Genomic DNA, 53,649 nt, shown 5'->3' with positions numbered 1-53,649 from the left:
TGTTGGGGAGTTATTTGGCAAATAAAGTTAGCAGGCCAGGTGACTTAAAGCTAAAATCTGTAACACAATTTGCTCTGCAGGACCTGTAGCCTAGCCAATAAAGTGAAAGTGAAGTTGCTCAATCATGTCCGAAGGTCTTATTTCTCTAAAATTAATTAACTGGGAGAGTTAGAAACTCCTACACTGCTTCTTGGACTTCCCAGGTGGCGGTAGTGGTAAAGAACCTGCCTGCTAATGTAGGAGATATAAGAGATACAGTTCGATCCCTGGGTAGGGAGGATCCCCTGGAGGAGGGCATGGCAACCCACTCCAGTATTCTTGCCTGGAGAATCCCATGGACAGAGGAACCTGACGGGTTACAGCCCATGGGGTCACAAAGAGTCAGACACGACTGAAGCAACTTAGCACGCATGCATGCACACTGCTTCTTAATGACTCAGAACTCTTGTGTGAAGGGCTGGATCTTACCAGAGTTGGACAATTAGAGTATTTCCTTAGAAGGTATGGCTCAGGGACCTCTTACCTGAGAGAGACATGAGACCAAATGACTGAAAAAGAAGAAAACACCTCAATTTTCAGAGCAGGAAGAGTTCATTCTACAAAATCTAGAGATGATGAATCCTATCTTGGTCACACCTTAGTTTTCATGTCAGGAGCAGGGGTGAAAATAATTGCCATTTAGGGAGTGTTCTTTCCTCTTCTAACTTTGTAACCAAAAAAAAAGTTCATTTTTCTCAAGTTAGTTCTTAGAACAGACTGACATATTAAAATTCTAATAGTTTGGATACTATCCACCTCTAATGCTTCCATCCATAACAAGTTGGATTTCTTCTTGTCTTCTTCTCTATCTGTGCTATGGATACTTCTAAAAAGTGTTTGTAACCAGATAATTAGGTGTTTCTGGTATGATGGGTTTTAGAACCTCATTCTAAATTGGACTGTAAGTCAAATAAAAGCCATTACCCAGTTTTATCTGACTGGCTATTGGCTTCCAGATGTTTGGGTTATCTAACATGTCAGAATGGGACTATCCAACACTCCCACCTGGGCTTCCCTGGTGGCTCAGGCAGTGAAGAATCTGCCTGCAGTGCAGGAGACTCAAGTTCAGTGCCTGCATTGGGAAGATCCCCTGGAGAAGGGAATAGCTACCCACTCCAGTATTCTTGCCTAGAGAATTCCTAGGACAGAGGGGCCTGGCAGGCTACAGTCCATGGGGTTGCAAAGAATCAGACATGACTGAATGACTAACACAGCACTCCCACCCAGATTTGAATTAAGCTTAACAACAGAGGTTAAACACAGTCATCTCCATCCTACAGGAGGAAGGAATAATAAAGATGTCTGAGGGGGCATATCTGTGTACTTAAGTCTGTCACTTCTTATTTAAAACCAGGAAAGAAAGTAAAGAAGTGATGAAAAACAGGAATTTTTTTAAGGAGATAAAAAATATTTTATGAGACTAAAATAAGCATTTATTAATATAAAAGATAATAATATACTAAAAATGGTAATAAAACTATTTTAAAAATAAATTTCTTAACAGAATTTAGAAATAGGAAGATAAAATGAGGTATAAGAAAAAAGTTGAAAATGGTGAAAAGATAATCAACACTGTATTTTTTAACTAGTTCTTCCAAAGTAAAAGGACAAATCAAGTGAAATAAAATAACCAAGATAAAATGGGGGGAGGGAGGCACTAGCTAAAGCAGAGAAAGAACTTCAGAAATGTGAGAGGAAGCATATGACTGCTTTTAAAAAATGGACAAGCAACAGAAAAATAAAATAATCATTCATTCAGTTCAGTTCAGTCCCTCAGTCATGTCCGACTCTTTTCGACCCCAAGAATCACAGCACGCCAGGCCTCCCTGTCCATCACCAACTCCTGGAGTTCACTGAGACTCACGTCCATCGAGTCAGTGATGCCATCCAGCCATCTCATCCTCTGTCGTCCCCTTCTCCTCCTGCCCCCAATCCCTCCCAGCATCAGAGTCTTTTCCAATGAGTCAGCTCTTCACATGAGGTGGCCAAAGTACTGGAGTTTAAGCTTTAGCATCATTCCTTCCAAAGAAATCCCAGGGCTGATCTCCTTCAGAATGGACTGGTTGGATCTCCTTGCAGTCCAAGGGACTCTCAAGAGTCTTCCCCAACACCACAGTTCAAAAGCATCAATTCTTTGACGCTTAGCTTTCTTCACAGTCCAACTCTCACATCCATATATGACCACAGGAAAAACCATAGCCTTGACTAGACGGACCTTTGTGGGCAAAAGTAATGTCTCTTCTTTTCAATATGCTGTCTAGGTTGGTCATAACTTTTCTTCCAAGGAGTAAATGTCTTTTAATTTCATGGCTGCAGTCACCATCTGCAGTGATTTTGGAGCCCCAAAAAATAAAGTCTGACACTGTTTCCACTGTTTCCCCATCTATTTCCCATGAAGTGATGGGGCCAGATGCCATGATCTTCGTTTTCTGAATGTTGAGCTTTAAGCCAACTTTTTCACTCTCTGTTTTCAGTTTCATCAAGAGGCTTTTTAGTTCCTCTTCACTTTCTTCCATAAGAGTGGTGTCATCTGCATAGCTGAGGTTATTGATATTTCTCCCAGAAATCTTGATTCCAGCTTGTGCTTCTTCCAGACCAATGTTTCTCATGATGTACTCTGCATATAAGTTAAATAAGCAGGGTGACAATATACAGCCTTGACGTACTCCTTTTCCTATTTGGAACAAACAAATGTATATTGATTGCTTACTTTGTATCAGAAGCTACCATGGGTCCTAGGGTCTGTCAGTGTACCAGATGGTCAGGTCTCAGTCATCAAGGAGATTCGTTCTAGTGGCTAGACATATGGTAAACACATAAATAGATTCATAAATAGAATTACCAAGTGTGGTTATTTTCAAAAGGGAATGAAAATAATTATTTGCATGATCTCCATCCTCAACCTCCAGACTGTTCCCCTTCCACAGAGACCTGTCAGGACTGCTGCTGGCACAAAACACATGTCTGCAGTCACGTGATGCCTTCTTGACTGACCTTTATTTGGAGGATATTCTAGGCATGGGAAAGGAAAGCTGAATATATTAAGAAACTGGGTTTCCATGTACTCATTTACTGCAGTAGGCATGCCTGCTCATCTTTACCTGTAGGCTTGAACTAATACACCTTGACAAATTATGGTCTGAGCAGATTGACCCGAGAGTCCTTCAGTTAACCAGCTATTAATTCTGCAAGGGACATAATACAATAGAGTTACCAAGCAATTTCTCTCTCCCTATCTTAATTTGGAAGAATCAAGAAAGCTATATATCTTACTTCTTCAGCCCTGTCTATTCCCCATTCCCACTGAAATTTATATATTCCTTCTGAATCATATACCCTACCCATTTACTCAAAATAATTGTGAACTGAAAGGAACTCTAAGCAGGAATATTGGCTGCACTGTTTACCAGCTCTATGACTTGTGTGCGTTGCATGCTCAGTCACTTCAGTTGTGTCTGACTCTGAGACCCCATGGACTGCAGCCCACCAGACTCCTCCGTCCATGGGATTCTCCAGGCAAGAATACCGGAGTGGGTTCCCATGCCCTTCTCCAGGGGATCTTCCTGACCCAGAGATCAAACCCAAGTCTCCCACGTTGCAGGCAGATTATTTACCACCAGGCCACCAGGGAAGCCCAGCTCTATGATTTAGGGAGGTCCTTTCACTTCTCTGGATCCAGACAAGTATCTCCATCTATAAAGCTCATGATGGTTGGTCTCGGGCTTCATTTCCTAGGAAGTAGTTGTAGAATCCCTAGCTGTTCCAGACTGTGTTCCAGGGCATTCCAGTCAATATATGTTATGATGATATTTGTTTCAATTTATATTTTCAAGTAATAAAAACTCTTTTAAATTTCTCATTAAAATGGAAATATTTGAGCTCCTCCAATAGCACAGCAGGTGACTATGTGCTGTGGTTTGTGAAAGTCAGATTGTTACGGATCAGTTCATTGCTCCTATACAGAGAAACTGAATAATTTTCAATGTTATTCAGTATTGTTTTTTTTTAATTGTGGAAGGGATGTTAACATTTATACAAGCTGTTGACATCTATACAGTTAAGATATGGAGCTTCCATTATTGTAAGGATCTCTCAGGTTGTCTTTTTAGTAACTACTCCTAATTCTCTCTCATTCACCAACACCCATCTCCCCACGCTCCACCCCGCCTCCGCCTCGCCCTTTAGCTCCTGGCAACCATTAATCCTTCCTTCATTTGGAGAAAGTTCTGTAAATGAAATCATACAATATGTAACCATTTGGAATTCACTTTTTTCACTCAGAATATTCCTCTAAAGATTCATCCAGAGTGTTACTGTATCAACAACCCTTTCCTTTTTATTGCTGAGTAGTATGCACCCCACTCCAGTACTCTTGCCTGGAAAATCCCATGGACAGAGGAGTCTGGTGGGCTGCAGTCCATGGGGTCGCTAAGAGTCAGACATGACTGAGCAACTTCACTTTCACTTTTCACTTTCATCGTTGGAGAAGGAAATGGCAACCTACTCCAGGGTTCTTGCCTGGAGAATCCCAGGGATGGGGGAGCCTGGTGGGCTGCCGTCTATGGGGTCGCACAGAGTCGGACACGACTGAAGCGACTTAGCAGCAGCAGCAGCAGTATTCCACACTATGGATATACAGTGTTTGTTTAACCATTTGCCTATCAAAGGATATCCAGCTTGTTTCCAGTTTTGGGCCATTACAAACAAAGCTGCTATGAACATTTGTATTCAGATATTTGAGTCAGCATAAGTTTTCATGGTTCTGTATAAATGTTCAGAAGTGCATATGCTGGGTTGAATGATAGCTCTATATTTAAGTTTTTAAGAAGCTATCAAACTATTTTCCAGAGTGGCTATATTATTCTACATTTCTCCCAACCATGCATGAATGATCCAGTTTTCTACATTTTTGCCAGTATTTGGTGTTGTTACTGTTTTTTGGTTTTGTAGTTTTTTTTTGTCATTCTGATAGATGTGTAATTATATCTCATTGTGGCTATAATTTGCATTTCCCTAATGGTTTATTGATGTTGAACATCTTTTCATGCATTTTATCATTTCTATAGGCTCTTCTCAAGCAAAAAATAAAAAGGTAGTTGTATGAGTGATCAGTAATGGGTATGTTAACTAGCTTATGGCAGTCATTTTACAGTATATACGTTCATCAAATCATCACACTGTACATTTTAAATATATACAGTTTTGTCAATTATACATCAATAAAACAAACAAAAATTACCAGCACACCACTAACTTTATTTAACTTGCTAATTTCTCACTTCCTTGATTTCCTTATACTCTTACGTTAGTACCACGCAGCTTAAAAATAGCTTGATTTCTGTTTTCTCTTTCCTAATTTTGAGAGCAGAAAGCATGATTTTTACTACCTGCACTTTCCCATTACATTTTTCTAGAGAGCTAGTCAGAGAGTAGGTGTGCCTAGCAAATATACCTAAATCAATGAATAGATTGCTGAAGCTTTGAGGGAGTCCTCAGCAATTATAAGTGATGGAAGAAACTTGGATTTGAGAACCATTGTTTTACCATCCATATTTTGTTTTTACTTTTAGTATTTCAGACTTAAAGATCGCTGAAGGAAAATATGCATCCAGGCTCTGAAGAAGTGTTCCGGAGCTTGGGCATAAGCTGTTCTCTATTCTTCACAAACACATCTTTGGCCTGAGGCTGCACTATTTAATTTTTATTTATTTTTTAGTAATCTCTATTTACTCAAGCAGTTCATTCAAACAGCTAGACAGCTGATTCCTTCACCTAATGTGTTTTGATCAGAAGACCTTGTACCTTGTACCTCTTCAATATTTTTTCTTGAAGAGTGAATTCATTTCTTATCCAGGAACAGGCTAAATATAACATGTTTAAATTCTTACAGTCTCCTTTTCCTCCATAGGACTCTTTTAGTTTACTTTGAAAGTATTAGTCACTCAGTCGTGTCTGACTCTTTGCAACCCCATAGACTGTAACCTACCCTGGCTCCCCTGACCATGGAATTCTCCAGGCAAGAATACTGGAGTGGGTGGCCGTTTCCTTCTCCTGGGGATCCTTCTGACCCAGGAATTGAACCTGGATTTCCTGCATTGTAGGCAGATTCTTAATCGTTTGAGCCACCAGGGAAGCCCCTATTTTCGTTTACTTTTACTTTATTTTTCTGTTTCAGTCTTGAAGACTTGGTTGGATTTAGATCCGACTCTATTTGCTTCCTGCTCCCTTGCACTCTATTTAAGACACGTTAAAAAAAATATGGAGAGAAAGGTAAGAACCCACCATAAATATGTCAAACTGATTCTTTTCCTTAATCAATGGTAAGTTCATTTTCATTTAATGAATAACAGATATGTTTGTTCTGGTTTTTGTCGTTTTTAAAATTATCTTTTCCTATGAATCTGTTTCTATTTTTTATGTTGTTCTTCAGATATTTAGGAAGACTTTAGTTTTTGTTTCATGGTTATATTTATAATATTATTATGTATCTCTCTTGGTTTCCAATTTTCCTAGACAATTTCCTAGACAATTTTACTGTCAGTTTTCTACTAGGAAAAATTGATAAAATTATGAGGTTTCCTTTTTGTCTCCTCTGCTCTGCATTTCCTCTCCTATTCAATTTTAGGGGAAAAAAAATTACTTTTCTCAGTGTTCACCTTCACATGTTAAATATTTTTATACTTTGACATTTGGTATGTCAGATTTACTTTTTATTATTTTACTCCCAGCTACACCAGAGGAAGCAATTTCTGCTACTTACCTTCTCTTCCTTTCTGTCCCAAATTTATGTCCCAAATAATTGTCTCATATCTGTGTTGTCAGAGCATATAATATCAACACTCCATTCTGTCATCCTAATTCCTAAATTTCTTTTTCTACAGTAAATATATTTTGTCAATATTCTCTGCCATCAAGGATGGGAAATTTTTCCTTACTCCTCTTGGTTATTTTGGCTGGTCTAATAATTAAATGGACAGGAGGCAGATTAACAGGGGAAAGAAATAATTTTGTATGTACAGAAGTTCATACAAATATAGACTCAAATAAGTGACCAAAGCAGGCAGCTTTTATACCTTTTGGACAAAGAAACAATAAATTTGTGAAGAATTGAAAAGAGGAAGAAGTTTGGATTTGAGGTAGTAAATTGGTAAAGAAGTAACACATTTTGTGTATACAGCCTTCTTGGCCCTGAACTTCCTTTGTATCTCTGGAGATCAGGATGTCTCTTTGCCTTCTGGTTCAGAGAAGTTTCCTTTCACAGGGGAGATTTATTTCCTACTTTCAAGGGAGCAAAAGAGAGTCAGAAGGTCCTCCTCACACCAGCTGTTTCTTGAGTGACTTTAATTCAAAATAATCAGCATGTCCAAGTGGCATATTTGGGGGCATCCTGCCCTGACCTCCATTGCTGCTAATCCGTATGTAATGTTTACCCCTGTCATTTATTGTTTGGCAGATTTAATCCTTTAGCCACTTCTTTTTTTCCCCTATAGGTTATTATCAAATCTCATCTGAATTTATGCTGGTTCATTATATGTGTCAGGAATTTCTGATGTTCAGCAGTGATTCAGTTATACATATGCCAAGCACATATAATTTGGACATAGAAACTGCTATTAAAATATTGAATGAAGAAATGGATATATGAATAGTAAAATAAAGTTCAAATGATAAAAGTTATTCACAATCCATCCTGGATAATCTAGACCTAACTGCTCACAAACTATCTGCTTATATTTTTGCATCAGTTTAAAAAAATCATGGCACTTTCCCTTCCAAAGCTTCCTAATGCCTTTTTTAATTCTCTTGTCTTGTTCAGACTTTACTAAAAGTAGTTCTTTGATCAGAACTAACTGTTCTTCAGTCTACAGGAAATAACTTGCCTCAGCCTGGATACCTGTCATTTTAATATTCGCCATTTACCTAATTTGTGAACATAGGTTCAGTGGTAAAGAATCCGCCTGTCAATGCAGGAGATGTGGGTTCGAGTGCTGGGTTGTGAAGATCCCCTGGAGAAGGAAATGGCAACCCACTCCAGTATTGCCTGGGAAATCCCATGGACAGAGGAGCCTGCCAGGCTACAGTCCATGGGGTTGCAAAGAGTCGGACACCACTTAGCAACTAAACAACAACAAAACTGTGAACATACTATTCTTTCCTGCTTCTACTTCTTTCTCTTTAATAAACTGTTAAACTGTTAAAAAAAATTCTGTAGTTTTAGTACGTGTTCAATCATTCCTTCATTCATGCCATCTCAGTTAATTTGAGGCTTTAGCTTTTAACATTATTAGCACCAGTCTTTATATTTATCCATATTATAGGGGCCTTTGTCATCTTTTATACAGGCCCTTTTAATATATGAGCTCGTTAAAGAGATCACTGTGAAGCCCAGGAATTTCTTGCAGTGCCTCACCCTTTCCTTTCTCAGTCAAATTTGTTTGCCTGGTTAGAATTTTCTATCCTATAATCTTCCCTCCTTCTTGTGGACAACTGAATCACTGTCATCTGGAAACTTTATAAATTCTAATTCCTCTTATTTCCTTTCTGAAAAATACAATTTTTGTTTTCCTTAGTGTAAATCTATGGTAACACAATTTATATATGATGTATTTTATATATAAAAATTAAGAATCAAGTAACAGTGTTAATAATAGATGTTATACAATATATAAAAATGTAGGTCATGTTTATTTTACCAATTATATTTGAGTACATTGATTCCATAGTAACAGCATGTTTTCTTTGATAATTTCAAAGCTTAATTAGGAAAAATCTTAGATGAAAAATATCTTCTTAGCTAGGATTGAAGAATAAGGATCTTAAGTTTATTTTTTAAATGAATATCTACTGTTAAATTTCTACATTGCTATGTACTCACTGAAGAGGTTATAATAGTTATGTTCTCTGAATTCTTTTTTATTACCAATTCATTTTTATGCAAAATAAATCCTCCATAAATATGTTCAAAAATACTCTGAATGGCTTTTCTATTTGTTTTCTTCTATTTAACCCTACCTGGCTTTAGCCTGAGGGCCAAAAAGGTAATCGTAGTCAAAATAGAAGTTTAAAATCAATTCAGAACTGGTTTGTAACTTCCCTGATACCAAGGGCTTTGCAAATCTATAACTCATTCAGCTCTTGGAAGCTGAGTTAATTATGGCAAATCACACTAATTAAATTATTTACAAGGTCTTTATTAAAAACAAATCTATTATGTTTAGCAATGCATTGTGGATTTGCCTTGAGACTCCCAGCTGTCTTTCCCGACAAATTTCGTAGTTAGACATTTAGTTTAAGTGAGAACCTTAAGCATATGGTGAAGCTGCAGGTTTCCCTGGCTGCTGTTTAGGTCCCCAGGCCTTCAATTCAATTCAGATTTATTGAACACCCGTTTTGTTCAAATCCCATGTGTTATATTCTCTGTCCTCAGAGTTTCCAAATAACAGCTGATGTAAGAAATGTACATAAATGATTATAATTCAAGGCAAACAAAAAATACATCATCAGAAAATAAAAGAGAAAAACAGATGGGCTCTGACAGGGTTAGAACTTCATAGAAATGAAGAGCGAAGATTTAGGCTGGGTCTTAAAAGAGCAGAACCTCTGCTCTGCAGGCAGAAATCGGGAGTGGCACTGAGGGCCTTTGAGACAGGTCACAGAGTGAGTACGACCCAGAGGGAAGAATGTACAGAGCCTGATCAGAGAGCAAGCAAGTTGAGCTAGGGGAGCCGGGGAAGACTTGAGGGGCATGGCAACCCTCGGGTCTCCACTGCAGTGCTTGGTAAGAATTTGGTTTGGCTATTTGGTTGAGTTGCTTGAATTACTGAACAAAGCAATTACAGTACAATCGAACTTGCTGGGATCGAACTTGCTGGGTACAGGGATAGCTCTGAGCTTGCCTCTGCTTTGGGCCACTTGAGCAGGGGCTACTCTAGTGCAGTCACTGAATGACATCTCTTGCTCCAGTATGGGAATGGAGAGGGCAGTGATTCCACATAAGAGCTTGGGTGCACACACACACACACCCTCAGTCACAGTCCTGGGAGCCCTCCAGCACGTGGGCCAGCCTGACTGTGTTAAAACTGTAGCTCTGCCCCTAGTAGCCATGCAAACCTGGGCAATTTACTTAGCCCCCTAAGTCTTGCTTCCTCCTTAAAAGTCTTCCTTCCTCCTACATTGCAGGAATGTTGTAAGGATTTGTTGTTATTTAGTCACTAAGATGTGACCGGCTTTTTATGACCCCATAGACTGTAGCCCGTCAGGCTCCTCTGTCCATGGGATTTCCCAGGCAAGAATACTGGAGTGGGTTGCCATTTCCTTCTCCAGGGGATCTTCACAACCCAGCACTCGAACCCACATCTCCTGCATTGCAGGCAGATTCTTTACCATCTGAGCCAGAATACAGAATTTGAAAGCAAATTCCTGAGTAGCCTTCTTGTGTGACTCTCCTCCCACTAGGTGGCGCTGTTTTCCGCGCAGTTTCCACTTCCGCTTGCTTTGTTGAAACTGACCTCCGTTTAGAAAATGGCCTTTATTCAATCAATAGCGACTTGGTATCTGTGAGCCACAGGCTTCCTTCAACTCCTTGGAGGTGTTATGTCTCAAAGTGTATACATAAACAGCGCTTCAAGGAAAGAGTCTCACTAGATAGTGGAAAGCTGAAGGAAGGCTATCAGTTGTTGAGAAAAAAGGCTCCGTTAATTTCCTAACTCTTTGGATTCAAAACCAGAATGTTGTGAACAATTTCGTTAACAAGTAACATCACCACTTTACTATTTGACGACCTATGGCATTGCTAGAGTGTGAGTGTGGAGGCAGGACATGATAATTCAACTGTGTGGTTATAAAAAAGTCAATCTCCAACACCTAGTCTCAACACCAGAAGAAGATTCTGCTCAACTTAAGTCCTAAAACTGTGTTTTTGTTATTAATATCTTTATAATTTTTAAATGTTTTTGGTTCTAAAGAACTTGTGAGCTTCACTACACATAAAATAAGTTTTGGGGAACTCTTTCGGTAAAGTTGTATACATCAAATTATGAATATAACTTGCTACTTAAATTATTTAATAAATTACTTTATAAACTGAAAATTTTCTTTTATTGCTGTTTAAATCTAGTTGTGAATACAACATATATGTTTCATCAGATCAGATCAGATCAGTCGCTCAGTCGTGTCTGACTCTTTGCGACCCCATGAATCGCAGCACGCCAGGCCTCCCTGTCTATCACCAACTCCCAGAGTTCACTGAGACTCATGTCCATCGAGTCAGTGATGCCATCCAGCCATCTCATCCTCTGTCGTCCCCTTCTCCTCTTGCCCCGAATCCCTCCCAGCATCAGAGTCTTTTCCCATGAGTCAACTCTTCGCATGAGGTGGCCAAAGTACTGGAGTTTCAGCTTTAGCATCATTCCTTCCAAAGAAATCCCAGGGCTGATCTCCTTCAGAATGGACTGGTTGGATCTCCTTGCAGTCCAAGGGACTCTCAAGAGTCTTCTCCAACACCACAGTTCAAAAGCATCAATTCTTCGGCGCTCAGCCTTCTTCACAGTCCAACTCTCACATTCATACATGACCACAGGAAAAACCATAGCCTTGACTAGACAAACCTTTGTTGGCAAAGTAATGTCTCTGCTTTTGCATATGCTATCTAGGTTGGTCATAACTTTCCTTCCAAGGAGTAAGTGTCTTTTAATTTCATGGCTGCAGTTTCATAGTTCCTGTCTTTTTCTCAATCCCATGTCTGACAGATTTGAAGGGAAAAATACGAGACTTTGTGGGTATTTTTCAAAAGATTACTGCAGACCATTTAAGATGAATGACATTTTTAAGTAAAGCAAATGGATTAACAAACTGTAAAGAGCCTTTTGACTGCTCCTGCCAGTCAGTCTGGGCAATGCTGAGGTGTATGTTGTGCTGCTGGTGCTCCAGGTCCATTTGCAAACAGAGCACCTCCTATTCATTTGGAACAAAATCTACATCTCCATTTTAGTGGTGAAATATCTGCAAAATGAGAAAAGGGAGGATAAATTGTGAAATCAGATCAGGGCATTGTCCTGCCTGGAATGCTCCTGTAGCTTCCTCTTGCCGGGGCAGTTCTCAGACCCAGATGCTTGCAGGATAGACTCATTCCCCAGCATTTGAAGCTTACATCTTTGTGGAAGGAAGGATGAGAGACTAGGCTATATTAGACTATTCAAAGGGAGTGTATGTTCAAAATGTTCAGACCCTACACACAGCCTTTGAGATTCTAGTGAATAATACCACATACACTAGTTCACCCCAGAGAGAAAGCCCTTTCTCATCTCCACTGCCCTAGAAGAAGAAATAAAATGCTGAATTCCCCTAGTTCAGTATATAACATCCTACATATTATGACTCCTGCCTAAGTCTCCTGCTCGTCTACTGCAGGCTTCCTTCCCACTGCATTCTGTGACCAGCAATTACCCATCAGTTCAGTTCAGTAACTCAGTCGTGTCCAATTCTTTTCGATCCCATGAATTGCAGCACGCCAGACCTCCCTGTCCATCGAGGTGATTCACAATTACCCCCATGTATGCATTTTCCTTTAGATCAATGTGCATTTTTTTTTTCTGCCTTGAATACTTGTCCCTTCTTTAGATTATTAAAAAAAAAAATCCTCATCCTTCAAGTCTTGAGCCTTTATCTTCTCTGTGACACACTCTTGTCCTCTCCTGGAAGCTAATTATCACCTTCTTTTGGTCATCTCTTTATCTACTCCATTAACTGATACTAAAAATGGCCTTGTTTAATATTATCAGTGTACCAGGCACATAATAGCAAATAAACCCATGCCTAGTGAATAAATGAGTGTAGCGCTGTTCAAAGAGGATACATGTCATCTAGGTTACTCAGAAATAATAACTTAGGACTGTGAAAGAAATCAATGTAAATCTTATTTAAAAATTAATTAGCCTTTTAAAATCTGATTTAGATAGAAGACAAAGAGATGGCACACATCACAAACAAAAATACTTTAGCAGAATCTGAAACTTTAAAAGTAAAATATTCAGGCTATAGAAGATGAAATGATAGCATTGCAGATTCTTAAAAGAGAAATTCAAGCTCGTGTAGTTCCAGGCCTAATTTCAATATTTCAGCTGAGAAAAAGAGGATCCCAAGAAGTAAGAGACTGACCCATTTCAAAGAATCTCAGAACTTTCCTTTCTGATAATCTGATAGCACAGGAAGCGATATGGAAAGTGAGTTCTCAGGACAAGCTGGAAGTAAGGGCCGTGAAGCACAGCAAAATTCTAAGAAGCCTAGGAAATCCTCTCGCATGGCAGTCACCATGGCACAGTCCTGATGTTCACCTCGACCACTTGCTTCTCCTGTGTTTGATGATTTTTCTACCAAAGTATAATACAACAGTTTTCAATTCTACTTCAGTTTCTGCTTTTTGACATCCTTTTAATCCTCAAGTAGCTGCTGATATAAACTTTAAAAGAACTGATTTTAATAGATCAATGGCCCTTTTTCACAAAGTGAGACAAACAAAATGAGCTGAGAGATTTTTCTCAGAGAGAAACAGCCTAAGTAAAGAAAGTAATGTCCCTAAATTTAAGGAAATTGTATGTGGGTCGTAAAAGCCCCTAGACATAAGAATCTTGTGTCTTTATTCTTTATACTGAGAAGAAGGACAGAGGGGGGAAAAGATGGAAAACCTCTGAAATGCAGTCAGTTAGGGAGATGATTCTGGAATAGAAGACAAACCGACAGTTTGCTGAGTCCCATGATCAGTTCTTAGTCCTCATCTTACTTGGCCTGGCAACAGAATTTGATACAGTTAATTGCTCTCTCCTGCTGCAAATATTTTTCTTCCCCTAGCTTGCATTCTGTTCTATCCTGAGACTTTGGTTAGCACAAGGCTAATCCCTTGAATGCCTGTATTTTTATGCCTTTGTGTATTCATTTGGTGAATTTATCCAACCTCATGGCTTTATGTATCACCAATTTGTTTTTCCAGCTCAGACTCCCCTGCCTAAATGTGGACTCACATTCACCTGCCCCCTTAACCTTTCCTCTTGCTTGGATTTTAACAGGTACTTCATGCTTTACATGATCCACGCTGAACTCCTGTTCTTCCTCTTTAAACTGCTCTTTTGGGGACCTTTTCCATCTCAGTTGATGGCAACCCTATCCTTCCGGTAGTTTAGGCTCCATCTTTCTCCACCTCGTACATCTGACATCAAATCTAAGACAAAAATCTGTAAATTTTACCTTCAAACAGAGCAAAATACCTTTATATTAGCTGGTGAAATGTTATGCTCTTTCCTGTATCCTGTGCTCAATCGCTCAGCTGCATTCAACTCTTTGCAACTCCATGGACTGGCAGGCTCTTCTGTCCATGGGATTTCCCAGGCAGGAATACTGGAGTGGGTTGCCATGTCCTTCTCCAGGAGATTTTCCTGACTCCAGGGATCAAACCCATGTCTCCTGCATCTCCTGCATTGCAGCCAGATTCTTTACCACTGAGCCATCTGGGAAGCCCTCCTGTATCCTGAGTACCCAGAAAAGAAAGCCCCTAGAAAGTATTCACTTACCTGACACTGGATGGTCCAGATCTTCAGGATTGGCGAATTACCCAGACATTCCAAACTGCATCCAAATATTTTCACCAAACCTCAAAACTCAACTTGATTTTAACATTTTTGAATTATAGCCCCAGTGAAGGAAATGTGAAAATGTGCCTTATTTGTATTGTAATTGCATATTAAATCCTGAAATCAAGTTACAGCTAAGCTGCATATAATGTATGGTAGTAGACATTCCATTTTGGAAAAATCGGAGTGTTTTATTCTTGGATTGACACTATTTACTGGAGGTAAATCTAAGTCTAGCAGAAATAATCACATTTTTCTAGTTTCCTGAAAGAATCACTAAGCTTAACTTTTATATTGAAATTGTTTGAACAAAATGGTAAGTCAATTTTGATATGTAAAACATAAAAGATCTGAATGCAAATGGGGTATTAATGTATCTCTTAATGGTAATGAATTTATGTCGAAATTTTAAATTTTTAACATGGTAAATTTTATTCATCAAATTCTTATAATTTTTCCATAACAGGTAATGTCAAAATGCTTTTTCATAATTAGCTATTAATTAGGGAAACATCATACACTAGCAACTTCAAAAAAAATCAAAACATAACAACAAGTGTGATTCTTTTGAGAAAGAACAGGATACTGAATTTTCAACAATTCAAATTTTACTTTGGTTGTCAATATGAAGCTCTGTTATACAGTCTTGATTATGATTATGTTCAATTGATATAAAAAGATACTAAGAATAGTGAGAGTCTCCTTGCCTTAAGTCACTATCAATTTAGGATATGTAAGAGGTTAGAATGGCACCCCACTCCAGTACTCTTGCCTGGAAAATCCCATGGACAGAGGAGCCTGGTAGGTTGCAGTCCATGGGGTCGCTAAGAGTCGGACACGACTGAGCGACTTCACTTTCACTTTTCACTTTCATGCATTGGAGAAGGAAATGGCAACCCACTCCAGTGTTCTTGCCTGGAGAATCCCAGGGACGGGGGAGCCTGGTGGCTGCCATCTATGGGGTCACACAGAGTCGGACACGACTGAAGTTACAGCATAGCATAGCAAGAGGTTAGAATCAGAAAAGCTTAGAAGAAAAGGACTCCAAATACTTTGATTTTCCATTAATGTAAAACTGATCTCTCTTTGTAAAACTCAAATGTGTATCTGTATGAGTCTTTTGTTCTCTGACCCTCTCTTCTGTAGCCTACTTATGTCTTATCTCTCTTACCAAATTTGGGCCTCTTTTCCACTTATTTTCCTCTGCAAGATGGTAAACTTGTTCAGGACTAGAGCTGTGTGTCCCACCCATCTTGGTGTGCATGCTTTGAGTGGCCCAGCACCGCCTTCTGCATATACTAAAATGTCTGCATTTATAGCACAGACGACCGAATGGGACAGTTGCCTTATGTTCATTTTATATCCCAGAAGCATGATACTGTCAGTACATACTGTGTCTGTACAGTGATTACTATTTTTCAAGGAATTTCCATAATTATGCTCTTGTTTTATTCTCATAGCGGTGGGGAGTAGTGAGAGCAGTGTTTACACAGGTGGGAACTAAAGCACAAGCATTTCAGTGATCTGCCTTAATTCACAAAGATACGGACAGATCTGAGGCTAAAATAGAGATTCCCTGCCTTATTTTAATTTAGAGTTCTTTCTCTTCGATGCACTTGAAATGTCTCTCGTGATGTTGAAAATTAAGAGCTTTGTTCTAAAAAAAAAGAAAGAAAGATCAAATCGCTTTCTTAAAATTCAGCTGAAGTTTTAACTGAATCAGCCTTTAGTTAAGTGAGACAGGAAGTAACTGCTAACCCGGTGTTAGACAGTAATAAGTCACCAGTGTTTGGCAGAACATTTAGCACATGTTTGATGTGTGCTTTCTACGTGGCAAACTCTTTACCAGACACTGTTGATGAAGTGGTAAGTATAACTGAGAGCCAGTACAGAATACTCCCGCTTTTTGCCCATCATTAGTTCAGTGTGCTGTCCACAGCACTATCTTACTAAAAACTACCTTCTCGTCACTTACCTTTGTCCCTCCGCGTGGAAACAAAATGACAGTGATGTCAACAATGCAGGTTCTCCCAGGGGCCTGTGACATCAGTGCTACTGATGAAAGGCAATGCTAATACATTTGACTCAGGTTTAGTTGTTTCTCAGTCTGGGGGAAAAAAACAACAACAATAGAAAGCACAACAAATGCAAACAACCAATTATCAAAGTACTAGGAAGCACACTAAAATAAAAAGCATACTTTTCTCACATTTTTCTCCTCTGTTTTATACCCAACTGAAATAAAAGGTGCATTTGTTTTTTAATAACAGCCCCCAAGACCAAACTAATGAACACGTGTAGAAAGGGAGGAAGGAGGAGAAGAAAATCTGAACTATCCTAAAGTAAAAATTAAACCAAGTGAGGTACACAGTACCACTCACTAAATTACAAAATAAAAGAGCAGAACAAAGGAGCGTTCTCCAAGATGTGTGGACAACCCCATTTTGCTCAGGAGGCAAAGATAAAGCTGTGCTCTGATAGGCTTTTATGAATAAGGGGATGTATTGAAAGGGAATATGGTAATGGCCTTGTGGGGTAGATGGCATTATATGGCTTATCATAGCAAGAGTGGTATGTTAAAAGTCACAGTCGAAGGCCCACAAGCCCTGCACCTGTTTTCAGGAACACAGAGTACCTGTGGGCAAGTGAGAAGTGTGGCAGCAGTTCGTGTGTTAAACAAGAAGGCCAGGAAGCCACCTAACTCCCTGGGAGTTCACCGTGCAGTGCTGCCCAAACCTCCCGGCCCCCGAGTTCCAGGGACAGTCTCTTTAATAATGTGTTACAACCATTTCCACCTAAGCCTCCTGGTGTCAGTTGCTAGAATTAGCATCTTGACACAGGACATGCATTTCTTGCTATATATAGATAGAAAGGACACGTATTTGGATGTTGGTATCATTGTATGTACCTTCTCAGAACAATGATAATATTCAGTAGCCCTTCACTGCCTGATCATAGCCCTCACTGAAACTCACCCTAATCTACAAAACAGGGGTGCAAGGTTCTTTGTTTCCATTTGAGAAAACCAGCAGGAAAAGTCAATTTCCAAAACAAGCAAATGTGGAAGTGATTATTACCATTATGAAAAGCTCATTTTCTTAAGTACTTGAATTACTCAAAGCCTGCTTATTACCATTATGAAAAGCTCATTTTCTTAAATACTTGAATTACTCAAAGCCTGCTTTACTGTGTGGGTATAGATGATTAGCTACTTGAGGAATAAATCTCGTAAAAATGGTGAGTGCCAAGGTCATTGTGTTATTATTTGTTATTATTATGGTTTTGATTATTATTACCCCCATATTACAGATGAATAAACTGAATCTCAGAGCCTTTAAATAGCAAACGTAAGGTGACGGAGTAAGTGGTAAGGCAAGACTTGTTCATAGATCTGTGTCATCAGTAGCATATTTTCATTGATTTGATACACTCTGTTTTTTTCTATTATATTAAGCATTATTTTTAATATTGTGCAACATAACTAGATCCACAGTAATCATTATATAAATGCATAAAATGGGCATAAATTTATTCATATAAGAGCAGAAAAGTCCCTGAAATGTACCAAATCACATTTTTAAATGTTGAGTATAGATTTTTCTTATCCTTGATATAAATTTTTAAGTATCGTAAGTTAAGAAAAGGTCAATAAAAAGAGTTTCACAATGCTGCTTGCTTTTTATAAGAATGCTTCATTGAAAAATTCCAAATCAGATTAATAACTATAAAACATGCATAGTATTCTAGCCTTCAACCTTGATTATTTCAAGACATGGTAATAATGGCATAAATACAAAATATTTCATGGGGTTTGTTCCAAGGCTGACAGAAATATAGCCTTTTTTTTTTAATCACAAAGAGAAGGTAGAACCTCTGATTTCACATTTACGGTTTCCCACATTTTGAAATAAACCTGATAAATCCACTACAGTCCATGTGTTTATTCCTTAACATTAAGTACAGAGTGACACATGGAAAAATCAGATACAAAGAAAAACCAATGCATATAGTACTCCCCGAAGCCTAGGGAGTAGAGAGTTCCAGGAAAAAAGGGAGGGAGTAAGAGCAGTAAGTCCAATAGAGGGCCTGAAAAATAAGAACCAAAAAGTGTCCATCAACCTTAGACACTAGCAGGTCAATGAGACCCTTGAGACGAGTTGTTTTAGTCGAGTGGTGGGGACAGAAGCCAGATGGCTTTGTGAGTGCTGACAGTGACTGAGTTAATCCAAGGATACCCATGTCAAAACAAACTTAAGGCAGATTATTTTCATTAGAAAATCAGTGAAACCCTAAGCTTTATTTTTTTAATAGAAAACAAACAACTCTTCCTGATTAAAATAATTTTCTGCTTGCTTTACCTCTGCTGCTCACTTTATATGTTTTATAACTTGACATTAAAATTTTTGGTCAGATTAGATGTCATTGCATATCATATCCCCATCTGTGTATCAGACTGGCAGCTTTGAAATGCAAATCAAATCAAAACCAGTAGATTCCTACAACAAGAAGATTGTATTTAATGAGATTTGACATGAGTCTGAAAGATGAAGAATGAGAAATAATGTGTGTTAAAACTGACTAAAAGTGGACTGGAGTCTGCAGACACAGAGAGTCACAGGTTTGTTTCCTGAACCACTGATTTTAAAATATTTTTAAATTTTACTTAGCTGGTTTTGCTTTGTTCCTTCATCAAGGACCCTGGGTTGGCAGGTCGTTTGTTTTCATGAGAGCTCTTTGAACCAATGAGGATCTGGATAATCTTATTATACCTCTGTGGCCGTGTGCTTCTTGTGATGAGGGTCCAGAGAAGTGGTGGGTAACGCTTCACTGCGTGCCAGGAATCGCTCATGTTTCAGTTGTACAAGGTCAGAGCTTAATTTAGCCACCAACTGGGTACTTAATTTTAGATACACAGAGGAACACATTGGCTCCAGGGCACTTCCTCTGATTTAGGAAGGCAAGGCCCTGGATAAGAATGACAAGACGATCATTCCAAAAGGTGAGATTATGAAATATTCGGTCTGTACCTGATCAACTAGCTTCAGTAGTTTAGTATTAGGAATATGTTGAAGAGATGGAAACATATTGTGATCACTTCTCCTTACCTTCTTTCTGATTGATCACTTGTGGGTTTGCTTGTCAATGGCGTTTTTAATTATAGAATAAAGCCAGGGTTGTTTTGTTTGTTTACAGAATAGTAACTCAATTGCATAATTATTAAACTTGATAAAAAATAGTATCATGAGTAAAGCAGATCAAGAATGAATATGCTTATAAGTATCAATGTATACACTGTGGAGTGTCTTTGCTAGCTTTGGTTTCTGAGAAAAAATTAAATGATTTTTGTGAATAATTAAACTTCTCTCAAGGCTTTTTAAAATCACTTATAACAAAAAAATGAATTAAATTTAAAAAATTTATATTCAGATTAAAAATTCCTTTAAATTCTTTTAGTCAGATGGAAAACAAAGGGACTCAGTAGAATTGTAAATTCACTTCTGGAAGTTCAATCATAGCGTCTGGAGGCTGGAAAGTCCTTAGAACTTGTCTGAGACCATCACTCATCTGGTTCTTCAGTGAACAGATAATTTCTAAGGAACATTCTACATCTAAAATAAAATGGTTCCTAGGAAACAGCAGCAGTGTGCACAGAGAACACTTTGTTTAACACATTTTTTGCTGAGAACATTGTATAATTGTCATAAAATATCGTAATTCTACACTTTGTTGTTTTTAATGGGAATACCTTGTTTTGAAATGAAAATATACCTAAAATATTTATAGTTTTACTAGAGTTGTTTGGTAGTTTGCTAGTTGCTTGCTTAAACTCATTAGAAAATTTTTTCTGAGGCTTATGAATATTTGGGTTATAGGAATATGATCCTTTGGTATTAATTCCCAGTAGCTGAGTTATCAGTTACAGTACAAGGGTCAAGCTGTGTGACCTCTAATGTCAGACACCTCAGTTCACATCTACATCATCTCCATCACTCAGCAGATATTCAGGCTTGGACAAATTACCTAACCATTGTGTGCCTCAGTTTCCTCATCTGTAAAATGGGAGTTATAATCTATTTAGCATACTTAGCGTAATGCATGTCACAGATAGGCACTTAATAGATGTTACCTATAATAATTATTAAATTTGATAAAACAAATATTTATTGAGGACTTCCTGTGTGCTTAACTCTCTGCTAAACCATTGAAGGAAGGGCAGATATTGGTGTTGTTTCTGGGGAGAATGCATTATTTAAAGGCAGCAAACTTCTTAGGGCATGGATCCTATTGTCTGATGTCTAGCAGTGTGCCTGAAATATAGCAGATATTGAATATATTTGAATAAGCAAATAGGATGGTCTGAAATTCCTAAGAAAAATTAATAATAATTATTGAGAACTAGTGAGTCAGTGTTCCTCATTTGCTTTTTTTGTCTCAGTGGAGAAAGAGAACGTAGTAGATACAATGTATCTGTATTTCAATAAGATATTTGACAGCATCTCTTGACGACGGTCTTGTTATCAAAAAGGAGACATTAATACTAGATGTGGTGTCTTTGGGAGGATTTGTAAATGGATAAACAGCCTTTCTTGAAGAGTGCTAAATAATAGATCAACGTCAACCTGAAGGTCTCTGTCCCACGCCAGTTTCTTTTCAACATTTATCATTACTAATGAAGCAGGTAGACACAGAAGACTTGCAAATAGAACACTGATACTTGGAGGATAGAAAATGCATTTTCTTTTAGCTGACTGAAATAAAGGTCAAATCCAAAAGAAAGAAGTAAATGTAATAGGACTAAATAAAGAGTCTTGCACAGAATTGTGCAGCAATAATGTGGATGGAAAAAGTGACATGTAGAATTTAGGGCAACAGGAATCCAAATCAAGTCTGTAACATGAGAGCCCCAAATTCATCTGAACATGGGTTAAATTAACACCTCTTCAGTGTCCAGCAAAAGGGAAGTGGTCACAGTCACTTAATGTTGTGTTGGTGTGACTGTAGCTGTTGTGTTGCCTTCAGAGTCCATGGTCCACAGCTGCTTTTTGAAAGAGATGGATAAATGAGTGTGTTTACAGGAAAGCCATCAACATGGTGGAGGGAGGTAAACTGTTCACGGGAGGAACAGTTGTCCAGACCTGGGCGGAGAAGGCTCAGTGCAGACTGACAGCCTTCCTGAGGCCTCTCATGTGGCAGAGAACAAATATTTTCTCAGCGTGCCTCTGAAAAATAGAACTAGGAGTATAGAATACTGATTTGAGGAGATGGATTCTAGTTCAATATATTTTCTAATTGTTAAAGCTGGCCAAAGATGAAGGGTTGTGTGGGGTATAGTAATCTGCCTGCTACTTTGCTTTTCAAGCTGAGGCTGGACAATTTCTAGACAGCATCTGTAAATGGAATTTACAAGTGGGGCTTACCTAATGGTCTTCAGCTCTGAAGTCTGGTGATTCTAGAGAAAAGAAAAGACAGAAGAAAGTGAAGTCGCTTAATCGTGTCTGATTTTTGCGACTCCATGGACTGTAACCTATCAGGCTCCTCATGAGAGCCTGATGGGATTTTCCAGGCAAGAATACTGGAGTGGGTTGCCATTTCCCTCTCTAGGGGATTTTCCTGACCCAGGGATCAAACCCAGGTCTTCTGCATTGCAGGCAGACACTTTACCATCTAAGCCACCAGGGAAGCCCCGGAAACAAAATAATGAGTGTGCCAGAGAACCTGTTTAAGATAAGGATTAGAGCTCAAACCACCAGACAATCTTTAGAATTCGACTTCCTTGTTCCAGAGGGGTTCAGTCACAGAATAATAACAGGTAACAGGTAATGTTTCATGACTACTTGCTACATGTCAGACACAGCTAATAAGGCAGCTAAGCCAGGAAGGCAAATTCAACTACTGTCTCCAGCAGAAAGAAACCAAAAGCCTGTATATGATTTCAAAATAACATATGAAGAAATGCAATGACTCGTTTGTGTTTTGAATAGAAAAGGATTTGATGAGCACCAAACAGACCACAGTCCCTGAGGTCACAAAAATCGGACATGACTGGGCATCCGAGCATGCATGGGCGCAAACAAGAACGTCTGCCCTGATCAGTGAAACCTTTCAGGAATAAATATTTTCAGAGAGAGAATATATGCGTATGTATATATGTATTTGGGCTTCCCTGGTGGCTCAGTGGTAAAAGAATCTGCCTGCAATGAAGAAGATGCAGGTTCCATCCCTGGATCAGGAAGATCCCCCGAAGGAAGAAATGACAACTCACTCCATTATTCTTGCCTGGGAAATCCCATGGACAGAGGAACCTGTCAGGCTATAGTCCATGGGGTTGCAAAGAGTCAGACACAATTTATTGACTAAACAACAATAACAATATATGTTTTTGTATATGTACAAGTACATATATGCGTATATATGAACATTTTTTATTAAGGTCTAAAGATATTATTTTTATTGTTATTGTGGCTAATAATGTAATCAGAAGATTTTACTCACCCTACACCTCAACTGTGTAATAAAATTGTATAAATAGAGTGCAGCTATTTTATAATCTGTAACTGGCTTCACTGTCCCCAGGAGCTGCCACTCACTGATTAGTGCAAAATAAATTTGGTCTCATGCAGATGGCACAATAACTTAGGTGATGAAACCTTTGCTTGGATGACTCATGTACATGGATCAGTCTTTCAGACTTCTGCTCCTTCTTCTCTACTAAGTATTAAGTGAAGTGAAAGTGGCTCAGTCATGTCCAACTCTTTGCGACCCCATGGACTATACAGTCCATGGAATTCTCCAGGCCAGAATAATAGAGTGGTTAGCCTTTCCCTTCTCCAGGGGATCTTTCCAACCCAGGGATCAAACCCAGATCTCCCTCATCGTGTGGATCCTCCTTCTCTGCTTTACTATAAATGAGGGCAATTTTCTCTCTTCTCGACCTCACAAAGTCTGGCCTACCAGGAAGTGACCTATCTTACCACCTGTAAGGGTCACCCTGTGAACCAGATACCAGCCTGTTTTCTGGAAGACTTTGTAAGATTTGGCTCGATAAAGTCAGTCTTAGTTCCCTCAAAGTGTCTGGTCATATCTGATTACATGAACCTCATTCTCTTATATGATACCTTATCTATAGTATTAAATATTCTTCAAGGATATGACTGTTAATAGCTGTATAGTTTTCCATAGCTTGACTGCACAATAATATCTTCTACAAATTCCCTCTCGTTGGACATTTTATATTATTTCTAATGATTTGGCTGTTCAACTACGCCTGCGATGAACATTTTCACATACAAATCTTTTTCCACATCTCTGAATCTCTCTTAGAATTACAGATAAAAGGGTGAGTCTTTAAAAGGATCAAGGTATCATGCCAGCTTGTGATAAGGACACATCTATGAATAATTTGCCTCTTCACAGGCCATACCTGCTCTATTCTTATCCATTCTCTGTTTATATTTCTCTGGAAATCCACATAATTGTAAACCTATAGCTCCCTCCTACTCTGCATCACTTTCAAAAGGTAGTATGCCATCTTCTTCCATCTGTCACAATTGAAATTGCCTTGGAAATCAATATTACAGAGTAAAATTGTCTAATGTTGTAATATGGAACTAGAGATAAAACCAGTATGACAGGCTTTATCATAGTGTATTCACCTATAAATTAAGCCTAAGTTAGTGCAGTCCTGAAATTGGAAGTGAACTTGGCAAAAACATATGTGTGACATGGAGAAAAAACACAAGCTTAATCTATCCTTTGGCTAATTTTAAGAGTGTGTATTTGATCATTCCATTTTTTACTCATTCAGCAAATACATAGTGAATTCTTACTACATACCAGATATCATATTTAGTGTCTAGAGAAAAATATATCTATTTTGGCTTTTTATGTCATTTCTAAAATGTTGAAGGCATTTTGTTGCTGTTCAGTCATTGAGTTGTGTCTGACTCTTTGGCAACCCCATGGACTGTAGCCTACCCAGCACGGCCAGCGTATTCTTTACCACTAGGGAAACCCTGAAGACATTTTAAGGCAACATAAAAGTAGCTTTCATCTGGACTAAGGGGTGTGTGTGTGTGTGTGTGTGTTTTATCAGAACTAGCTGTGCTGTTAAGAAAAATGCTGTTTGGACTGGTCTATGTCTCCTTGTCATCCATAGGATTTCTCTCTAAAAGACAAATATTTTGAAGAGGGAATGGCTGTAACTTATTATTTGTAGATAGAAGTTACTTGTGTCTGTGTGTTAGAAACTAATTCTGACAGTTTTACCTCCTCCTGAAATCTCTTGGGGACTCATTGACTCTGTTGCTGAAATGAGCCTAATAAAGCTGATTTGCCACTTTGTACTACAGGATTCTGAAGAAGCAAACGTGTAGCTACCAAATAAAAAACAAAACTGTTGCAACATTTTATTTATTTTTATTTCTGTATGTCTTCAGAGTTACACAAGTGAATGGTCAAAGTGCAGAAAAATGAAAATGAGTATTGTTTTGCATACACTAACTGTGAAATCTTCACAAAACCAAAATGTGAAAATGCCTTTTAACTAAAGCTACTCTTCTCATAGGACGAATCCTGATGATTCTCTCTGGAATCTCCAGTAGATGATTTTCTCTGGGACCATAGCAGTTTCAAGGTAAAAGAAAACGTCCTCAGAGTATCAGCACTGCCCCTACCCACTGCCCCCACGCCCCTGTTTCAAACAGCAGAACCTCAGAGCATTTGGAACTGGGCTAGCCCTGTATAAAAAAAGAAACAAATTTTACTGTATTGCCCTTTTCTTATCCCCTCCTGTTACCTCCCACTAGATTCAGTCTTAATGAAAGTGAAAGTGTTAGTTGCTCAGTTGTGTCCAACTCTTTGCAACCCCATGGTCAGCAGCCTGCCAGGCTTCTCTGTCCATGGAATACTCCAGGCAAGAATACTGGATAACTTGCCATTCCCTTCTTTAGGAGATCTTCCAGATCCAAGAATCAAACTCAGGTCTCCTGCTTTGCAGGCAGATTTTCTTTACTGTCTGAGCCATCAGGGAAGCCACCAAGATTCAGTCTTAGATCGTTTACCATCTTCCCCATCCCATTCAACCCTCAGCAACTATTCCAAGATATCCTGGTTCTACACTGGGGGCCAGTATGGTGCTCCTGGCGCTTTAAAAGGGGAAACTGGAAGATGGAACAATAAGCCACAAAGGACAGAATTGCTCAGTGATGTAACAGAATTGCACTGATGTGACAGGTGCTGGGGCAGGGTGATATTTATGAACCTTCCTTGCATCATGGAAGCACCTGTCTACTCTGGGAACTCTTAAGGCCAGCCCTGTTTAGGACCCACAGAGATGGTTTCAGTTTTTTATGCCCCAGACAGAGCATGTGAGTGAGGGGTGAAGACTTAATGTAATTGGAAACAAGCCAACCAGACAGTTCACAGGGGACAAAGTTATGTTGGCTCTGGTCCCAGTAAAAGGAAAATACCTTGAGCCCATGTTCTGGGAGCTCCCATGGTTCAGGGGAAGGCCTGAGAGGCCTCACAAACTTATCAACAGTAGAGGAGAAGCCTGTTTTGAGGATTGAGGGTGGTTTAGAGAATTCAGTGCCAAGAGGCATCATATACCCATGTTCACCTGTGCCTCATATCCTGTACCATTGTCCCAACCCCCGGCCACTTCAGGCAGGCACCAAATGGAATGTTGATCCAATTTTTTAGACAGGAATGTTTAGACTCCAAGAAAAGAACACAGAGTGAAAGCAAGTTTAGGACACCACAGCCCCCCTAAGCAACACAGAGCCTTATTGCACAGAGTCGACGATAAAGATTCATGTGTCCCTAGAAGCTATGTTTTATTTTTGGAAGTTATTGTCATCAAGAGCTGGCTGACAAGATCAGAGTGCTTTCTTTTAAGGACAACAGACTGTGGGTTTTTTCCCTGCAGCTCTGGAAAGACATTAAAATGAAGGTACCATTCTCTGTCCAGACTCTACTTATCAGCTCTGTGACAATGGGTGGGCCTCTTAACCTCAGGAAGTCTAAGTTTTCACTTTTGCATGATGAATCTCTAATACCTAGAAAGTAGAACTGGAGGATTTAAAGCAAGGCAGCATAGGCAAAGTGCTTTACATGGAGCTGGAAATAAAGCAAGCCCTCACTATTATTATAACCACTATTTTTATGATTACCAAAGTTATTCTTTCCCACTATCTAAATCTAGGATTTCACTCAGTCCATTCTGAAAGTAAACTAATAATTCCTGGTCTCTGAATAATGCATTTGGAAATCCTTAATTTAGTAGTTCTTTAACTGAGACACAAGAATGGGCTTCAGAGAACCCCATAAATGCCCTACAATTTTATGCAAACTTTTGAGTGACATACATCCCTCTGGAGAGAGAATCCATTGCTTTCATCAAACATGTTCCTGACTCTAAGCAAGATTTGTTTTGTTCAGTCACTCAGTCACGTCGGACTCTTTGTGACCCCATGGACTATAGCCTACCAGGCTTCTCTGTTCTTCACCATCTCCTGGAGCTTGCTCAAACTCATGTCTGTTGAGTTGGTGATGCCATCCAACCATCCTATCCTTTGTTGTCTCCTTCTCCTCCTGCCTTCAATCTTTCCCAGCATCAGGGTCTTTTCTAATGAGTTGGCTCTTCTTATCAGGTGGCCAAAGCAGGATTAACCAGTGCCTGAAGTGAAAAGGCTAACTTTCCAATAGGATTGTCCCAATTATTTCATATATCAGCTACTTTGAGAATAATTAAATTTCACTAGTGGGCATTTCCAGAACAAGGTTGACAAACTGTTATCTAGAAAGAGTCAATTATCTAGATGGAGAAGTGGGGCTCTCATGAATAGGTCTTCAGTTCAGTTCAGTTCAGTTGCTCAGTCATGTCTGACTCTTTGAGACCCCATGAATCAAGCATGACAGGCCTCCCTGTCCATCACCAACTCCCAGAGTTCACTCAGACTCATGTCCATCGAGTCAGTGATGCCATCCAGCCATCTAATCCTCTGTCATCCCCTTCTCCTCCTGCCCCCAATCCCTCCCAGCATCAGGGTCTTTTCCAGTGAGTCAACTCTTCACATGAGGTGGCCAAAGTATTGGAGTTTCAGCTTTAGCATCAGTGCTTCCAATGAACACCCAGGACTGATCTCCTTTAGGATGGACTGGTTGGATCTCCTTGCAGTCTAAGGGACTCTCAAGAGTCTTCTCCAACACCACAGTTCAAAAGCATCAATTCTTCGGTGCTCAGCTTTCTTCACAGTCCAACTCTCACATCCATACATGACCCCTGGAAAAACCATAGCCTTGATGAGACAGACCTTTGTTGGCAACGTAATGTCTCTGCTTTTGAATATGCTATCAAGGTTGATCATAACTTTTCTTCCAAGGAGTAAGCCTCTTTTAATTTCATGGCTGCAGTCACCATCTGCAGTGATTTTGGAGCCCCCCAAAATAAAATCATTCACTGTTTCCACTGTTTCCCCATCTATTTCCCATGAAGTGATGGGACTGGATGCCATGATCTTCGTTTTCTGAATGTTGAGCTTTAAGCCAACTTTTTCACTCTCTGTTTTCACTTTCATCAAGAGGCTTTTTAGTTCCTCTTCACTTTCTGCCATAAGGGTGGCGTCATCTGCATATCTGAAGTTATTGATATTTCTCCCGGCAATCTTGAAAGATGTCAAATATTATTTGGCCCTTTATCAGACTGCTGGCTGGTGCTTTATTTGAATAGTTTTAAACAAAGCCTAACAGTAAACAGGCTCTCCTCCTGCCCTCCTCTGCATCTTGACATCTCTGGTTCTGTTCCACTGATGCTTCTTTGATTGTCTGCCTGACACCTTCATCCAAAGCTTTCAGGAAAGGTTAGAGACAGCTTGTTTTAGATGGGGGTTGTTCCATGTAGCAGTAAGAATTTTCTCTCCATTGAGATCCCGCTGTTGTTAGAGGTACCAAACAGTTTTTGTTGTGTGTTAGTTGCTCAGTTGTAACTCTTTGCGACCCCATGGACTGTAGCACGCCAGGCTCCTCTGTCCATGGAATTCCCTAGGCAAGAATATTGGAGTGGGTTGCCATTCCCTTCTCTAGGGGATCTTCCTAACTCAGGGATCTAACCTGAGTCTTCTGCACTGCAGGTGGATTTTTTATCATCTGAGCCACCAGTAAAGCCCACAAAAGAGTTAAGAGTTTTAGATAATTTCCTTTTTGGTGGTAGTTAAAAGACATTTAAAAGAACTTTTCACAGAGCAACTCAGTTCTCTAAAGCAGGGGTCCCCAACCTCCTGGATCTTATGCCTGATGATCTGAGGTGGAGCTGATGTAATAATAATAGAAATAAAGTGCACGATAAATGTAAGGCACTTGAATCATCCCAAAACCATCTCCCCAGCCCTGGTCTGTGAAAAAAAAAAAATTGTCTTCCATGAAACCAGTCCCTGGTGCCAAAAAGTTTGGGAACTGTTGCCGTAAGGAGTCTGTGATATCTCACGTACTGGAAGGCTACATTTCAAGCAGGTTTAGCATTAAGCTGGTGATTTAAATAGGCAAAAGGCCCTGTATCCTATTACTAATCCCAGAGCCGTGCGATGCCCCCCATCACCACGTGACATTAGTGAGAAAGGCGACAGGCGATGCCACACATCTAACTTCATCATCCAGTCCTGCTATCTGAAGACACTCAGGACTTGTCTGCCAGTAATGAGTCAACAACTGTTTTCCAGTGACCATGAGAACAGCCATTTCCTATAGTTGACTAGGAGTGGGAGCAAAGAGAAAAGATATACAAGACAAAAAAGTTAAGGCTTTATTCCCCTCAGAAAATGAATAGTCCTGGTGAGAATACAAAATACAAAAATGTAAAGAACTTGCAAAACTAATACAAAATGATTGTAAATTCAGTTGGAAAACACCGGGTAAGCAGAGATACTCAAGGATTAAGAGGGTCAGAGAGGAACTGAAGAATTCACCAAAGGCTTCCACCGGAGGAGTGGCTGGAGCCAGGCTTGGGGCTGTGGAGACCATGAGTGAAACAGCTGGGAGGGCCTTGTGAATGAAGTGAGATAAGACATAAGACATAAAAGCACAGAAGGGAGAAAAATGAAGCCTAACACAGAATGGGTAATCTAATTCATCTAATTAGAATAAAGACACCAGGGACTTCCCTGATGGTACTACGGTTGAGACTTCGCCTTCCAGTGCAGAGTGTACAGGTTCGATCCCTGGTCAGCAAGCTAAGACCCCACATGCCTCGTAGTCAAAAAACTAAACCATAAAGCAGAATCAATATTATAACAAATTCAATAGAGACTTTAAAACTGTTCCCATCAGAATAAAGACTCTCCATAAAGAAAATGGTTAGTTCTAAGAATAAAGCAGAGCCTAAATTATCTTAAGTTCATTTATTAGCTCATTCATTCATTTTTTCATTCTTTCAACACATGTTTAGAGTCTATGTACCTTGAGATACTGCTTTCCTAGTCTCTGAAGTTAGACTAGTTCTCTATTCTTATTACATTACATTCTAGGAGGAAGAGATAGACAATGAACCAATAAGCAATAAATTTTTTTAAATGCCATCTGAGTCTATTTGGTGAATAGGATCCCAAGCCCATATGTCGAGCTTTTAAGGTTGCTAAGATACCCTGGTATGAGAGACATACTTAGCGAAGTGCTATTACTATCTCATGGACATCCTCCAAACATCATCACTGTTCTCCCCTTTCTGTATCAAGGTTATAGTAGGGCCACTGGTACAGAACAATAAGCAATAAAGTCATGATGCCATTAAGTTCATGTGCAGTCTGTCCGCAGGTCAGGGACCTTGACTGTCAGCATGTATAGAGCTGTCCTTAAGGCTTGAACAATAAGAAGAGGCAAAGCAAGAATCAACTGTGTTTTGGAAATTGCTCACAGAATACTATTTGTGACTTTCCCCCCTAGATAACACACTGGACAATGTAAAATTTTGCATAGATGATACATTTTGGCTTGAAAAGTTCTATGGCTCAAATTAATTTCCTGTGATTATCAGCCAGCTGTAGAACTGGCTTCCCAGGTGGCGCTAGTGGTCAAGAATCTGCTTGCCAGTGCAGAGACGAAGTGTTCCAATGCCAGTAAGAGACATGGGTTCAACCCCTGGGTCAGGAAGATCCCCTGGGGAAGGAAACCCACTCCAGTATTCTTGCCTGGAGAATGCCATGGAAAGAGGAGCCTGGTGGGCTACAGTCCATGGGGTCGCAGAGTCAGACATGATGGAGCAACTTAGCACGCAGCAGCTGTTAGAACTGTTTTGATGTGCATACTTACTAAACTTTCTCTTTATAAGGTAAAGCAATTGATCCAACTGTAATGGGAGACACATACTCCTCTAATTTGATATCTGAAAGAAATAAGACAATGAGAAATAAGCTACATTTTTGTGTTTGTCTTCAGAGGAGCTGGGCCAGTCAATGGCAGTGGTTTGTAATAGAACAGTGCTAGGGAAGAAATGGGGAATCTATAGGAGGGCTGATCTCTGGTCTGGCCATGGAGTTAAAATGACCCAAATTTTAACTGTTCAAATGATGCTGAGACCCAGTCAGACCTTAGAACTTTCCCTGTAAAACAAGGCAAAAGAAAATGTGAACCAAATAGTAGCTGCATAAAATTTCATGAATATCATGGGTATGGTATCCCTATTCTTTCTGAAGGAGAGTAACCAAATTCTGAGGTCCTTCCACTTTGGGAGAGGATTGAAGACTAGATGGTAAAAGATGTCAAATCTGTTTCTCCTCATTTTTTATCTAAAATACTAAATAACTTGGCCACTTTTTGTTTAACTTTCTGGTGTTAAAAAATGCTTGACCGAGTTCGGGAATCCCACAGGCTATAAGCCCTTTGGTGCAAATGAAGAAAAATGCTGCTTCCTTGGGGTGTGCATAGCCACCTGCCAGCGGGCACAGCTCATGTGGGGGAGGTTTGGCTGGATTTTATCAGCCAGGAGCACTTGTGCGGTATGCAACCTGCACTCCCATTCGTGGTGGCTCTGAGTTGAAACATGGATTAGGGAGAACTGAAACAGCCATCAATAAATTAAATAAGTCAGTCCAGAAGTTCTTCTCTTTTGACTGTTTTCTTCAAAAGCAAGAAGTCAGTTTTAATTCGGCTTTGTGTTTGCCAGTTCCCACATTTAAACCTCACTGGATAAAGCAGGTCTTTACCACTCCCTTACATTAGCACTTCAGCATCCTTAACTGCATTAGGAATGCCTTTCTGCCAAGGTGTGAGAAAGGATCTTTCTACAGCCAGGAACACAGGTAGCTCAAGTCCATAAATGTGGATTTCTGGGAGCATCCAGAGAGCCACATGATCTATCAAACCCATCTGGTCAGTAAGGAAGTTCTTCAAGCGCTTAAGGCCATTTTTATCGGATTAATCCTCTCCTCTATTAAAGTTCTGGACTTCTGAAAGCTGTTCACTTCATTGTGAGACTGCTGCTGCTGCTACTAAGTCGCTTCAGTCATGTCCGACTCTGTGTGACCCCATAGACGGCAGCCCACCAGGCTCCCCCATCCCTGGGATTCTCCAGGCAAGAGCACTGGAGTGGGTTGCCATTTCCTTCTCCAATGCATGGAAGTGAAAAGTGAAAGTGAAGTCGCTCAGTTGTTTCCGACTCTTCACAACCCCATGGACTGCAGCCTACCAGGCTCCTCCGTCCATGGGATTTTCCAGGCAAGAGTACTGGAGTGGGGTGCCATTGCCCTCTCTGTCATTGTGAGACTAGACAGTGTTTTCTCAGGGAGAACAGGGCTGAAAGTTGTCAGTGCCTTCTATTTAAAGTTACCTTTGTGTCTTCTCCATGTACACCATCAAACTTCCTGAGGTCAGAGCTAGGTCATTATGTTTGTGACGTTCCATTCTCTCAACTTTAATTCAACAGATGTTCGCTGGGATGCTTCCTTATGCCAAGCACCTTCTAGAGTTGTAGGTGATGCAGAGATGAGTCACATCGAACCCCTCACCTCAAAGAGTATATGTTTTCGTAGAAGGAGTTGAATGCAAATACAGAAATAACTGCAATTCAAGGCAGTCAACTCAAACCACTTTGGGAGTAGAAAGAACTAAATCAGTGAAAAAGCACACACAGAGGACAGAGAATATAGAAAAAGTAAAGGATGTGAAGGACTTCCCAAGTGGCTCAGTGGTAAAGAATCCACCTACCAATGCAGGAGACACAGTTTCCATCCTTGGGTTGGGAAGATCCCCTGGAGAAGGAAATGGAAACCCACTCCAGTATTCCTCCAGGGAAGTCCCAGGGACAGAGAAGCCTGGTGGCCTACAGTCCATAGGATCCAAAAAGAATTGGACACAATTTAGCAACAAAACAGCAAAGAGGAAGGCTAGTTGTTCTTTACTCCTTCCTTTGTCTGTCTTCTCGGAGTTTTAAACTTCTAATGTGTTATGTAGAGTAATGTCTTGAGGAAATGATGGGCCAAATTAGTGTAAATCAGAAATGTAGAAAAATTCATTCTAAGCCCAACTGTAGTCATTACTCAAAAGAAAGTCAAAAGCCAGAAAACACTGACACTTAAAGGGCAGGTAATCAAAGGTTTCAAAAGTTAGAATGGGCATTTTATACATATATAATATAAATTAAATGTTAACTACCTCTGTATCTTTTTAAATGAGAAAAGATGAATGTATTTTTCATTTTGCCTCTTTCATGTTGACTCTATATGCTGTTCTGTGGCTTTTGCTGATAATAAGAAATTTCCTGCTTCAAAATTAAATCCCGTCATGGATGCTAATGATGACCCTGATGAAGACCATCTTACAAGTTATGATGTTCAGCTCAGTATTCAAGAATCTATTGAAGCTGGCAAGACTGTATTTTATCCTGAAAGGTAACATTCAAATTGATGATCCTCAACTAAACTTCATGGCATTAATTTTTTGTAAGATAAAATGAATAATGTTTCCAGACCCCTCTACCTTTTTTTTGTGGCAGGAAATTCAACACCTTTACAAGAACTGCTGTGCACAGGTTTAGCATTCTGATTCTACAAATTCCCATTTCCTGTGAAGTATGAGACTACCTAGATAGGAAATTCCCAGTTCAATTTGGTTGTATAGGATTGCCTATTTCCTCAATTCATATAGAATCAAAAAGGACAGTAAATAATGTGAATGAAATTGTAAACACTGTTTATATGACTAACGTATAGATACATATACAGAACCGGTTGTGCTACTTTCTCAGGCAACCTTTATAAGTAATATATTCCATTTTGCATCTTTAAAATATGAAGAATAATGCTAACTCACCTGCCTATAAGCTTAATGAGTGGGAAAAGAGTTGAAGGCTTTTCTAATATATAGCAAAGTGATATATAAACCAGAATTTTTAATTATCTACTGTTAAAGTGACAGCAGTTAAGAAATTATACATGAAATTGGTGTTTTGTGTTGGCAAGAGTTATAGCATCTAAAACCGCCAAAGTACATTTTTGTTTTTGAGCAGCACACATTATACTTCTGACAAAACTAAACTTTAATTTACCTTTAAATTTGATTATAGTATTTAGAATCCTGTATTCTGAAATTAGTAGTGCTTTTGAAAAGATTTAGTGCTAGAAAATGATTGCTTTTGAGCTTTTAAAAAACAGACATGTTAACATTTATATTTCTGGTCTCTTTCATTCTTCCCTTATCTCCCAGGAAGGCATTCACAACCCTGGAATACCAGTGGATGTTTCTGCTTTAATAGAGTTAAATCAATTTGTTATTCAATACCTAGTCACCTTTGTATAAACACACATCAGAGAATTTCCATGAGGGTTGACAATGACCTCCTGGGTCAGTGATTGGAATTTGTTCAGTAAATGCTTTGCCTATTTTTCACTAGTTTTCACAGTTGATTAAAGACTAACATGCAATGTACAGCATATGCTCCCAAACAAGCAACCATTAATTAGCCATTATTAAATTCAGAGCAAGAAACCTTTATTGAGCATAGAATTTTTAAAGTTGGGAGAAACCTTAGAGATCTTCCTATATAATCTTCTCATTTTACTGATGCAGGAACCACCGTCCAGAGAGGCTGCTGGCCTCCTCAGGTTCACAAAATCACAACATCTGAAAGCAGCTCTTCCGTCTCTGACTCCAGTTATTTACCCCTTTTTCATTGCCTACAATTAATTTCAAAGACAATGTTTTAACCTTCTACTTTTCCATCTTCCCTAATGTTCATAGGTCCAGTGTATCATAAACATACTCTGTATCTGACTTTTAGACATTTACATTTTTAAAGTAGATAACATCAGTTGTGTGCATTTCTTGAAGATCCTGATTATTAAACGCATGTGCAAAAACTGAATAAATGTTTCGGTTCCTTTATATCATGAATACAAATATGGCTTGTATTTCTTTCCCTGGTAGATTTGTACCACTAAGCGATCAGAACAGAAAGCTTGTGGAGGCCATACAGCAAGGTAAATGGATTTATCACCTACAGTAGAATGGACTGGAGATTCCATCTGGCTGAGAGATTTGTTATCAGCCCATGTGTTTATTTTAGGTCACATTCTTGAGCTCCAGGAGTATGTGAAATATAAATATGCTTTGGATGAAGCTGATGAAAAAGGATGGTTTCCACTGCATGAAGCTGTTGTTCAACCCATTCAGCAGATACTTGAAGTTGTCTTGGATGGTAAGAAAATGTAGAATGCCTTTAACCAAACTGAAGCCCAAATGCAGATGTTCTGGAGTATTCCCAATGAACATAATAAGCAAAAAGAAAAAGTAGAATAAAAGGTGATTTGCAATTTGGAAAAGATAGTACTCATGCTTTAAACTGAGTACAAAATTAGCCAATTTTGTGGAGTTCAGGGTTTACCCTTTACATCTTTCTAAAAATATGACCCAGTTTGGTGGGAAGATGTGATTATCACCTAAAAGTTTATATACACCATTAATTAATTGATTTAAGTATAAAATATTTTGCTTTTCAAAGTCAGTTGTAAACTTTCATCTTGAACTGAGTTAATAGTTTCCAAAAGAGTATTATTTTGTACAAGTAATACTTACATTATCTGTCCTTATATTACATTACTTTTTTCATCATGCAAATATGAATAACTGTTGTGGTATATCTACACAGGGTTAAATATTATTAATAATTTCTACGTTCCAACAGTGTTTTTCACATCCCAGCATCTTGTAAAACACTTTGAGAATGCCCTTCTTGTCAACCTTCAATGTTGCTTCCTAGTGCTGCTGTAAGAGATAATGATAGCTACTGGATAATTAACTATCCAGCTGGTCAGCCAGCTACAAAAAGTTAAAAATAGACAGATAGGATAGATAGTCAGATATAGAAGATGATGTTAAGCATGGTATTTCTTTTGTAACATATTCTGATAGGATGCATCATTGATCAAATACTTGTCATTCCCACAGGCACAGACTTCATTTGACAAAAAACAATTTCAGGTTCAATTTAAATAATAATACAAAGGATTAGGGAAGTTGTTTATAATTTATTAAGAAGTGAGAAGTCACAACCCATTATCTTTTTTTGTAAAAAACACCTTGAAACACAGATGTTGGTTTGCTAGCTGTCAACTTGATTAGCAAGCCCATGCTCATCTATTTCTACTCACCATCATTTGCTAGACTTTAATCATTTCTCTTTTTAATCTTCTTTTTTTCGTCAATTGACTTTGTCCCATCTAGTGTAGATGGTATTGCATCATTCTGTTCTATATGACATCCTTTAAGTAAAGACTTTTAATTTTCCACATGCTTTCATATCTCAGCATCTTATAAGACGCTCTGGGAGTTCAAGACCTCTGATGGAGAAACACCTTTGACTTTGGCAGTCAAAGCTGGTCTGGTGGAAAATGTAAGAACTTTACTAGAGAAAGGAGTGTGGCCAAACACCAAAAATGACAAAGGAGAGACGCCCCTTCTGCTTGGTAAATGACCTATTTTTCCTAGAACTTTTATAATTTGAGACAAATAATATTTATTCAGTATTTAATGTATTGGCTAAAATTATGTGACCTCATCTGTTTCCACTCTCTGACGTCCTTTCCTAACCCCCATCTCACCTGCCATATGATTTTGTTTTCTTGTCCCACCAGGAGGTGAAATGTGAAAGCTCTTTCAGCACCAGTTAATCAGCACCAGTTAATCAGAAACTCCTCTAATGAGGAGTTTTATGAGCCCAGGAGTGTCAGTTTTGAAGGAATAGTTTCTAAGTGGGGTCCGGCCTGTAAGGGATATTGCATTTGTGATCTGTAGCTTAATCAAAGAGGCAGAAAGGGGACTCCAGAGAGAGACATGAGGTACAGAGCAGAATGATGAAACCAAATTTGAAGGCAGGAGATCCAGCAGATTCTGAGCACACAAGTGTGTCCCTGGGGTCACCACTGCAACACATCAAGGGAATGATTGTAAGCATGAAGATGTTGTTTATCTATACACAGCTTCTTCTCAGGCTTGTATATCCTGCTGTTTGTTGACCAATAAGTATTGGCACGTCTATTTGCAGTAGCAGAGTGAGATGAGATTAACTATAGATGACCACAGATAACCTTTCTTTCTCTCAGGGACATAGGTCCAACTCTCACATCCATACATGACTACTGGAAAAGCCATAGCTTTGACTAGACAGACTTTTGTTGGCAAAGTAATGTCTCTGCTTTTTAACATGCTGTCTAGGTTTGTCATAACTTTTCTTCCAAGGAGCAAGCGTGTTTTAATTTCATGGCTGCAGTCACCATCTGCAGTGATTTTGGACCTCTAAAAATAAAGTCTCTCACCATTTCCATTGTTTTCCCATCTATTTGTCATGAAGTGGTGGGACCAGATGCCATGATCTTAGTTTTCTGAATGTTGAGCTTTAAGCCGACTTTCTCACTCTCCTCTTTCACTTTCATCAAGAGGCTTTTTAGTTCTTCTTCACTTTTAACCGTAAGGGTGGTATCATCTGCATATCTGAGGTTATTTCTATTTCTCCCAGCAATCTTGATTCCAGATGGTACTTCATCCAGCCTGGCATTTTTCATGATGTACTCTGCATATAAGTTAAATAAGTAGGGTGACAATATACAGCCTTGACATACTCCTTTCCCAATTTGGAACCAGTCTATTATTCCATGTCCAATTCTAACTGTTGTTTCTGACTTGCATACAGATTTCTCAGGAGGCAGATCAGGTGGTCTGGTATTCCCATCTCTTTAAGAATTTTCCACAGTTTGTTGTGATCTACACAGTCAAAGGCTTTTGCATAGTCAATAAAGTCAATAGAGAAAAATATTAATATGTAAACTTCTGCCACATGGTAGATGCTCAGGAAAGGAGAGATGTTATGAAATAATGCATGTGTGGCAGGAGGAGGGGAAGCAGCCCTGAGATTTTTCACCAGCCATTCAAGCCATTCAGTTCAGTTAAGTTGCCCAGTCATGACCAACTCTTTGCGACCCCATGGACTGCAGCACACCAGGCCTCCCTGTCCATCACCAACTCCCAGAGGTTACTCAAACTCATGTCCATTGAGTTGGTGATGCCATCCAACCATCTCATCCTCTGTCATCCCCTTCTCCTCCTGCCTTAAATCTTTCCCAGCATCAGGGTCTTTTCAAACGAGTCAGTTCTTTGCATCAGGTAGCCAAAGTATTAGAGTTCCAGCTTCAGCATCAGTCCTTATGAATATTCAGAGATCCCAGAGGAAGCCAATAAAGCATCGTGAGCTGTGGTCACAGTGAGTCAACACTACCCCAGTGCCTGTCCACAGGGAAATCTCTAGAATTTTAAGAACAGCCTGAATATTGTTAACAGAAAACTTAGATAATTCAAACATCAGTAAAATATTTACAGTTGACAACATTAATTCAGCAACATCAATGCACCCAACATTTATCTAGTTCAGTTCAGTTCAGTCGCTCAGTTGTGTCCGACTGTTTGCTACCCCATGGACTGCAGAACACCAGGCCTTCCTGTCCATCACTGACTCCCAGAGTTGACCCAAACTCGTGTCCATTGAGTTGGTGATGCCATCCAGCCATCTCATCCTCTGTCATCCCCTTCTCCTGCCCTCAATCTTTCCCAGCATCATGGTCTTTTCAAGTGAGTCAGCTCTTCACAGCAGGTGGCCAAAGTATTGGAGTTTCAGCTTCAGCCTCAGTCCTTCCAGTGAACACCCAGAACTGATCTCCTTTAGGATGGACTGGTTGGATCTCCTTGCAGTCTCATGATGTTCTCTTTATATAAGTTAAATAAGTCTCTTTATATAAGTTATATAAGTCTCATGATGTTCTCTTTATATAAGTTAAATAAGCAGGGTGACAATATACAGCCTTGACGTACTCCTTTCCTGATTTGGAACCAGTCTAGAAGTCACAGTAAACCAGATTCTATGCTGAATAGCACAGTACAAATGGAATGATCATCTTTCAAAGAATCTAGTGAGAGCCTAGATATAATCGAAATAGAAAACAAGTATTAATAAATGCTATAACAAAGGTGTATATCCAAAGTAAATTGGGGAAATAAGAGAGCAGTGGAATCTGTGAAACTTCCAAAGAAATAGTTGTGACTCATGGGACACAGAGGGGATCAACAACAGGCCTTTGCCCCTGCACATAAATGTTAAATGAATAGTGTTATCACATCTCGGGAGCGTTCTGCTCTGATTTCTTCTTTACTCTTGCCCTATGTGGCAGCTTTTAGCCTTCTCCAATTCAGATTAAATTGGAAAAACTAATTATTATAGTCAGGGTACAGGTAAAGCGTCCATAACAAAACCAGCAAACAAACACAGATACATAAAACAAACAAACCGCAATGACTTCGAAAAGAAAGTTCATTCCTCTCTCGCACAACAATTCAGAAGTGAGTGTAGATATCTGATTTGTGATGATCTTATAGTTACTAAGTGTTTTTTGCACACAGACTCCTTCTCAGCCCATCCCTCTAAAGTTGGCGTCACCTTCCTCCAGTAGGACAGTCACATGATTGTCCTGACCAGAGGGTCCCAGCGTGCAGAGGAAGCCAAGGGAACGGTCTGGTACAACAGCTCAGTTCCTCTGCTTTCCACTTTCCCAGAACATGGTGCCATTCACAGCTCAGTTAATTTTACTTTATTTTCTTTCTCACAAATCGGTATATATCCTCTTTACTCCATCTCCTCTCTCAGTCTTCCAATCCTTCTCTAGCTACTGCAGAAGAAAATCTCTATTGGTATGTCATATGAGTCAGATTATCACTGAAGATATTAAGTAAATTATATGGGCAAAACTCATGAAGAGTAGGACATGACTGAGCGACTGAACTGGAACTGGATGGGCAAAACACATATATCCAGAAAGAAAATTACAAAATTTTTTTTAAAGAAAGAAAGTGCCAGCAAACTATAAGGTGTTCAAAAATGCCTATAACTTATGCAAAATACCCCCTTAAATTCCTTAACTCTTCACCTGAGGCTTGCTGTCCTCTAAGCATATAACGATACATATATTATGTGAAATGTATTCTTTACTTCATAAATTATTTAATTTGTATTTTACTCAGTTACATTTCACACATACTGTACCTTGTTAGTTTTCAGTATTTAGCCAATTATTGGTTAAGGATGTCTTCATGGTTTAGCTTGGAAGAGGGGTTCCCCACGATTTTCATTATTATTTCTATGAGAAATAAAATATATTTTTAGTTCCAAAAGCTGAACTACAAGTAAAGTTTTATTTTTTTTAGTTATTTCAAGTTGAATATGGCTTATATATGCTGTTATTTTCTTGAAGAAAGGCTAGTATCTCTAATCAACATGTTCCCTGAGTCAGACAAAAGGAAAACAGATCATAAAAGAAGAGATTCATTATTTTATTACATTTTTTTTTCTAATTAGAAAAAATGGAATAGGAGCAAGAAGATAAATGAGGGCACATTATCTCTTATTTCATTTAAGTTATCGATGTTTGCTTTGCAAGAGCACCAGCTAGGATGAGGTAATTCACTGTAATTAGAGCTGCCAGTGGCAGGTGGGTGATTCAGAGAAAGGCATTTGTCAACAGATTGTGCTTCAGACAGTGAGCAGGAGAAAAACTGAAATTGCTGCAGTGATGGCTTGCTTGCCTCCTAGTGAAATAGACAATTTGTCCTCATCCTCTTTTTCTGCCTTTTGGAGCCATCTCTCTTGCCTTGGCCTCAGAGCCTTTCCACCTTCAGCTTCTTACCTGCTCAAGATGTTCCGTGTGCCCCCATATCCCCTTCTGTCTTTCCCAGCAAAGGCCCAGTCTTTGAATCTTTATTCAAACAGAAAGCAGTATCGCCTTCACTCCCCAGGCTTCAAATTCCCCAAGTGAGAACCATGTCTGTCTTTTTCCTGCTGCCCGCTGTACCTAACAAGTGACTCAAACAGTAAAGAATCTGCCTGCAATGCAGGAGACCTGGGTTCAATCCCTGGGATAGGAAGATTCCCTGGAGGAAGGCATGGCTACCCACTCCAGTATTCTTGCCTGGAGAATCCCCATGGACAGAGGAGCCTAGTGGGCTACAGTCTACGGGGTCACAAAGAGTCAGACACGACTGAATGACTAACATTTACATATAGCCAGCACATATTAACTGAATGAAAGAATGAACAAATGAATAAGTGTTAGAGAGTAACCTTCATCCTGCTGTTTTTCTTATTAAGATTTTACATACTGATAAGAGGGAAATGCATGACACCTTAGAGAAGTATTTATATCTAACCTGGGAGAATCCATTAACAATCAGAAAGAGAAAAAGACTTAACAGTGTAATTTCAGCTACTAGAAAAAGAAGAGAGGGAGAGAGACATCTGATTTATTGAACCTCAGAAAACATGGTACATCAGCTGTCATGTACTTCACCTGTAAGAAGAACAACTGACCTACCTGGATTCTAAACATTCCTATTGCTAACATCTCATAAGAGTATGGGAAAGAAATGTTCATTTAATATTTCCTACTTTGGTGGGAAAAAACTCTCTCTACAGGGAGAAAAACTTGATAAACACTATCTGCACAGGTGACTCCATGATCCTAGAAGTGAGGAAATCATAATAATAATAATGGTTATCATTTATCGAGCTCCTACTGTATACTAAGCATTTTACATACATTATTTAATTTATTTAACTGATACAAAAGTTGATATTATTTTCATCTCAGGGATGGAGTGGAAGTTTAGAAAGAGGACACAAAGTATCCTAACTCAGTGACATGCATCCTGTTTTCCACGAAACTCTTACCCCTGCTCAGGTCAGGGTCTTAAAGAAAAGGCAGTATCATCTTATATGCTTACATTCCTTGAGAGAAACCAGTTATGAGAAACAGAGGGGTATGGAAAATACAAGAAAAGGTGTCACTAATTTCTCTCTTGATATTAAATCTGGTAATTAGTGTAGTGCCATGTAAGGGATTTATGTTATATGCCTCCTGTTGACTGTTCTTTTTAAAAATCACCTTCAAGCTATTAAAAGAGGCTCCTATGACATGGTGTCTGCTCTGCTTAAACACAACACCAGTCTTGACCAGCCCTGTGTGAAGCGATGGTCAGCAATGCATGAAGCAGCCAAACAAGGCCACAAAGACATCATAGCTCTGCTACTAAACAATGGAGGCAATGTCCACCTAAAAGACGGATTTGGAGTGACCCCGTTAGGTGTTGCGGCCGAGTATGGTCACTGTGATGTGTTGGAACATCTGATCCACAAAGGTACGTGGAAAGGAATTACATGTTGCTGATGTTTCTCCTGCGCTTCCCAGGTGGCTCAGTGGTAAAGAATCTGCTTGCCAATGCAGGAAACACAGGTTCGATCCCTGGGTCAGAAGATCTCCTGGAGGAGGAAATGGCAACCCTCTCCAGCATTCTTGCCTGGGAAATCCCATGGACAGAGGAGCCTAGCGGGCTACCATCCATGGGGTTGCAGAGTCGGACATGACTGAGCGACTGAGCACAAGCAGTGTTTCTCCTGCCTCTCAGATCTCCTTTTCTCCATCTGTCTCATTTCAGAGACAGACCTCACTGCCTCCTCTTCCTCTCCTGAATGTATCTGGGCATCAGATTTTTACTCCATCCCTCAATAAGCCCCGCAATAGGCCCCTATTGCACAACTCACTTGAATCCTATGCATGGGGACCTACAAATCTGAGTGCCCGGCCCTGATGGCTATCTCTGCTGTTGCTGCTAAGTTGCTTCAGTCGTGTCTGACTCTGTGCGACCTCGTAGATGGCAGCCCACCAGGCTCCCCCGTCCCTGGGATTCTCCAGGCAAGAACACTGGAGTGGGTTGCCATTTCCTTCTCCAATGCATGAAAGTGAAAAGTGAAAGTGAAGTCGCTCAGTCGTGTCCAACTCTTCCCGACCCCGTGGACTACAACCCACCAGGCTCCTCCGCCCATGGGACTTTCCAGGCAAGAGTATTGGAGTGGGTTGCCTAGGACCACATTATTCTCAAGGATCCTCTGTAGGGAAAAGATAACATTTTTGAAATTCCCCCACAATGCAACTCATTTAATTATCAAATAAGCCATATGAAATAAGCTATATTACTGTAGTTTACAGATAAGGAGTTGGAAATTCATGGAAGTAAGTAGCTTGCCCCAAACTCTCACAGTCAGGAACAAAGCCATAATTCAAACAGACCACTTTCCCCTACATCATGCCTTCTGGTCCTCATGACATTTGAATATTACACAATTTGTGTTCTTTGATGATATTTTGTGTCATTCTCCCTCTGAGCCATTTAAGATAGTCAGGCTTATTCATCTTAGGATCTTCTGCTGGATCATGCATGGTGTTTGCACATAGAAGACAGTTGATAAAGATTTGTTGAAATGAGACAGAGCATTAACTTTGTCTTTAAAAGTCTAACTAGACCTTTTTTAGGGAGCATTTTCCTATCATGAAAATTGACTTGATTTCTCAGATGTCAGTGAGGGAAAGATTTTCTAATTGAATGAAACATGCTTCATGATTGCTTATTGAAAAGGCTAAGAACACAGATGTTCTTAATTCTGTATTTTTAAGTCCTAACCAGAAAGGAAAACCACAGGTTATTTTTAAGGAGATGATCTTGACGTCTGCCCAGTGATCACTCTGCTGCATGTCTTATACTGCCAGGAGGTGACGTGCTTGCTTTGGCGGATGACGGTGCATCGGTGTTGTTTGAGGCAGCAGGAGGGGGCAATCCTGACTGCATCTCCCTCCTGCTGGAATATGGAGGAAGTGGAAACATACCTAACAGAGCAGGGCACCTTCCTATACACCGAGCTGCCTATGAGGGACATTACCTGTGAGTAATAAACCATAGCGTTATCACTTCAAGTTGAAAACACAAACTTGTATATATGGTATTATCTTAAATATGTCTCCCAACATCCAAAAAGAAAAAGGCAAAATGTTCACAAGTTTTGTATATCTATGTGTTTGATTTTCCCCTTCTTTTTATATTCTTATACCTTAAAAAATTTCCACATTGAATTTATACTGCTTGTCAAATGAAAAGATATTTTCCTTTAGAAGAAAGTTATAAGTGAGACTTCTGCACACGCCACCCAAATGTGCCTTTTTTAAAAAAAATCTGTTTAACAGAAGGCTACAGGGCTTCTAAAAATTTTGCCCTTGGCAAAGGATTGAAATTTGTAATACTCCAATTTTTATCAACATAAACAGATATTATAATATAAAATATATCCTTGAATAGAAAAGTATCATTATAAATTTAGGTTTCTTTAATAAAATGGTCAGATATATTTTAAAATCACAAAATGTGCCACAACCAACACACCAATAGAAATCTATAATCATAATAAACTACCCACCTTGAAAGGATGGTTTTTGGCAATTAAATGTATTTCATAAATTCAAAACCTTTGAAATCATTAGGCTTCATCACTTTCAGTGGTGACATTGGCTAAGTTAAGTGGCTAATGACAAGTAATTGATGCGAAGTGACATGTTGTTAAAGTTTACCTGGATTTACTCCCAGTGTTCATAAATTCACACCTGGTAGCTCTGAATTAGGCACAAGAGATCAAGTTCTCCTTGCCTGTGGCTCTCATACATGCCCAATTCATCAGTCAAGTGTGAAATTCACAGCTATTTGTCACAGGTTCTTAGTAATACAAGCTGTGGTTAGTTATCTCAATTGAATTCATGTAAGACTGATGGAACAATAAAGACCCTTCTTGTTGCTAATAATTCAGGTTCAAGTAAGTAGAGAGGATATACATGGACAATACTAAAGCATAGATTGTTCATGGAGCAGTGAAGCGGAATAACAAGAATTCAAGAGGCCTAAATTCTAGTCATTACTCTTCTGCATCTGTGTGACCTTGGACAAGTCATTTCGCTTCTCAAGTCTTCATATGGCTTTGCTGGTAATAAAAGGGCTGGACTCAGTGATGCCCAAGGTGACTTCCAGCTCTAATTTCCTGTGACTCCATGGTTCTGATTAAGTCAACAGTATGAAGCATTCATCTGTGAGATTGAATGGACCTACTTTTCTGTTATATTTTCTTCATTAAGTAGCCCTGGTTGATTATAGATAATATGTTGTTCAGAGAATAATTGAAAAATGGGGAGGGTTCCTGAAGAATCACAATTCTAGAACCAAATATATAAGATCTAGTAGGTTCCCCAGGAATATTTAGACTGGGAAGCTAAATCAAAACTAAACTGGATAGTACTAAGTCAATGGACAGAGACTGAATATTTTTGTGTAAGGTTATCTAGAGAAAATAAAGGAAACTAATCAAATTGTGTTCACTTGTCCAGCATGGAAGCTGGTTTATTTCATTTCTTGATTTTCTTCCTGCCATGTGGATATTCGATTCTTTTTTTTTTTTTTTTTTTTAGTGCACTGAAATATCTTATTCCAGTAACATCCAAACATGCAATCCAGAAAAGTGGGCTAACACCAATTCACTCAGCAGCAGATGGACAAAATGCACAGTGCCTAGAACTGCTTATTGAAAATGGCTTTGATGTCAACAGCCTGCTTGCTGACCACATTTCTGAGAGCTATGATGACGAACGGAAGACTGCGCTCTATTTTGCTGTTTGCAATAATGATATCCTTTGCACAGAAATCCTCCTGGCTGCAGGTGCAGACCCAAACCTAGATCCCCTCAACTGTCTACTGGTGGCAGTGAGGGCCAATAATCATGAAATTGTCCGGCTGCTTCTTGCCCATGGAGCTAATGTCAATTGTTACTTCATGCATGTGAATGACACTCGTTTCCCCAGTGCCATACAGTATGCCCTAAATGACGAGGTAATGCTCAGGCTGTTGCTGAATAATGGCTATCAGGTGGAGATGTGCTTTGAATGCATGCATGGGGACATCTTTGGAAACTCGTTTTTGTGGTCGGAGATAGAGGAAGAGGTACTGCCGGGATGGACATCTTGTGTCATAAAAGATAACCCGGTGAGTTACACCCTTCTCTTCTTCGTATTGGGTCAGCATCATAATTTTGCTCATTTAGGGATGTTCCAAGAAAAGAAAAACAAACTCCAACTTTTATATTTTTCTTCTTCTTGTGTTTTTGTTTGCAATGAGATGGGGAAATAAGCATAAAACTAGGCCCCCAAAAGTATAGTTTTCTTGAATTGGAAACCAAATGTTGAATAATTTGGAAAATGTATGCAATTAATAACTCATGCTTATTTGGTGGAATTTGGGGGCTAGAAACACAGTAAGAAGAATCATGGAAAATAGCATGGTTCTTCCACATTATGCTGAGTACTGTCACATCAGAGCCACACATGCTCCAGGGCTCATTGTTTCACAGAAACAAACAAATCATTTACTTTGCTTTTTTGGTTCATAACAAGAAGGGTACTTTTATTTCATGTAAAAAGGCAAAGGTAGTAATTTGTCAGAACAAAATTTTTTATGAATATAGTATATTAAAATTGCTACTAACTTCAATTTTATTACTTCTCTCAGTTCTGTGAGTTTATTACAGTCCCCTGGATGAAGCACTTGGTAGGCAGTGTTATTCGTGTATTAATAGATTACATGGATTATATCCCTCTGTGTGCTAAACTGAAATCTGCACTAGAAGTACAGAGAGAATGGCCAGAAATCCGTCAAATACTAGGTAAAAGCAAAAGTTTTTCCTACAAAATTTTTTATGGAGAATGTATATAGGAAAAATTTCTTAATGTCAGTTTTGATACTTTTTCAGTGCTACCTTATATTCAGATTTATCTGTTTTCTCAAATCATCCTTAATAGTTCCTCTGATAGAAGATACTTTTTGCTTTTTCTTGACACTTTCCAACTGTTTAATTGTATAATGAACAATACCATAACTATATCAACATTCTGAATAGAACTCACTTTTTAAAAGTTAACTTCTATAATATCATAAAGTATAGGATTCTGCATGTGGGCAGGGATCCGTTTTGTTTATTTTTGTACTCTCAGGGCTTAGCATAATGCCTCATAAGCAGTAGATACTCAATACTAAATAAATGAATGAATGGAATGAATTAAAATATCCTTTTTGATCTAGGCTCTCTGGGTCTTTACTGACAAATTCCTACTATTAAAAGTATGTTTTACAGGCAGGCCATTTTGTATTTTCTAGGTTAAAGCTTAGTTATAATCATAAAAGTGAGTCATATTATGAAAGTTTCAATAAAATACATCTAAAATTACTCCAAATACATATAACAACCAGAAAAAAAATTATAAATTGGGAATGTTTTCTCTTTCAAAATATGAGTTTGGAAAAATGTACTTTCAAAACCTACTTGGACAATTTCATGGAGGCTAAAGAAGCATCCTAGAACCTGACAATATATTTAAATATTCTGGCACTCTTAATACACCTAAATCAATCTTCAATGGTATAACAAAACCACAACATCCCATTCTTTAAGATCAAGCAAACTTTATGCAAATTAGTAGATGATATTTTATAGTCAAAAAGATGAAATTGAAATGTTTACCTGATTTACATACCATATTTGTTAGATATAAAGTTCTATAAAAAGAAATGTTCATCTAAGCACTTAGTTTCAATCAGAGTCTCAGACATTAAAGTATATAATCTGAATTTGGACTGTTCTGACCATGGTAGCAAGAGACGGAAGTTGGCAAAAACAGTGGAGATTTGATTGGCTAGAAAGAGTGTTAGTTCAGCTGAACACACATTAGGTGGTAAGCTTGGGTTTTCCTCACGTGGCTCTTCCATTGGAATGAGTTCTATGCTAGAATAGACTTTGTGGCAACTAAAACAGGAATCTCAGAGAATCTAGTGAATGATGGAGCTTAGAAATTGACCTCTGGGGTCAGATAGGTCTGAAATAGGATGCAGCATTGTTCTTGCCCTGGTATAGCATTGCTGATCCACATAGTGCAAGGTCATTCAGGGCTGATATTTTCATGGAAACAAGCAACAATTTATTCTATCATTTTTGTTTCATTCAGGGAAGGGGATTTTTTTTAACGTTTAATTTCCTATAAGAAAACCAAGATAGTCATACTGGTTGTGTGACTTTGAGGATGGTTACTTATTCTTTTTATATCAAGGTTTTCCCACTGCAGAATGGGCTTGCATAGTATTTACCTCTTAAGGTTGTTGTGGGAATTTAAAGAGATGTCACATGTAAGGTGTTTAGCATAATGCCTACAGCATTAAAAACACTTAGTAAATTTACCTATTTTAAAGACTAAATTATTAGTATTTTTATGTTATTTTTATTACATGGTAAGGTTATATGAAGTATCTGAAGTGTGTATGTAAGCATGTCATGAACCCCCACAGCTTGAAGAGTTAGGTATTATCATTGCTAATTTTTAAAAATTAAAAACTAAGGCTAAAGGAGGTTTACATAATAGCCTGGACTCTATAAATTCTTGAAGCTAGTTACCCTTCTGAACAGAAGCCCAACTTAGGAGTGAAGTCCAAATGAAGCAGGACAGATGAAGACAGCATTTTGGATCTTAAAGATTAACTGAAAGAAAGAGAAGGGGATGGAGAGAAGGACCAACAGATTAAAAGAATTAAAAAGAACACATCAAACTAAAAAAAAAAAAAAAATACTGTCAATACTAGTTTAGGGATAGCACACGAAGATAATGAAGCTGTAAAGAAAGTGATTACTATAAACGTCTGAAGAGTAGTTTCTTACAGGGAATGAAGTTTGGACGGATTGTGGAGGGAATTCTGGGATGACTGGGGAAGTCCTATTCATGACCTAGGAGAGGTTTGCAGATGTTCACCTGATAATCACTTAAGAAACCATATGTACAGTTGCTTTATCTATATTTTACAATGAAAGAGTTAAAATATTTTGGAGATTGTAAAGGAAAAAACCATGAGGCTTATATAAATTATTTCCCAAAGTTACAGACAGAAAAATAACAAAACAAGGATTTGAACTCTAGTCCATCTCATTTAAACATAGGCTCTTTCTCCAATACTACTGTACTTCCTGTCATAGAACAGATTTTCCTTCTAATTAGTAATACATTGTCCATGTGTTTGTATTGGAAAAGAATTACAAATTCCTGTGACTTTAGAAAAGAAATCCAAGTAAGAATAAGACCAGAAAGTTTTCTAGTTGTTTCAGACACATCATTGCGACTAGAGTGTAGTCAGTTGACTGCTATGAATATAGTTAACCACTGGATGTCAGGATTTCTCCAGGTATATGTAGGGCAGAGTTTTTGTTAGAGGAAAAAATAAATTTTTTTTAAAGATGGGTTTATTCTATCTATTTTAGTAATGATAACTTTGCCTCAATAGTTTTTGAAAAACAGTCTTAATTTTTTCAAAATAACTTGAGTATTTATAATTGCAAATGTAACAAAAAATGTGATCTCTTTGATTATTAAATTGAGTGATTGTTCACAAAAGATTACAATGTACCAAACACTTTTGTAATGCTTTACGTGAATTAATTTGTTCCATATTTAAACAGCCCTATGAGGTAAGTCCCATTGTGATCCACATTTCCCAGGTGAGAATGCTGAGATCATAGGGGTTAAGTAACTTGTCCAGGATAACACAAATACTATTTAAGTGGCAGAGACATGATTTTAATCCAAGCCGACTGAGTCCAGAGCTTACCTCTAAGCCTGTGGGCAATGCTGCCTTTTCACTCACTCCTTTGCTGGATTAATATTTCGGTACTGTAATTATACTAAAGATAAAGTTACTAGAGATAAAGTAAGAGTTGAAAAGAAAGACTAACATCAGTTATTTGAACATTAGCAGATTTTTTGAAAAATATAAAATTTTTAGGTGTCATACACTGAACCAAACCTAAGATTGAATCATGGACATATGGAATCAGTTGTATCAGATGTTTCACAGATAACTATTCATCAGAAAGATGGTAGGAGAGAACAGAAGCGAAGGAATATATCTCTAAAATACTCAGTTCTAAAAAATAAATAGTAGGAGATATGAGCATTTGCTTTCTTTAATCAAGTCCATTCATTCATTTAACATATTCTGTACTTCCCTGATGGTCCAGTGATTAAGATTCCACTCCATGCTCCCACTGCAGGGAGTCTGATCCCCAAGGGAGGAAGATCCCCCATGTCACATGGTGAGGTTAAAAACAAAAACAAAAAGCATATTCTAGTTGAACACTCTCTAGAAGTCAAGCTGTCTTTTTGACACAGAGGCACACTAAATGCCTACCTCCATGGAGCTTGCATTCTAGAGGAATGGTGTGGAATGCTTAATTGCAATTTGAATTTTACTTAGTCACCAGTTACTAATATGTGCATGCTTGTTTTTTAGAATGACACTTAGTATTGTTCTAAAACAGTCTGTATCTTATAGTTTCATTCATATTGTTTTTATTTTTTGCTTGTTTTTCCCATTCACTTTAGAGAATCCATGCTCATTAAAGCATTTATGTCGGTTAAAAATTCGAAGACTGATGGGGCTGCAGCGGCTCTGCCAGCCAACCTTGATGGAGAAGCTCTCTCTACCACCAACTATTCAAAGATACATATTATTTAAAGAGTATGACCTCTATGGACAAGAGCTAAATTTGCCATAATTTAAAATAATATTTTTAAATGTGACTTTAAAAATATGTTTAAATGAGATTCCCTCAGAGAATTTCTTGGAATCATGTTACATCCTGACATATACTTAAATCCATTGACAATTTTATAACTGGATCCTGGGTTCTTTGGGGAACACCATATTTCACATCTTTAAAGAACTTTACATTGTGATTTTTTTAAAGCAAGTTAATATTTTGCATTTGAATTTCTATTATCATCGCTTGCAACAAGTCTTCAAACTCTCCTATCAAGTGGCCCCTACAGTATCCATGAGCAAGTCTCTCCATTGTTCGTAAAACAAAGAATCACTTTCTCAAACCCCAGTTGCTGGCAAATTCTGTCCTTTCTCTTATTGCCACACTGTATAAAAGAGCTCCTCCCTGTCTCTTCAGACGCCCTCATTGTCATCTGACTTCTACTCCCTCCACTGCCCTTCCCAAGGTCCTTATCAACTTGTTTGTTGCTACTTTCCTTGAGCATCCTCCAGTCTTTGCAACTGATTGCTGCAGCATCTGACACTATTACCTAGTCTGCCTCCAGAAAATGATCTTCCCTTGGTTTTCCAGGTATCTTGCTCTCTTGGCCATCTTCCAACCCCTCTAACCACTCTGTCTCTGGCTTCTTTCTATGCTGTGCATCTCCTACCAACTCTTTAGTAACATATCTTAAGTTCTCTTTTTTTATGCTACGTTCAACAGGAAATTTCATCCATACCCATGGTTTTATTTACAACCTACATGTTTTTTGACTGTAAAATTTATATCTGAAGTTTAACTTTTTCTCTCATACACATGAGACCTGTGTAGACAATTGGCCTAAAGGACCTTTGAATACAAAGAATCCTCAAATTCAACATATCCTAAAGCAAACGTGCTGTCTTCCTCCACAAAAAAAAAAAAAAAAAAGCCTCCTTCTCTTACTATCTCTAGCTCAATTATTCAGTCACTCAGTCATACCTGAATCTTTGTGACCCCATGGACTGCAGCACACCAGGCTTCCCTGTCCTGCACCAACTCCCAGAGCTTGCTCAAACTCATGTCCATTGAGTCGGTGATGCCATCCAACCATCTCGTCTTCTGTCATCCCCTTCTCCTCCTGCCTTCAATCTTGCCCAGCACCAGGGTCTTTTCAAGTGAGTCAGTTCTTTGCATCAGGTGGCCAAAGTATTGGAGCTTCAGCTTCTGCATCAGTCCTTCCAATGTATATTCAGGACTGATTTCCTTTAGAATTGACTGGTTTGATCTCCTTGCAGTCCAAGGGACTCTCATTAACCCAATTATTGATTCAGTTTCCCAAGTCAAAAGCTTGGACATAAAACTTGACCATCCCATTTTCCTTCTCCAAGTTTATTTCATGAAGTCATCTTCTTCTACTCAGTCTCACTGATTCAGCCTGAATACCAGCTCTTATCTCCTTTCTTCCTGGGATATTGCTGTGACAAACTGATCTTTCTCTCTGCTGTCTTGCCTCATCTAACCCATGTTCTACACATAATATCCCAGAGTGATCTTTTACAAATGTAAGCAAGTTTCACTCCCCTGCTTAAAATCATTCCCACTGCTCTTGGGATAAAGTCCAAAGTTCTCCATCCGCTCCAACTCCCTGCCTTCCTCTTAGCCTTATCTCTTGGTATTTCCCTTGTGCCATCTCTTTAAACATGTTAAATGCCCCTGATAAGTTAATGCTTTGAACAGTGATTTTATACATCACTGTGGTGGTGGTTTAGTCGCTAAATCATGTCCGACTCTGGCAATCCCATGGACTTTGGCCCACCAGGCTCCTCTGTCCATGAGGTTTTTCAGGCAAGAATACTGGAGTAGGTTACCATTTCCTTCTCCAGGAGATCTTCCCAAACCAGGGATAGAACCTGGGTCTCGTACACTGCAGGCAGATTCTTTACCAACTAGGCTACCTATACATCACTAGTTTCTGTTTTAAAAATAGGGCCATCTATTTTATATATACATATATAAAATCTATTATCATGGATATTTCATAAAAGAAGGGCCATTTTAGTGCCAGAAAATGGGGCTGCCTTAAACTCGATTATTAAAATTGAATTACTTTATCTTTGTAAAAACTTAACAGTTTGGTCTTCATTTCCACATTGATGAGTGAAAATTTCATTCTAGCCCAACAAGTCTCTGAGGTCTTTGGTTTGGGAACCACTGTTTTAAAAGAGACTCTATTTTCTTAGCTCTCAGGGTCTTTGTACGTTCTTCTCCTTCTGCCTGGAATCCTCTTTCCACCTCCTCCTTCCTCCCTCCACCCCTTATCCTACAGGTCTCAGTTTAGGTGTTCCTTCCTCTAGGATGGGAGGCCCTAGAACAGCACTTCTTGTGCCGTATTACAGAAACCTATGTTCCCATCGGTCTCTCCACTAGACTGTAAGCTCTGTGAGGGCAGGGTCTATGTCTGATTTGTTTTACAGTGTTTTCTTAGGGCCAAACACATTCCCTAGAGCATAGAGAGAATGCAAAAATTACTTGTTGAATACATTGAATGAGTGAATGTTATGTTATGTAAGATCCAGACAAAATTAATCAGTGACCTCATGGTAAAATGATAGTTCTGAATCTCTGAATTGGTTATATAGCTTTAATTATGTAATTACTTGGATTCATTCTTAGATTTTCTTATAATCATTTTTATCTTGAGTTATTGTATTCTTTCAATAGTATTATCTCACTAGTTTATGAGCTATACAAATTGTATTTAGCTCTAGCTATAAGTATGAAAAAACTGTATAATTAGACATATAGTTTTAATCACTTTTATTCCCTAAAGAATATATTTTCATATAGATTAAACTCTAATGTATTTAATTAGAACTATAATGTTTTGGGTATGGGATTTTGTGATTCTTCTGTTGCTCTCCTACTTGTGGCTAAAATGCATTGTTATCTATAATATTACTCTAAGTAGATTTTTTTTTTTTAAGATTTAAG

The 53,649-nt window shown here is 38.8% G+C and overlaps 1 protein-coding gene across 4 annotated transcripts; it reads left to right on the top strand.

Moving 5' to 3' along the window:
- The first annotated feature begins 6,200 nt into the window (after positions 1–6,200).
- On the top strand, positions 6,201–52,214 carry ASB15 (ankyrin repeat and SOCS box containing 15). 4 transcript variants are annotated; one of them, XM_027539113.1, is made up of 11 exons: positions 6,201–6,309; positions 25,225–25,293; positions 33,399–33,535; positions 35,070–35,122; positions 35,209–35,340; positions 36,449–36,607; positions 42,129–42,374; positions 43,781–43,952; positions 45,518–46,088; positions 46,611–46,764; positions 50,519–52,214. In XM_027539113.1, the coding sequence occupies exons 3-11, from the start codon at positions 33,429–33,431 to the stop codon at positions 50,689–50,691; spliced, it is 1,767 nt and encodes a 588-aa protein (XP_027394914.1). In that variant the 5' UTR covers positions 6,201–6,309; positions 25,225–25,293; positions 33,399–33,428; the 3' UTR covers positions 50,692–52,214. The 4 variants fall into 4 exon arrangements, with proteins under 4 accessions (XP_027394914.1, XP_027394915.1, XP_027394912.1 ...); XM_027539112.1 differs by lacking the exon at positions 6,201–6,309 and adding an exon at positions 18,609–19,659; XM_027539111.1 differs by lacking the exons at positions 6,201–6,309; positions 25,225–25,293 and adding an exon at positions 18,608–19,659.
- Positions 52,215–53,649: the final 1,435 nt, after the last annotated feature.

This window comes from Bos indicus x Bos taurus, chromosome 4, assembly GCF_003369695.1.
Source record: "Bos indicus x Bos taurus breed Angus x Brahman F1 hybrid chromosome 4, Bos_hybrid_MaternalHap_v2.0, whole genome shotgun sequence".
In the NCBI taxonomy this organism is placed as follows: domain Eukaryota; kingdom Metazoa; phylum Chordata; class Mammalia; order Artiodactyla; family Bovidae; genus Bos; species Bos indicus x Bos taurus.
Note: the sequence above shows the minus strand (reverse complement) of the source record. Positions and strands in the feature narration are given on the sequence as shown.

Excerpts from the sequence above, each read along its gene's own strand:
- ASB15 (XM_027539111.1), top strand. The coding sequence starts at position 19,636 with ATGACAAGACGATCATTCCAAAAG. Across the intron at positions 33,536-35,069 it reads ACTGTATTTTATCCTGAAAG|ATTTGTACCACTAAGCGATC; the intron begins GTAACATTCAAA and ends TTTCCCTGGTAG. Across the intron at positions 36,608-42,128 it reads AGAGACGCCCCTTCTGCTTG|CTATTAAAAGAGGCTCCTAT; the intron begins GTAAATGACCTA and ends ATCACCTTCAAG.